Source organism: Rutilus rutilus (assembly GCF_951802725.1).
Source record: "Rutilus rutilus genome assembly, chromosome: 19".
In the NCBI taxonomy this organism is placed as follows: Eukaryota; Metazoa; Chordata; class Actinopteri; order Cypriniformes; family Leuciscidae; genus Rutilus; species Rutilus rutilus.
The window spans coordinates 5524962-5597050 of NC_140232.1; the positions used below are offsets into that span (position 1 = coordinate 5524962).

Genomic DNA, 72089 nt, shown 5'->3' on the forward strand with positions numbered 1-72089 from the left:
GGTGTTCAATAAACAAGTTTATATTTGATCCTAGTCGTCTTCCTTCCGTGAACTACCACATAAGTTTATGACACATATAAACATTCATCACCGAACTCACACATCAGTTGGTAAATGGAAGCTCAAGCATGTTCGCTTGACATGTGAAAACCAATCAGGGGTGCGTTTCCCAAAAGCATCGTTAGCCAACTATGTTCGCAAGTTCCGTCGTTATCAGCATAGTTCAACGAGTCAGTGTTTCCCGAAACCATCGTTCTAACGAACATTCGCAAATAGCATCGCACAGTTGAGTTGGAACGACAGCTCTCGACCTGTGGTTAGAAGCATAGTTTCTAGTTTGCATGACATGTGGACTAAATAAATCCTTATCTTGAGCAAAATAAGCAAGCCAACCTGTGTCTTTTATTTAGAATACATACAAATGTAATTTACATCTTTTAGTTTGTTAAGAGATTTAAAGCACCGTTTTTGAAGAGTGCGCATGTGCGAAAGTGCTCTACTATGTAAGAACGAGCCTATGATTGAATCTGGAAATAAAGCAAAAAAACTGCGCAAAATGAGAAATAGTCCTCAGATGTCATGTCTGTAATTTATAGCAAAACTTCTAGCGTTAATTCGATCTCAAACAGATTAATTAAAAGAAGTTATTACCAGAGTGCGAATTACCCCACCATAATTGGGGGGTACTGCTCCTTCACTTCTTCTATGACCATCATGGTCCACTACCATATCAATCCCCACCGTGATCGCCAAGTGCAACATGTGTTGTGCAACACACATACAACAAGGTCTAAACATGCGACAAACTGATAATCAGTAGGCTACAGAATATCTCATTGTTATTATATATCCAAAAGAGAACTGTTTTGATCAACTCCCAGAAGTTAGAAGTTAAGTGCACTGAAATACCATTCTAATTACTAGTAAAAGTAATACCTTTACAAGAAGCCTATTGCCTTTTTCAGGGTTTTTCCTGGCTCAAAATGAGGCGGAGGTGGTAAAATCATCAAATATATTCAATTAAAATAATTAGACACTAGGCTGTTACCAATCAAATTAAATAATTTACATTGAAAAATTATAACTGTATTAAATTAGATTATTTTAAATATTTTTTGAATATACAAATAAGGAATGTTGAAAAGAATGATACTTTATGAAACTAGCGTTTTGTCATTCAACGTTGACACTTGCTTGAGAAGTTGAAGTCGTTCTCTATCTCTGTTGCTTCTAGCCACGGTGGTTAAAAATGGTACGGTCCACAATAGGGGTGTCTGAAATCGCATTACATTAAAATGTTCCTACAGTGAAAATAGGAGTTGACTTGTATTGTAACTGTAATTAATTTTTTCACAATATCAGAAAAATTATCTGACCCCCCCAAAACTGTTATTTCTGTCCCGAACCATTCGAACTATGGTTATTCCACCACGTGCGTGACGTCATAAACTAACGTGGTTGAACGACCACTTTGCGACAATACGGTTTCGGGAAACAGTCGTGACTAGCTAGTTGATTTCTTCAACGATGCATCGTACTATGTTAGTGAAGCAGCGAGTTACGGCGTTGTACGGGAAACGCACCCCAGGTTCATTCTCGTGTTACGAAGCATGTTTGAACTTTAGCAAGAACCAATCAGGTTCATTCTCGTGTTACGAAGCATGTTTGAACTTCAGCAAGAACCAATCAGGTTCATTCTCGTGTTACGAAGCACGTTTGAACTTCAGCAAGAACCAATCAGGTTCATTCTCGTGTTACGAAGCACGTTTGAGATTCTGCTAGAACCAATGGGGTTTGTTTTTGGCGCGTCAAGTGTGATTGAGCTTCTGTTTATGTTCGCTGATCAATGTTTTTGTGAATAAAAGCCTAAATTGAATCTGTTCATCATATAAAGCGATCGAGTCTCTTACGCAGTACGTTTGAGCTTCTGCAAGAACCAGTGCTATTCCTATGGATTCGTTTTATGATCTCTTTACTTGGAACTTTCTGAAGCGTCAAAGTGGTAGTTGAGTGGACTGTCAATTGAGAGACAGAAATATCTCAAATTTCATCAAAAAGATCTTAATTTGTGTTCCGAAGATGAACGAAAGACTTACGGGTTTGTAAATACATGGGGGTGAGAAATTATTGACAGAATTTTCATTTTTGGGTGAAACCCCCCATGAGGGTTAGCCCCTGCTGGTAGATGTTTTAATTGCAGTTTCAATCACTTGAGATAAGGTCAAAACAATTGTGTCAAAAACTGAGAGCCCTCAATGGCAGTTCTTAAATGGCAACTTGCAAGCATCTTAAATTGAGATGAATAGGAATGCCAACTATCCTAAAGACCCTATAATTAAATGATAATTATTTCCATCTGTATCGCTGATACACAAACTTAAATCAAATGAAAGTGAAAAGTGGCGTAACGTGAAGGCCAAGTATGGCAACCCATACTCGGAATTTGTCCTCTGCATTTAACCCATCCAACTTAGTGCACACACATATTAGAAACAGTAGTGAACACACACATACACTGCAAAAAAAATATTTGTTAAAACAGTGCAGGGTAACAGTATTTTTACATATGGATCGGTGAGTTTACCCATCTGGGTCTGTTTTCTTCCAGTTGGCAAGGACTGTGTCCGCATGGATGAGAACTGGTGGCAGACCCAGTCTCCGAGACACCTCACAGAACGGCACCGACAGATTCTGCGGAAGCACCTGGAAGTTCATGACATACAGTAAATAGTCAATAGTCAGACTGTGGTTCAGTCTTATTAGTGGTCTGAACTGCATATAAAATCATTGTTGTACTTTTACTGTTTCTCTCTCTCCCTCCTGCCATACGTAACCCATAGTCATCGTGCTCAAAGCCAGATGGGCCAAACGCAGCTCATGATAGCTCTGCAGCAAATGAGTCTCCAACAGAGGCATCTGAGATAGGATAATGCATAAAAAACAATCACAGAAACAATCATTATTGGATTATTAGACCCTGCATCTATTCTCAACATCACCATTAGTTTTTTTCCCTAACTTGATACCTAAATTACAGAAGTTTATAAGATTGGTTGCAAAATACCACACTGTTGTTGTTGTTGTTTAAATGAAGCATGGTGGCATGTGACTGTAGTGACACACAGCAGAAAAATATGGCAGAATTCTAGCTATTAGAGTGATTTATGTTTAAAAAATAATAGTTTGTTTTAAAATGAAGCTGAAAGGCGGCATTAGTAAGTACACATTAGTCTTACGCTGTTTTACTTGTTACAGTTATAACCACAGAGCTTAACCTGCTTCATTAATGAAAATGTAAATGAATAATTATATCTAATTTCTTTGAAAATTACTATAATTACTTATCTGGATAGTGCAGCAGTTCAGAAACAATTAGAAATAATATTAGTTAAAATAACAAATAAATGATTGTAAATATAATAAATTAGCCTAAATTTTAATTGTGTACAATTAGGCCTATCATTTATATATAAAAACAAAGGATATCATAAAAAGGGTTATTTTTATGTAACTGAAACTATGTAACTATGTAACTAATTTGAGCCTGAAAGGGATAAACACTGAAATCCCCATAAAGCCAATGAAGTTCCTAGCCTGGGTTTCCCCATGCTGCCTTGTGCGCAGCAATGAGACAATGTCTCAATGAGACAATGAGACGAGGTCTGACGTTAAGCCAGGCTAGAAAGTTCCTCTAAAGAAAAGAAAATGAAAGACAGGCAGAAAGGAAAATGGAAGTAAACACAAACCGTTTAATGAAACAATCTATTATATACTTAAAGGTATAGTGGAGGATCTTTCCGAATTTTAGATAAGACCCGCCCTCTCCACTTTTTGAATAAGTTTGATTGATTCACCAGAATGATTGACAATTAGGAGGACCAATAGTATAGGTGATCCACCCGGAAGTAAAAAATCCTCCATTATACCTTTAATATATGGTCCCTGAAGCACAAAATAGTGAATTGAAAAGCCAAATGTTAAATTGATGAAATTGTTTCATTTTTTTCATTTTTGTATAGGTAAGACACTTTCACTATTGTGTACTTAGTATGAAAGATCATACATCATGAATTCTGAGGCGCAAAGAATGAGAAGAGATGAGTTCTGGCACATTTCTGGCAATGTCCATCCAGGGCTTGTAGTACACCGGCAGGTCTGTCTGAAACACAGTGTAGATGTGTATAGGTTATGTCCATAACACAGCATGTAACATAATATATGTTCATAATTCATTTTCGTTACATTTACTGCAATGCAGTATTGATGTTTTGATATATAGAAATCCTACTTATATTTCATACTTCAAATCATGTTACTATGACTTATTATGACATATCCATAAAATATACCATACATTTATGCTTTTTCTCAGCCAAAAAGAGTTGAATATGGCTGATCGCACAGTCCAAAGGTGTACCTTGAGGTGATTTTTATGTTTTACACCAATCATTGAAAGAGATACATAATCCCAGATACTAAACGTGTCAAAGTTAACGATTCAAAGATACAGCTAAAAAATTATCTGCACTTGAAATTAATTATTGAAATCAGCTTACTAAATTGATCTACTTAGTTTTCTGTAAGCGCACTGTCTTTGAAATGTGCAAAGGTTTGTATTAACCTATTTACCATAAAAGCAAACAGATAAAGGTCATTCTGAAAGCAAACAGTGTGTCAAAGTCTAATGCTTGTATATGCAAGTAATCAGTCTTACTGTATCTTAATATGAATGCAAATGAATAGTTTGTTAAAAACATTCCCAATACATGGACTATATCAAGTAATGAAACAAACTGTGACTTTGTACCTGAGAACAATCAATTGTTTCCTTGTCATAAATATACATATTTTTAGCCAGTTCATTTCCCTAAATAGCACACAGCATAAAACACACCAATATAGTACATTCTTACTACAATGTTACGATATCCAAAAACAAATAACAAAAAAAAAAAAAGGAAAAAGAAAAGGATTAGTTACAGCTAATAAAAAGTGTAATGACCTACCAGAGGCTCAGGAAGAATAAACCCACAATCCTCAGAGATGTGAAACTTTCTCAAAGACAGTAGTGTCTCTGTGTTTTTCACTTCAGTGCCCATAATGTTTATTACAATACTAGTGATTGACTCTCTGTTTAGCAAGTGTCAGGCATATGCCACTTACTGTGCTCTATAACTCTCTCTCTCTCTCTCTCTCTCTCTCTCTCTCTCTCTCTCTCTCTCTCTCTCTCTCTCTCTCTCTCTCTCTCTCTCTCTCTCTCTCTCTCTCTCTCTCTCTCTCTCTCTCTCTCTCTCTCTCTCTCTCTCTCTCTGTCTGTTCTACCGTTAACAATGAACTTTCCCCACTTCCCTTTTCAGAAATCAAATGAAAATGCATGTGTTCAAAACCACTAAAGTGACATAACGTCATCATAACCTGTAATACAAGGGTAATTCTGTAATTGCATTGTGCCATTTCAAGCAAAAAAAAAATAATAATTCAAATTCAGAAAGTTACAGTATAGGTTGAGAGTTAATGTTATGCGTAGGTACACTTAAAGGGTTAGTTCACCCAAAAATGAAAATTAGCCCATTATATACTCACCCTGAAGCCATCCTATGTGTATATGACATTCTTCTTTCAGACGAATATAATCGGAGTTATATTAAAGAATGTCCTGGCTCTTCCAAGCTTTATAATGGGAGTGAATGGATGGAGAAAATTTTGAGAGTGAAAGCCATTCACTCTCATTATAAAGATTGGAGGAGACAGGGCATTTTTTAATATAACTCCGATTATATTAGTCTGAAAGAAGAATGTCATATACACCTAGGATGGCTTCAGGGTGAGTAAATCATGGGCTAATCTTTATTTTTGGGTGAACTATCCCTTTAAGGAAGACAAGCACAGAGAATGTTTAACTGGTTGTATTTGCAGCAGTGACACAACAGGTGAGCAGAAATGACGATAATGCAAGTTTGGTAGGTTGACTGAGTGAAATAACAATGTTCTTTAGTTTTGCAGGTGGTGATTGGAGGTTGTGACTGTAATGTCCGTTAATGATGGAGTGCACACACCTCATTTGCTGACGGTAAGGGGTTTCCAGGTGAGTATGGGAGTGAAGGATGATGAAGACAGGGGACGATGAGGAAGGGCTCTTCAGAGGAGCAGCGGAGAGGATCAGAGATAAAGTCTGTAGTCCACAAGACCAGACAATGAATGTGACTGAGGTGTGTGCTTGGCATACTGATGAGTGGCAGGTGCTGGTGAATAGTCTTCTGGTGATTGGGATCGTAGTGATGGAGTGACGGTGGACCCTGGTGAATCAGTATCTCCATTCACAGCGGGCAATCAGTCTCAATACACACGAGTCCACAAACCAGTCTCTCTCTGCAACTCCCCGTTTCCAATTACTGCAACAAGACACCGGTGTTTGTGATTTTGCACTTGACCTACTTACTCCTCTCTCAGCTCTTTCTCCCGCTGCAGACCTCGCTGAACCACGATTACTTTTTGATGTAGTGAGTGAAGTAACACATTAAAGGTAACGTGTGTTACGTAATCAGATTACTTTTTTGATGTATTGAGTAAGCATTACAAGTAACATGCATTATGTAATCAGATTACTTTACTGATGTAACAAGTAATTGATTAATCATATCGCAATCGCGATGTCAAGCCTATGCGATTATATGACGCAAAATTTTTTATTTTATTAAATAAATAAATTTGGGCTGTCAGCGTTAACGCATGCAATTAATTTTTGAACATTTTAACGTGTTCAAATATTTAACGCAATTGACGCAGCATCCGTTTATTTTGGTCATCCTTTGGCTAGTGTTACATTATATGATCCCGCTCTTATTCATGCAAACGCACAGACAGCACGCCATAATACAGTTCTCTTTTGTGCTTGAACTTACAATAACACACACAATTATGCCAAAATGTCCGTTTTGTCGAGTATCTTCATAACATAATGAGCAGTCTTATGATGAACGTGAAGAGTTGTGAGAGAATGAGTCACGTGTGAGATCAGCGTCTGTCAGCAGCGGCTGGTCTTAAAGAGACAGCAGCCAATAAAGCTTTCTGTCAGTAAAGTTAATCAAAGAACAAAGGGAACAGAGAAAATTACTCACAGTTCTTGACTAAAGAACTTTTGTAGCTTTAATAAGGATTAGTCTATATTTAATTTATAATTTATGCAGAGCAGGCTATTTGATAACTTTATTCATAACTTTATGGCCTAGGCCTACCTGTTAGACAGTAAGGGCACAGGTAAATATGACATTTAGAGCAACTTGGCATTTCTGACTATCCGTCGGCTATCTTGGTTTAGAGAAAAAACAAAAAACATATACAACGGCTTGCCACAGAGGACCTGGAGGAGGAGAAGACCCTGGCCAGGCCAGCAGAGGAGGGACCATGGCGGAACTGGAGATCCACATGGATCCACAATCCTCCGTGGTGGTCTACTCCTACTTGTTTAAAGCCCCCCCCCAACTTAGACTTTTGATTATGTCGGCAGAGGAAGAGGCCACTGTGATATGGAGATCCATGGTGTGGCTCGCTGGACCGCTGACCATGGCAGAGCTGATGGATTGGGAGACTGAGGCGGAGCCAAATGAGGTGAAAACCAAGGGGAGCCAAAGGGCGATGTTGTAGGCTCAGAAGACCAAGGCAGAGCTGAAGTGGAGCTGAGGTGGTCTTTGCAAGGCTGAGGGTAAACCTGTGGGAGTGAGAACAACACTGGAGCCAGAGGGATGGAGGACCTCGGTAGAGCCAAAGGGGTGGAGGGACCAAGCACAGTATAAGGCCTGGAAGTCTGTGGTGGAGCCAGGCCAAGACAGAGCCAAAGTCTATACTCGTGGACGGACTGGGATTCAGACGCGATGAACCATACCTCTGGCTGAGGGTCTGCATGGGCACTGGCTCAGGGTTGGAATCCTCCTCCTCTTCACTCACTGTGAAGAGGGATCCACATAATAGGAGCATCCACTCCACATACAAGGTCCCTCGAGGACCATCCCCTGGCAGGTGGGCTTTCATCTGCCCATTGAGTCCCACATAATAACTCAAGCACAGGGTCCCATCAGGGTAGATCACAATGTGAGCCAGGTCTAAAAACTCATGTGTGTGGTCTTTGAGTCATTACTCCAGTCTTCAATGTCATTTGATCCTCCAGAAATCATTCCAATGTGCTAATTTGTTTTTCAAGAACAATTTCTTATTATCATCAATATTGAAAACTGCTTCATATTGTTGTATGCCAAATGTCTTCTGTTGCCAGTAAAAAGTGGCCTACATTATTTTAAACATATCTAGTCAGAGTGAAAGCATGTTCGTCTAAATTAATTCTGTGTTTTCAGCTTCAGAATCATGAATATTTTTATTCTGGTGTCCCCATTGTCAGGTGCATTATGTTATCAGTACCAAGTCCAAGTCTATTCATTTACACCCACACTGTAATAAATGTAGCATTTTAATCAAAAGTAAAATTGAAATTGCTAACAAAAAAAATGGTTAACCTTTACCATATGTCTTGGAGTATTGCAATAATATCGTATCGTGAGTTCAGTATCGGGATATGTATCGAATTGTGACATGAGAGTATTGTTACACACCAAGAAAACAGTGATATATTTTTTTCAGGATTCTTTGATGAATAGTACTTATTTTTTATGAATAGTTTTTACCGAAGAACAGCATTTATTTGAAATATATTTTATTTTTTGTAACATTATAGCTGTTTTTACTATTACTTTTGAGCAATGTAATGCATCTTTGTTGTATAAAAGTATTAATGTATTATTATTATTATTATTATATATATATTCTTTAAATCAATCTGACCCCAAACTTGCCTTAGAGGGACTGAAAAATCAAATAAGAACCATAGCCAAGAACACAGGGACTAAACACAGGTAAAGAAACTAAACTCAAAGAACCAAAACACATATTACTAATGTCTGCTATGGTGATAGGGCCTATATATTTTGCTCAAAATCAAATATCACATATCAAATCTGGATTTTTTTAAAGGTAGTGCTTACTCTTAAACCCAGATTAGGCCCTTGGACTCTGATCTTAAAAAAATCAAGAGGAAACACAAACATTACCTCTTTATCCAGGGGTCAGATTGCTAAAGGATAGAGAGACTGAATTTAGCCCTTGCTAAAGCAGGTGAACAGGGTCGGTGTGTTTGTGTTACAGTGAATGTGCAGTACTGATGTGTTGTTGTGCCTGTGTTGTACAGTTCGTACGGTAACTGAGGAAACATAAGAGTCTGTCCAGCCCTGCTGCCCGCCACCGAGCCTGAGCTAAAAGTCTGCGTTTCATCTGATGGCGTTTGAGAAGGAGAAGCATAGAGCAATTTCTCTCGAACGCGTTTTGATCGGCGGTAGCGATTTTAAGCCGTATACTCTAGATCCGAAAATGAAGTTTAGTTCCAGCTTTCCATCCTCATCCGATGCATTTGTTCTTCTGTCGCTTCCCCATATCGGCCGAGCCGATGCAACACTTCCCTGTGATGCGGTAAGAGCAGCCGCAGCATGTGTGTATGTGTGTGTGTGTGTGTGAGTCTCAGTCTATTCAGCCTACTTACTGGTGCATGAAGATATTAAGTCGCTGTTATTTATTAAAACGATACTTAAAGTATCATTTCTCAAGAAGACATCTGCTGTATAGGCTACATAATAGCCTGTATACGGGCGGTGAATGAACAGACTATTCATTTAGAAAATGCGGCGGATAATATCGAATCGATGTATCTCGAAATCATTGTTGTGAGAACGAGTTATCAGAAATAATGCAATAATGCAAACGGGATAGACATCATCCTTAATTATGGCCTATCATTCGAGTGTCCAAAAAAAACGTCCATTTATTGTCAGTATTTGTCAAGTTCACTCACACGTAGGCTGCTCTTTAAAAGGAATTGAGCTATTAAGTAAAATACTATTTTAATTTGTAAAAATAAATCTTATTACGACTTACATATTTTTATGCAGGCCTAGTTTATTTTAATAAGTTTTCATATTTATTGCCTTATAATAATAGTAAGAATAATAATAGGCCTATAATAAAAAGCTTAAATGAATGAATGAGTTTAACCTTACAATTTGCTAACTACATCTTAAAGCATTAGCTTACACTGTCTTGAAAGGCGTAACGCTTCATGTTGCCTATGGTCGAATTATGAATGAGATGGATAGGTTTGTTCGGGCCATTGGACGGCGTTGAGAGGCTCTTTCATTGGTGTATGGTTGTGTTTATAGCAGTATTAGCAGATCATTGGTGTAGGTTGTGTTTATAGCAGATCATTGGTGTAGGTTGTGTTTATAGCAGATGTCTATAGCAGAAGGAGTCGCGTTACTTGCTCATGCGCTTTGCAAGCTACTTTACGTTTTTTTTTAATGCAATATTAGGCTATTGATCTGCTGTCGATGATGCATATAGTTTTTTAGATAGACGTTAGCTGTAAACTATTCCTTGTTCATTAGATTATAATAAAATTGCATTAAGTAAGAGTGGCTCGTGGTACAGTAATAGAGGAGGAGTACTAGGCTTAATTCCGTTTCCCTGGAAACCAAAGACTGTGCTGCTATACCAGCCACCTCCATTTTCAAGACACGAGGTAATAATGCACTGTATCTTATATAACTTCTTATTTGTTTTCAGTGGAATACTTCTACATGAATGAAGCATATTTAAGCTTTATTTCCGAGCGACGTAGAGCTGAGAATGTTTGTGCCTGCTTTGTACGGTTATTGCGATGGTGTAATATGAAGAATAGTGGATTTTTATGCGCTTGTGATCTAATCAATATTTCAGCCATGATTATGTAGGCTATCATTGTAACTTGATAACTGTTGACATCAGTTAACACTGAGTTATGGAATGATTAACTGTAATGACATGATAGACTAATATATCCATATTGATATAATCTCCCAAGATGATCATTAACCAATAATACACAAATGTGTATTATTGGATCTGATTATTACTGGATCAGATTATTGGAGTACGTAATTGGAGTACTTTCATGTTTAATTCAATGTGTGTTACGTTTTCTACACTTTTCAGTGTTGGCTACTGATATACATAACCATACTGATTATATATAATAGAATCAGTACAATATAATATGGTGATCTTTGCACTAATAACTGTAAAATAACATATTGGTAGTTTAACTTAAAAAAGTAAGGTTTTCTGGTAGCCTTAAAATGTTGAGTTCATTGAAATTAAAATGTTGTGTTAATACAATGAAGGTGATTGGTTTAATAAATAGAAACTCAAAATAATATGTTATCTTATCTGAACCACATTCATTTTCTAAGTTGATTTGACAAAAGATAAAAGGTGTGATAAATCATGAAAATCTTTTTTTACAGTAGCAGTATTTTCTTTGCAATGAGTGTAATTAGTAGTTATTTTTATACTTATAAATAGTGGCAGATACTATTTGCACCTCAGTGTTGTTGTACAGTAAATGGTATGCAATAAATGTATTATATTTATTAAAATTATTAAATGGATGCCGCCTTATTGAGACAACAAAGCCCTCCCTAACCCTAACCAAACGTTAGACACTATATTTCCTCTTTGCAAATGTTTTTTTTCTTTCATTTTTATTGAAAATAATACCTTTCCGATCTGATATGTGATGAGAAAAGCGAGTAGAGCGAGTTCGGCAAAAGGCGGATTCAAACATTTGCGTCAAAACTTGGCCTACACTATCCCTGCATCCCAATGTCCATATATCCATCCTAAATAGTATGTGAGATTAGAGTAAGTGTGCCCCAAAGCATAGTATGTTGAAAAGAGTATTTAAAAGTCCCTGAATGGTCTACTATTTCCGGTGGATTTTCGAAGTGTGAATCCGTGCTCACTATAACAGCTAATATTGCCCACAACCCATTGCGCTTTGGAGGAGGAACTACAAACACGAGTAAAAAGTAAAAAAAACTACAAAACATGGCGGATATGCGCGACCAACGGTGATAGGTTTAGATAAAGGTTTGAGTGACTAATCAAAGTTTAACCTGATTAAAAAAAAGACAACAAAAAGTTTTATTTCATCTGCAATAACAATGTGGACCTTTTAAAGATCCGTTTGGCCATCAACTTTTAAATGCATCATTATTATGCATTAATATGAGGAGAGTCTCCGCATGAAAGACCTGCGACTGCTGATCAACGTGTTTCTGCATTTCTCTCCGATACGGTAGGAATTTAAATGAAATGTGGTGGTATTTAACTGTGACAAGTTGATTGACAGGCCAGTTTACTGTGACAGGAAGCGACAGAGAGCAACCATTAAAGATGCAATTGTATGACGTGACAGTATGTCCCAAAGCTTGTCTACTCTTTTGCTACACACTCAAAAGTTTCTACTATTTCTTCACAAATAGAGTACATACTTTTAAGGCGTAGTATAAGTAGGTGAATAAGGACGCAGCAGATTGCTACTGTTGACAATCCAGTGTCTTCCGTAATTTTGTCTGGCCCAATCAGACGTCAGTGGGCGGAGTTAGTGTAAATAGCCTCTGCCAACAAAGCCCGCCTCCGATATAAGATAGGCTGTATTAAAATGTTTTCTATCTTTAATCTTAATCTAAATAACTTTTATTATTAATATTATGCAATGTGTCATTTATGCTTGTTGTTCAATCAGAATTAAACAGTGTAAGAAAGTGGTTTTAAATCCCCCAGCACCTTCTCAAACTATCGTCTTTCATGTTTGACAGAAGAGAGAAAGGCAACATCTCACTCCAGCTGCATTTTATCATTAGCATCTGTTCCTCTGTTTTTATGGTTACCCAGCTGGTAACCCCATCAAGTTTTTTTTACCTCTAGTGACGTTATCTAACCTCTGTGATGGAGAAGTTGGTAACAGCTTTGAGCTTAATTAAATATAATTTCACTCACTGCGACTTAGAAATAGTCCACTCAAAAGTGAATCTCCTGTCATTATTTTCTCACCTTCATGTCATTCCAAATTGTATGACTTTCTTTAAAACAAAACGTAAATTTTTGAAAAATATATTGAAACCGAATGAGGTCTGGTGCTTTTTAATTAAATTACAGTTTATTTTGATGTTACACACCCTTAACCCCCAAACTCATGTCATGTGATGGTTTTTTTGTAGAATTAATGGTTTTTAACACCTACAGGTATACTTATGTGTGTTGCTCCAAGTGTTTAATTCATTTGCATGGGAGTTAGGGTTAGGGACTGAAATGAAGCCCACTCAAGGAAGGGACCAATAGCTGCCTTTCCACTGTCGGGCCAGTGCGAGCCAGGGCTAACAGCGCGCCGGATGGGGCCAGTAGCCTCAGACTTCGAATATTATATGCTTTGTCTAAATTCTTCAAACAGTCTCAGGTATTTTCTATAATCATATGTGTATCTATATTATGTATATTTATACAAGGGGTAAGCTTTTTAGCACTGTATAAATATACTCTGCCTCATACTGTCATCAGAATCGCAATCTGAAGTTATTTCACACACTTGCTGGTGTCTGAAAGTGAGTTTTAAGCGAATTTTTTTTTTTAAATGTCTTTAATGTTGAGGTTAGCTGTTAGCCTGACATGAAAACATTTTAAACGACGAGCATTGGTGCTGACTCTCAAACATCGCCTCTTTTCGTGACCACTCCTCAAGCACCTCTTGGCCCACTTTGGACCATGATGAAGCCCCGACGAAGCACGATCAAGCCCCTGGACGTGACAGTGGAAATGCAACTGACCCTGGCACACACTATGAATGCTCGCTTTTGGCCCGACAGTGGAAACACGGCTACTGTACCCTACCTGGAGCTCTCAGTACCCATGCGTTAAGGTACTCTGAAGCCAAATTAGATGACATTGGCATCGGTACAGAAGAGGATTATGAAGACAGTGTAGGGCAGGGCTTCTCAACTCTGGCCCTCGAGTTCCACTTTCCTGCAGAGTTTAGCTCCAACCCTGATCAAACTCATCTGTCTGTAGCTTTCTATTCATCCTAAAGATCTTGGCTTTGTCCGAAAGCCTAAAAATGCATTCTAAGGTAGGAAGGCATCAAGGTGTGTCCGAATCCAGTGTTAGATTCACTTCTCCTGAGTTATATGACTCTTATGAACCAGTTATTTTTGGTGAATCAAAAGCCCCTTTCACACAGCGCGTCGATCCCGGGAAATTGCCGTAAAATTGCTAGAGTGCCTTCTGTGTGAACGCAAACACGTCCCGGGATTGATGCCGGGATCGATGCCGGGATGGGGACCTAGTAACATTGCTGGGATCAGTCCCGGAATGTGCCCTGTGTTAAAAAAAAGCCAGGACCAATGCCGTAAGGGGTGTGTCGTAGTGATGACGCACGTGCCATCGCCTTTCTACAACCTATGCTACAGCATATGGGGAACGAGCCACACGGCAAACCCAGTGGCGCTACTGGTGAGTATGGACTCGTCTTCGTGTAGAAGAGGAGTTATCAGCAGAACTGACATCTGACAGGAGCTATCACATCCTGACGTCACGTGTCTTTACGGGATGTGTGTGAACGCACTCACAGATTCTGGAAAATCACTGGCAGTGTGAATGAACCAAAATCAAACGATCCCGGGACAAATCCTGGGACGCATTATCCGTGTATTTTCCGGAATCTCTGTGTGAAAGGGGCTAAAAACACACCGCACAACCAGTGTTTCTCAATTCAGAAACAAATGGACTGTTTTTCCATTATTTATATAGTATTATTTTCCATAATACTTCTAATCTTTTATTTTGACCTGTGTTGTAAGGTAATATACATTATAACATTTCTATAAAGATATGTATTACTATTGTGGTATGAATAATAAAACAAACAAAACTGCAAGCTACACTTATTGTCATGATTCCTGTCTTGCGTTACTCTGTCTTAAGGACTTTTAAGTTCAAGTGTTCTCTTCACTTGGGCCATTGGTGCTTGGACCCCGACGATTGCACTTGCAGCAATATTTTACTATAGATGATATATACTAAAGATGCTAGATGATAGTACATATGATTGAATGTTTGTTTGCTTTGGTGTTGCCACCTCTCACAGTCCTCATGCTACCCCCTTGCCACCCCATACATATAATTTTGTAGATCCGCCCCTGGGTTGGAGCTAAACTCTGCAGGAAAGTGGAACTCGAGGGCCAGAGTTGAGAATCCCTGCCGTAGGGGTTGTTCATTTATTGATTTTATGATTGCTCAACATGATGAATCAGGTCTGTTTGGAACACAATGATTTCAGAGAGATCACTTTCAGAGGGCCGACTGGAGGAAGTCGAGATGTGTGAATGACTAAGAATTTACGTAAATGAAAGTATTCCAATCCCATGACTGTCATCAGACAGTCATGGGATTGGAATACTCTAAAAACTGCTGGGTTGTTTCAACCCAACTTTGTGTCAAATATGGACAAACCCAGCCGTTGGGTTACATTTTTTAATTACATTTTTAACCCAACGTTTGGGTTTGTCCAAATTTGACCCAAATTGGGTTAAAACAACCCAGCATTTTTAGCGCAATTTTCCACCGGACAAAATTGCGATTGTTAACTCATGATTTCTGTTCTGTCTGTGCGCACCAATCTTGCACTTCTATCTACTCCTCAACCAGACCACCTAGAGACTTCGGGTTTTCGGGCATTATGTTAAGGAAGGTCTAATCTCGGGAACGCACAAAAAAAATCCAGGAAAAGATTTTGGATTTCCTGGAAATTCCAGAAAAAAATCAGTTTTTTGCAAATTTCTCGGCAACCATAATAGCTATCGAGTTGAAACAAATTGCAATCGATAGCTTCTAAAATTTACAATAATATTAGAAAAAAAGAATTGATCAAAAATCTTTCCTTTATGCTTCAAAAATGAATTAAAACTTTATATGAAGGGAAATAAGAAAAATATTGCCTTTTCGCCTACAAAACTATTGTTCCACAGAAATACGTAAGGAAGGTATTCACAAGAGTCATGAGCACAATTAATTCCACTGAATTACGGCAAGAAATCAATGAAGGTATCGATCAAGATTTGGAGAAGGAGCAAGAATATATGAGAAAACGACAAGAGGTTGTTGCAAAATAAATGGAAGAACGTTCAGCAAAGCGACAAAAGATGGCGACATCCACACCAACGGCTTCCTCATCAGGCGTATCTGATTTCTACGATGACTCGTGGCTTTCAGAGGATGTTTTGGCAAATATCTCGAAAGCAGAAGAAGAGTTTACAAAGTCACAAGCCAATAGTCAAGCAGAAAAGAAGGAAGAATCTGAAGAGGACAAAGCAGAAAAGGAAGCTGATACAGAGAAAATCGAGGATATTGAGTGAACACAAGATGTAAAAAATAATGAGCTAATAAAAAAAATGATGTTCAACTAGTCAAGTGATTGTGCCTTTTTTATTATCCATTGCTGATTTGATTTCAGAAAGTTCATTTGAATTTCAAGAGAAAGTTATATTCTCGAGCAACTTATTTTCTCTTTCATTTACTATCTCTTAGTGTTGTGATCCCATGACGTGAGAAAATTGCGCTAAAACACTCACTGAGTTTTTATTACTTGTTTAGAGTATTTGCTATTTGTGATCATTTTTTAACAAATGACATTTGTTAGATTTAATTACAGTATGCTGTAAGTCGTCTGTATATTTGAGTCAATCACATTTAAGAGTAAAAATCTATTTTATAATTTTACAATCGCTGGGACAAATATCTCAATACTAGGTTTACTTTTTCAAAATTCTTCACACAGTTAATCTGAACAACTTTGCACAGCAGTTAATTTCACATACAAAATGCACTAAAACTACCAAAAAAAAATAAAAAAAAATAAAGAACACTTAATAAATGTCTCAAATCAAATCATTCTTCCACAACACAAGCAAAGGTTGTCACCCAACAAACTTAATCACTCATAAAACCAATACCTAAAAAACACGCGTTTGCTTTTGAAAAATTTCTTTACAAAACAAGAATGACTCTCTACTGTTCATAATTCACTGGAGTATATGTTACATGATCCATGTTTACATTACACTACAAAATTAAGTTGGTCCAAGTGATTGTAAAAAAACTAAGGGGCGGTTTACACGACACTGTTTTCAACTAAAAACAGAAAAGTTTTATGCATTTTGGCCATTCAATTACGACTACGGCGTTTTGGGGGCCTGAAAATGCAAATTTTTGAAAACGATTCTGTTATTGTCTCTGTGTAAACAACTACAAAACCATGAATTTGTGAAAACGGTGATGTCTTGCGCATGCGTGTTACATGTTCAGTCTATAGCAATTAGTGTTTCTTTACAAAGTGACATCGCCAACTACTGGCCTGGCAGAATAATACAGTGTTTTTAGTGATTTTCGCGGATCTGTGTGAACGGGGATCATTTTGACAACATTGTCATCTGTACACGAAAATGTTTTGAGTACACTGTTGTTGTGTAAACATACCCTAAAATGTATACCAAGTTCTTAGAAATGTAATCTTTGTATTCCTGTTTTGGTTGGTTTTGGAAAAAATGCATGCCTTTTTCAAGGAAAGTTTAAATTGATTTACTCTAGTAATTTCAAGTGGTTTATCAAGTAAAACGTAATAATATATTTTCCTTGCATCTACAATACACATGAGTGTATGTGTTTATGAGTATTATTTCAAAAAAGTGTTTAAATGTAATTTAAAATGTCATGAATTAAGAAAATTTGTTTTAATGTTAAATTAAACGGATTAGGACAAAAACATGACATCACATCATTGATCCATTTAACAGTAATACAATGATGAACCAATATTCACATCTGTTTGTTCATCTGTGGTAAATTCTTGGCAAGAAATATCACGGCCACTTGGCAACTTTTTTTTTTTTTTGCACAAAAATAAATATTTAACTGTTTGTAAGTCCTATTTACATTATATATTTTTTGTATGTGAAAGGCACCATTTTATGGATTCTGACATGGACTATGAGAGACCAAATGTCGAGACTATCAAGTGTGTGGTGGTTGGGGACAACGCAGTTGGAAAGACCCGGCTAATCTGTGCTCGGGCCTGCAATGCGACGCTTACACAGTACCAGCTACTTGCCACTCATGTGCCCACCGTCTGGGCAATAGATCAGTACAGAGTCTGCCAAGAGGTGAGGAATGCCTAATGTCATATTCTCATTCATTCAAAGAAAGGTATATAAAAGGAAATTTCATGGAAAAACATGTGATGGATGCCACTATAATCTATAAATTCCCTGATAAATTATCTTATATATTTTTTTAAATGTACTGTACGCAGTTTCTCGGGTAAATCTCCATGCATGTGATAGATGTGTCTTCCCGGACAGGTTCTAGAAAGGTCCAGGGATGTGGTGGATGATGTCAGCGTGTCCTTGCGTCTCTGGGACACTTTTGGTGACCATCACAAGGACCGCAGATTTGCGTATGGCAGGTGAACTTGGATCATTATCTTTCTACTTCATACTAAATGAAGTATACTCATTTATAAATTATTAGGGATATTTTTATTGTTGTCATTATTTGGATGTTATACATATTTTGCAAGAATACTGGACTAACAGACAATGTGGAATATAAAAAAGAAAATTATAAAAGCTGTTTTCAAGCTCTTTACAACTGTGTTTTACCACAAACATGTGAAATTGTCACATTCTACAGAACTGTATCAGATTAAACTTTGCTCTCACTGATAAGTTTATAGTATACTGTACAGAGGTCAAAGGTGACCTGAAAAAGGTCACCCAGCTACCTAAACAATTTTAAGCTGTGTAAGTTAATGAGTTGTCTCTGGTTTGCTAACAGGTCTGATGTGGTGGTGTTGTGTTTCTCCATTGCAAACCCAAACTCCCTCCACCATGTGAGGACAATGTGGTACCCTGAGATCAAGCATTTCTGTCCCAGAGCTCCTGTTATCCTAGTGGGCTGCCAGCTAGACCTGCGGTATGCTGACTTGGAGGCAGTGAACAGAGCTCGCCGCCCACTGGCCAGGTAACTATTGGTAGCCGTCAATGCTGCACCTGCGCAGAGTTTAGCTCCAACACACCTGCCTGAAAGTTTCTTGTGATCCTGAAGACCTTGATTAGCTGGCTCAGGTGTGTCAAAATCTATAGATATACAAAAACGGTTCACCCTTATTACTTATGAATGGGAGAAACTGCAACATGCAATATGGCAGAATACGTCCCGACCTTCTAAATAAAAAAGCCTTCCCATAGAAACCAGAGACTTGCGCTTAGGACTGCACATTGGCTTGTGTAGTCTGAAAAATAGGCTTTTTTAGTGCTATTTGAGCATTAGAAACAACATTCAGGTACGATTTTTGTTGCTGATTTAAAATATGTTGTTTAATTGTGAGTTCGGCAAGCAGTTTTTGAGATTTCAGGATTCTACCATTCCAATAGATAGGTCTTGGATGCCCAAAATAGCTACCCAGAGGCGTTGCAAATATGGCCGCCGAGTGAACAGACTTTCCTTGAAAGGGACTTTGGGTGTGTTTAATTAGGGCTGGAGCAAACCCTGTAGGACTGTGGCCTTCCAGGAGAAGGACTGCACCCTCTCATTTTGTTTTGAACTTCTGTTCTGAGTGATGCGTCTTGACTCTTTGCTGTATATTCAAATGAACGTGAAATTTTGAGAGCAGTGGTTAAGGGGAAGTTTTCAGTGAATAATGACTTCAATTGCAATCTGTTCCTAATGCAACACTATTGAATAACTTCATAATATTGTGTATGAGATGTATGGACTAATTTGAAGGTACTTTAATGGTGCTACCTTGTAATATTTTAAGCTCGGCTGCCAGGGGTGTTCAATACTGCTCCTGAAGGGGCCACTTTCCTGCAGAGTTCAGCTCCAACTCTGATTAAACACACCTGCACCAGCTAATCAAGATCTTCAGACCCACTGGCTGTGTCCGAAAGCTGAAAAATGCTGCATCCGTGGGCAGGATACAAAGGTAGGAAGGCAACCAGGCACGTCCGAATCCAGTGATCGCACCACGTGCACAAGCTAATCAAGATCTTCAGACCCACTGGCTATGTCCGAAAGTTGAAAAATGCTGCATCCGTGGGCAGGATACAAAGGTAGGAAGGCAACCAGGCACGTCCGAATCCAGTGATCGCGCCACGTCCTGTACCTTCACCTGTTTGATTTTCGAAGGCAGCATTGATGTATCATTCACTGCCTTTGATATCCCACAATCCTGTGTGTTCCATTCCGTGACAGTTGAGCAAAAAATAAATACCAACTTTGACCAATTTTGATGTCATTTCTAGCAAGAAATGTTGTATTGTAGTAATTATTTGCTTAGTTATCACTATAGCTCTCTCTATTTATCTCTATCTGCTGTAGATCATTAAACTATTATGCTGCCTCAGAAGTCTGTCTGAAATCAGTTTCTTGAGATACCTTCATACGCCAATGCCGCTGCCTGCAAAGTCATTGCCTGATAGGGCAGTGAGAAAACAAGTCAGCTGCTTAAGCTGGCTACGTCTAAAAGCTTATGGGAGATGACGTATAGCCTCACTGCCCTATCTGGCAATGACTTTGCAGGCAGCGGCATTGGCGCATGAAGGTACCTCAGAAACTGATTTTTAATGACCACAGAGAGTCAGGACCTTGGTTTAACGTCTCAGCCGAAGGACGGTGCTTGTTACAGTATAGTGTCCCCGTCACTATACTGGGGCGTTAGGACCCACACAGACCACTGGGTGAGCATCGCCTACTGTCCTCACTAACACCTCTTCCAGCAGCAACCTGGTTTTCCCAGGTGGTCTCCCATCCAGGTACTGACCAGGCTCAACCCCTGCTTAGCTTTTGTGGGCAACCAGTCTTGGGCACCGGGGGATATGGCTGTATACAGGATGTGACATGATCATTGCATTCTGATGTGCCTAGTTGCCTTCTTACCTATGTATGCTGTATGCGGAGGCCGCATTTTTGAGCTTTTGGACAAAGCCACTAGAAACTTTCATGCAGGTGTGTTGGAGCTAAAATCTGCTGGACGTTGACCCTCCAGGAGCATTTCTTGAACACCCCTGACCTATGCCCATTCACTTTCATTGTACAGTAAAGAGTAAGTCTTTTGGTTTTCTCACAGGTTTGGAATGACATGAGGGTGGTAAAGAGAGTGCTAGTCCTTTAGTATGATGACACAATGCTATGTTTTGTTTCAGACCCATCAAATCCAATGAGATATTGGCGCCAGAGAAAGGCCATGAGGTGGCTAAAGAACTAGGCGTCCCGTATTATGAGACCAGCATAGTTGCTCAGTTCGGGGTTAAGGACGTTTTCGACAACGCCATCCGTGCAGCCCTCATTTCCCGCCGCCATCTGCAGTTCTGGAAGTCTCATTTACGAAACGTTCAAAGGCCACTCCTCCAAGCTCCCTTCCTTCCCCCTAAACCTCCCCCACCCATTATCACCGTTCCAGCCCCTCCCAGTAACATAGAAGAGCACCCTAGCCGCCTGCTGGAGGACCCGCTGTGCGCTGACGTCATCTTAGTCCTCCAGGAACGGCAGAGGATCTTCGCCCATCGCATTTACCTTGCCACATCCTCGTCCAAGTTCTACGATCTCTTCTTGACCGAACCACGTGGTTCTGAGGGGACTGAACGGGAGCGAGAACGACCCAGAGGACCACCACTTTCTGGCCGCGATTTGCTGATGCGTGCAGCTAGTTTTGACGTTTGTGAAAGTAGCGACGACGGAGATAGAGCAAACTTGCGTTCTTGCACCAGTGATGGAACTCTAAAAGGCGACGGAGATCGGCGTGGTCGTCTGTTCCCTGCCTTGAGTCGTGCTTTCATTAGCATCCAAGAAGAATTGGTGGATGACCCTGTCACCTTCAACCCTAGAAAAATGACTGTTGTGCACATGGACCCTTCAATGCAACCTGGTCCCTTCCGATCCGTGTTGCGGTACCTGTACACAGGTAAACTAGATGAACGGGAGAAAGAGCTAATGCAGGTGGCTCACATCGCGGAGCTGCTGGAAGTGTTTGACCTGCGTATGATGGTGGCTAACATCCTGAACGATGAGGCCTTCATGAATCAGGAGATCACCAAGGCCTTTCACGTGAGACGCACAAATCGAGTGAAAGAATGTCTGGCCAAAGGGACCTTCTCTGGTGAGAGGCATGTGAACTGTATGTATGCTTGGCAGTTATTAGGGATGGGCCAGAAAAATTGTCTAGTCATCCAAAAAGCAAAGATTTTTTTAATAAGATGGACCAAGGTGCTTATTTAGCTTGCCATTTTATTTTTTTTACATGAAATTAAAAGTACATTTCAAGGCAGTTACACAATTACACATGTAATTGCTCTAAAATTGCCACATGAATTCACCCTTTTTTTTTAAGAGAGATTTTGAGTAACACAATCAAATAGTTGATTCAGGGTTTCAAATTAAGTTATTAAACAGACAGTTTGAACTGATTCACAAATAATACTTTAGGAAACCTAATGGTGCGTTAAAATTATCGCATTTATTAAGTGCTTGATTTTTATATCACCAGCTAAATTATCACAATTATGTAATGAATATTCAACATATCACCCAGTCTTAAAAATCTGTAGGTGTTTGTTTGTTTGTGAGGATTGCGGTTAGCATTCTTATATTTGTCAGTTACACTAACTGTGCATAGAATTTAGACTAGTTTTGCTATTCCTTCTCCTGTTTCATGCAAATGTCCCTATTTGTCACCCCAACCTTCTTGTGTCATGTAGAATAAAACTGTCAGCTGTATATTAAAAAAGCAAACTTCTGCGGTTTTGGTATCTGCACACATTGGGTGTACAGTGTCCATCCTAGCGGAAGGTCGAACAGCATTTTTTCATATAACCAAAGCAAATTTGTCAGATGGGCTCAAGCAGAATATCCCTTCAAGCTATTTTCCCCTCTACTTCAGCTTAATTTTTCACCCCCATAGAGAAAAACAAGACCCCATATTTTGTCAGCTGGCTTTCGGTTTCATAATCAGTGCTCTTCTGGTAGTGAGAACCGGTGTGGACATATTGTGTTTTTCAGCACTCTCAGGGTTTGGAGGACATCAAGCTGTCTTGTAATGCTGACCGAGCTTTTATCATAAACACTGAGAAACACTTCTATTTATTTATACTTGACTCTAGCACTATGATTGAGCTTTAGTGAAATGTAATATTGAGCCACTGTTAAGTTATCAAGATGAGATGGTCAAAAAGCCTATTGGTCGAATTTGAGATTGAACAGTTTTTTTTTTTTTTTTTGACCAGTGAGTGAAGCATGTTTATATGATATAGAAATGATATGCCATTATAATGGTGATTTGAAAAGCTACAGAAGGTCTTCTGTCCTGTGCTACAGATGTGGTGTTCAGATTGGATGATGGCACCATTATGGCCCATAAACCACTGCTCATCTCAAGCTGTGATTGGATGTCAGCCATGTTTGGTGGACCATTTGTGGAGAGTTGTACAAAAGAGGTAACGTGCATTCGCATATATCCAGTACCAGTGGTAAAACTGAACTACTGTTTGTGGTCTGTATTTTAATGGACACATGTAAAACTTCATAATTTGTCCAACGTGACCCAGTGTAGTTTTTGATAGGAATCTGATGAACGGAAAGATCAGATGGATATACTTTTGAATAAAATTTTTTTGATGGACAAACAGATTATTTCTCAAAATTTGGATGGATCTAGTTTTAACCCTATGAAGCCTACTGAATCATATTTGATACAAAAATCTCCAAGGCCTCTAAGTGATCAACATTATCAAAATATTACTGAAAAATCTGTTGTACACAGTTTACTACATTGTCATTGTCAGATTGATTGACTTTTTTAGCAAGTAAGGCCTTTTAGTATAATAATAGTATAATAAACTTGTGGTTCACGTGTCTTTTTCTGTAAGATCTCTAATGATTTGTATAAAGTAAACTTAGGAAAAACGTATATTGTTATTAATATTTTAAGATGAATACTTACTGGACTGAATCAACTTTAAGTTTACTTGATTATCCATACATTATTTTTTTGAAAAATCATGTTCAAATGTATCAAATATGACACAAAATGGCTTTTGAGGAACGTTTATTTGTTTCCTTTCAGTCAGTCACGTTCGACGTTACTGTACATCAGAACTGAACTGATCTCGCCTGAGAGCCCAATCACCTTAGAGTGTAAACTAAACGAGCCAATGGACATTGGTGTGCAAGATTTATGTTGTGCACCCCGCCCCGCAAAGCGGGTATGAATGAAAGCGCGGTTGCATCGCACATTCAAGCTTTGCAATTTGCAAGATTCTGCTCTCCAATCATAATTCGAGTGTGTGTCACGGCAACCCAGCGCATCATTCCTGTGGTCGAGACTCAAGTACCTCAAACGAGGTGGAGTCCCCTTTGCTATGTCCTGATCTAGTTCCTCCTTCCAGGGGAGGACTACTTCGGCGAATAGCCAGGGTGACCTGAGGATTACAGTGAAGGCTTCCCCGCCGAGTACATCTCCGCGGGCCCACCACTCTTCTAGTGCATCACAAGCTGTGAAGCTTCCAGATGGGATTGCTTGTCCTTCAAATGGGGGACCTAGCGTTTGGTCCTAGGTCTCTCCTGTCAGGGTTCAACAGCCCCTACTTCATTGTACCCAAAAAAGGCAGTGGGTTACGGCCAATCTTGGATCTGCGAGTTTTGAATCGCGTCCTTCACAAGCTCCCGTTCAAAAGACTAATCGCATTTTCTAATTCATCTGTCCCTGAGATTGGCTTGCAGCTATCGACCTGAAGGATGCGTATATTCATGTTTTGATTATCCCTCGACACAAACCATTCCTACGCTTTGCGTTCGAGGGTCGGCATATCAATACAAAGTCCTCCCCTTTGGGCTGTCCCTGCTTGTTCTGCATCTTCATGAAGGTTGTGGAGGCGGCACTAGTCTCTCTGAGGTAGCACGACGTTCGCATTCTCAACTGCCTCGATGACTGGCTCATACTGGCCCACTCACGAGAGCAGTTATGCAAACAAAGGGACATGGTGCTCAGGCACCTCAGCCATCTGGGGCTTCGGGTCAACTGGGAAAAGAGCAAACTCATGCAGAGGATATCTTTTCTCGGTATGGAGTTGGAGTCGGTCAACTTGACAGCACGCCTGATGCAGGAACGTGCTCAGTTGGCACTGAACTGCCTGAACTTGCTCAAGGGCAGGACGGTGGCCCCACTAAACATTTTTCAGAGGCTCCTGAGGTATATGGGATCCACAGCCACAGAAACACCGCTTGGACTGCTCCATATGAGGCAGCTTAAGCACTGGCTTCATGGCAGAGTTCTGAGATGGGTGTGACAATGTGGCACGCACTGGGTGACAATCAACCAGGCCTGTTTCCAAACCTTCAGCCTGTGGTCAGACCTTGCGTTTCTACGGGCAGGAGTTCCCCTAGAACAAGTGTCCGGGGATGCTGTTGTACCTCCACCACCGGCTGGGATGCCATGAACAACGGGGATGCAGCCTCAGGCGTTTGGATGAGACCCCAACTGCACTGGCACATAAACTGCCTTGAGTTGCTAGCAGTACAGCTTGCACTTTATTCCCTGACTGAGGAACACCCAATGGCCAATGGCCCATGGCCCAATGGCACCTGCGTCCAGACCTCTGGAACCTCCACGTGTGGTCTCTGGACTGGACGCGGAGGACTTCGGTGATCTATCCCAGGCGGTGGTAGACACCATCACTTCGGCGAGAGCGCCCTCTACGAGGCACGCCTACACCTTGAAGTGGAACCTGTTCGTCGAGTGGTGCTCTTCTCAATGAGAAGACCACCGGAGATGCCCGATCGGAGCTGTGCTTTCCTTCAAGCAGGAAGGGCTGGATCAAGTACAATGGAGTGAAGGCTGTCTTTCTCCACCCTGAAAGTGTATGTTGCCGCTATATACATCATGATATTCAATGGTAGTAGATGGTAAATCTGTGGGAAGGCATGTCCTGATCATCAGGTACCTAAGGGGTGCGAGAAGGTTAAATCCTCTCCTGGGTGCTAACAGCCTTACAGAGAGTGCCCTTCGAACCACTGCAGTCGGCAGAGCTGGCTTCTGTAAGAGGGTTGGGGACCTGCTGGCATTTTTGCCTGGGATTCAGACCGGTCCATTCTCGCATTATTCTGAGACCCTGGCCCGGAATACGTGCCTAAGGTTCCCACCACTCCTTTCAGGGACCAGGTGGTGAACCTGCAAGCGCTGCCCCTGGAGGAGGCAGACCCGGCCCTTGCTTTGCTCTGTTCCGTCCACACTTTCAACTGTACATCGACCTAACGCAGAGCTTCAGGTCCTCAGACCAGCTCTTTGTCTTTTATAGAGGCCAGCAGAAGGGAAAGGCTGTCTCTAAGCAGAGGTTGGCCCACTGGATAGTGGATGCCATCGTCTTGACGTACCAGACCCAAGATGAGCCGACCCCTGTGCTAGCCTAAGTGACCATATGTTATAATTCCTACAGCAATCCCATGTGTATTTTTCCACGGTACGGCTTCCCTGTCGGCGGTTATGACTCCCTGGCTAGGAGCTACCCTAGAGTCCTACCATATGACCTACCATATGTTGCACTACCCTATCGGCCAATCCATATGTGTAATCTTCACATGATACCTCCCTACTGGCAGGATGTGGTATCGCTCCGTATTGTTTCTTTCCGCTTGGAAAAGGCACGCTTTCCCAGTGTTATTATCCAATAGTCTCACGGTATGAGTCAGAAGGAACTGCAGTGATTGACCTTCTCTGTGTAAAGCCCTGTCCTATCTTCTGCCCCAGTAGGTGCAGGGGGTAATAGCTTTGGTAAGGATCCCAATTCGTCAGTTCAGTTCTGACGTGACGTGACTGGCTGAAAGGGAACATCTCGGTTACGTATTTAACCCTCATTCCCTGAAGGAGGGAACGGAGACGTTATGTCCCGTTGACACAATTGCTGTATCACCGCTGAACAGCAGGACACACCATCTTAGCTCCTTAGTGGAAAACTTGAATGTGCGCTGCAAGTGTGCTTCCATTCACACCCGCTTTGTGGGGCGGGGTGCACGATGCAAATCTTGCACGCCAATGTCCATTGGCTCGTTTAGTTTACACTCAAAGGTGATTGTTCTGACGATTGTCCTCCTTCGTAACTGAGCACAACACAAACTACAGAGATTTAAAACTAAGCATTTAAGTATAAGACATATTATTAGGAGATATAGTGTTACAATTTATTTTATTTTATGTAAGTAGTTTGTTAGGAATAATTGACGACAGGCCATTAAAGGATTAGAAAAAGTAATGCACACCCGAGGTGGTAATGCAGTCACGACACGAAGCTGGTGTGCATCTTATTCCAAACATCATTTTAGAACTGTAATGCGGTAAAGACCTGGCCTGGAACTACTTTAGTTTTGCGTTTTACTTTAGTTGTGTCTACTTAAGAGAGTTAAAAAAATCCAACAAAGAAAAATATACAGTAAAATATTATATATTGAATGGAAATATTTCAGATTTTCAGAATATCTAGAGCACTAATCAAATAAGTAGTTTTGTGACATTGATCATGTATCTCTTGTACAGACAGATGTTTTTGCTTCTACCGAAGGACTTGAAACTTGATGATTTCATGCAGCTTGATTGACAAAACAAATAGTTAGACATTGAAAAGATGGAGTGCTCATGTGATGCTCTCAGACTTTTGGACCCCACTGTATGTCAGAATGTTAACAACATAAATTATCTACAGAATGCTTATAGTTGGACTTTACTGATGAACACGGCTGAATCCTACCAAATCCCCCCCTCCCCCCTCTTTGAGATTGTTGCTGTGTTTTGTCAGGTGCTGTTTCCTAACACTACACGGAGCTGCATGCGTGCTGTGCTGGAGTATCTCTATACGGGCCGTTTCTGCTCTCGCCCAGATCTGGATGCCATGGAACTCATTGTACTTGCGAACCGTCTCTGTCTGCCTCACCTGGTTGCGCTGACAGGTACATAAATAAAGCTACATACAAACTGTTTTTGGTGATAATGCACCATTTGTTAAAGGTATTTTTTTTATCTTTGTTAACAGTAGTTTTAAGGTGTCCTTGTTACAGAGTAATTATATATTTAAGTGCTGAGTATTAGTAATGGTAACACTTTATTTCGATGGTCCTTTTAGAAATTCTACTAACTACAAGTAATGTTGCAACTATATGTCAACTAACTCTCATTAGACTATTAGTAGACTGTCTGCTTAATATCTGCTAACACTTTATTTTGATGCTCCGCAACAGACATTCTACTGACTATAAATAACTTTGCAACTACATGTCAACTTATTCTACTAACCCTAACCTAACAGCCTACTAAAATTCTGCTACAGTCTACCAATGGGCTACTTTATTGGAATTTAGTTCAAATGTAGTTGCAAAGTTACTTATAAGCCGCGTTTCCACTGCATGAACTTTCCCCAGGAATTAGGAACTTTGGGGTGGTACTCGGTGTGTTTCGACCGCAGGATCTAAATGAAGTTCCAGGTAAAAATTTCCCCCTCAGAAAGTCCCTGCTTGCGAGGTAGTACTTTTTCAAAGTTCAGGAACTTTCACGGGTGGGACTTGGGCACTGAACTTGCAGCCAGCAGCCATATCACCCTGTAGCCCAAGACTGGTTGCCCACTGAAGCTAAGCAGGGTTGAGCCTGATCAGTACCTGGATGGGAGACCTCCTGGAAAAACTAGGTTGCTGCTGGAAGAGGTGTTAGTGTGGCCAGCAGGGGGTGCTCACCCTGTGGTCTGTGTGGGTCCTAACGCCCCAGTAAAGTGATGGGGACACTATACTGTCAAAGAGCACCATCACTCGGATGAGACGTTAAACCGTGGTCCTGAATCTCTGTGGTCATTAAAAATCCCATTGGCCTCTGTCCATCATGGCCTCCTAATCATCCCCATATATATACTGATTGGCTCTATCACTCTGTCTCCTCTCCACCAATAAACTGGTGTGTGGTGGCCGTTCTGGTGCAATATGGCTGCTGTCGCATCATCCAGATAGATGCTGCACATTAGTGGTGGTTGAGGAGATTCCCCCTTATTATGTAAAAGCGCTTTGAGTACCTAGAAAAGCACTATATAAATGATGAACATGCTAACTGGTTGAGTTCATGCTGCATTTTGATTGGTTGACCCCACGCAGCATTTCATTTCAACCACCATTTTTTAAAATCTGTTGCAGTGCGTGCAGTCCTACGTCACCAGACAAATTTTCCTAATCTTCACGGTACTTTAAACCGCGGTGTAAACGCAAAAAGCAACAGGTCTTGGGGAAAAAGTTCCTGGGTCAAATTGTTCCAGGTAATTTCGGTGGCTATAGTTAGCATAATAAGTAAGTGGACCATCGAAATAATATGTAACCATATTCATTTACAACATGTACAGCACTTACTAATGGGTTAAGGTTAGGATTAGGTATTGGTTTAGGATTAGTTGCATTTAATTATTATTCCTAATTTACCTGGTATATTACTATAGTAAGTACATGTAACGTGTAACAAGGATGCTGTTACCAATATTTTACAACTTTTGATTTTAATAATGTGATAGTAAATGCTGAAATTAACATTAACTGTGAATGCTTTAAAGGTGACATATTATGGCCCCTTTCACAAGATGTAATATAAATCTATGGTGTCCCCAGAATGTGTATGTGTAATTTCAGCTCAAAATATCCCTGAGATGATTTATTATAGCTTGCCCCTTTTTGGGTGTGAGCAAAAACGCGCCATTTTTGTGTGTGTCCCTTTAAATGCAAATGAGCTGCTGCTCCCCGCCCCTGTTCAGAACAGGGCCAATCCTTTACACAAACTGGTTTGTCCGATTTTTTAAAAACGTTTTCTGGGTTGGTAGATGCACCGGGGACCCGAGTATAGCACTTAAACATGGAAAAAGTCAGATTTTCATGTTATGTCCCCTTTAATGCTCTAGGGTTATTTTTTCATTTTTAGTTAATGTTAATTAATTTAATTAATTAATGTTAGCAAATGGAACATTAACTATTGTTAACAAATGGTAGGGTGTCATTTATTAACTGAGGAAATAAAAAAATACAAACCAAAAAATAATTTTGACATATTCTGTTGTTTTTATGAGTGTTGTGTGTCTGTCATAGAGTTGTACACTGTGACGGTACTGACAGAGGCTGCTATGATGGGAGCTGATATAGATGGAGATGTCCTGCTCTACCTGGACATGGCCCAAGTAAGTGTACATCTGACTGAGAGAATGAAAATGGATCACTGTCAAGTGAAATTCTATCCTATTTGCACCTCTAGGGATGGCTGATTGTAAAGTCTGATACAAGCATTTAGTGTTTTTGAAATATATTTAAGAATTAATCTGGCCCTAACCCTAACCTATATTCTAAGAAACTGAACACTGCTACACCATTACACTAACACTGAGAGCACACAACTCTACACGGATTGCTATGATTCTGTGCAACTTGCATGTTACGCTAAATAGTTAACTAGCTTGCTTGGCATAAGCTAACTGGAAACACACACACACATTCACACACAATTTTTTTTTTATTTGACCATCTGCTGCTGGTCGTCACGTTTTGTTTTTTTGATCTGTTTCTTCTGTTCTGTTCATTCTTGAGTTTCTTTGTTAATCTTCAAGTCTGTTAGTTCAGTTCTTCTCCGTTCTATCCTTGTTTGTTTCTATGGTTACATATTGATTAGGTTCTTCAGTTCAGTTCTAGTTGGTTTCTCCCTTTGTCTGCTGTGCATACAAGCCCTCGGTTTGAGTTCATCTTTGTTCCGGTATTAGTCGTGTTTAGTTGTTGTGTAGTGCTTTTTTCTACGTATTCCTGTATTTTGGTTGGCGTATTAAAATAAACTTTCTTTGGATCTTGACTCCTGCTTCCCTTTTTGGACTATTCCAATCTGGTGAGCTGGAGCGATTTTACGCTCAAGGCCTACTTTCGGATGGGAGTGGATGATGAGTTATATCAGTTCCTGTCTCCTGGTTATTATAATTTACCCTTAGTCAATTTCATTAATTATATCCTCTGGCTATATTGTTCTGATTTTGTGGTTGAAGTAAAAGAGGGCAATACAAACCCACGTCCAGTCCCATCCTTAAAAAACATTTGGGTGCGCCAACTCACCCCGAGCCTGCTAACAAACCCTTCACATCGGGACCATCTTATCTGCTCCAGAGTCTGCACCAGTCCTTGAGTCCACTCCAGAGTCCACTCCAAAATCCGTTCCAGTGAGTGATATCTTTAGGTTCCTGAAAGTGGAATTCCAGAGTCCGTTCCAGTGAGTAATGTTCCGGAGTCTTCTCCAGAGAGTGAAATCCCTGATACCGCTCCAGAGAGTGAAACCCCCGAATCTGCTCCAGAGATTGAAACCTCCGAGTCCGAAACCCCCGAGTCTGCTCCAGTGAGAGAAATTCCCCAGTCTGCTTCAGTGAGTAATGTTCTGGAGTCTGCTCCAGAGAGTGACATCCCTGAATCCGCTACAGAGAGTGATGACATCCCTGAATCCGCTACAGAGAGTGAAACCCCCGAATCCGCTCCAGAGAGTGAAATCCCCAAATCCGCTCTAGAGAGTGAAACCCCCGAATCTGCTCCAGAGATTGAAACCTCCGAGTCCGAAACCCCCGAGTCTGCTCCAGTGAGAGAAATTCCCCAGTCTGCTTCAGTGAGTAATGTTCTGGAGTCTGCTCCAGAGAGTGACATCCCTGAATCCGCTACAGAGAGTGACATCCCTGAATCCGCTACAGAGAATGAAACCCCCGAATCCGCTCCAGAGAGTGAAATCCCCAAATCCGCTCTAGAGAGTGAACCCCCCGAATCCGCTCCAGTTAGAGAAATTCCCGAGTCCGCTCCAGTGAGTGAAATTCCCCAGTCCGCTCTAGTGAGTGAAATTCCCCAGTCCGCTCTAGTGAGTGAAATTCCAGAGCCTACCCTTCCTGTCTGCCCTGGTGGGATCGAAGAGATGGTCCTTAACATTTATATTGCTGGTGTTATGTTTGTTTCGGCCTCACACATCCACTCACAGGCTGTCCCAGAGCTGCCTGCACCTCCCTGGCTTCCTGTATTGCCGGCACCACCTGGGAGGGGCACCACCTACAGTACCCCCTTCTCCAGCCCTTCGTCAGTCTCCTGGGCACCCTCCTAACCCTTTTTACGGCACGAGGACGTGCCTTACAGGAGTGGGATGTACTGTCACCTTTTAAGTTTTGTTTTTTTGATCTGTTTCTTCTGCTCTGTTCATGTTTGAGATTCTTTAATTGTTAATCTTCTAGTCTGTTAATTAGTTCAGTTCTCCTCCATTTTCTCACTGTTTGTTTCTATGGTTACATATTGATTAAGTTTCTCAGTTCAGGTGTGTCTTGTTAGTTTCTCCCTTTGTCTGCTGTGTATATAAGCCCTCAGTTTGAGTAAGTCTTTGTTCCGGTATTAGTCGTGTTAAGTTGTTGTGTAGTGATTTCTCATATGTATCCCTGTATTTTGATTGGCGTTTTAAAATAGGTTTTCTTTGGATCTTGACTCCTGCTTCTTGCAAGTGTCTGAACTACACAGTGTGACACTGGGCAGCATTTTCAGGCCAGCAGCCACAGGCAGGAAGTGGGAACTGAGCTTATAGTCTTAATAGACTTGTGCCACCTGTATGCATAATGTATTTTTGCGCATAATGAGAGTTAGTTGACATGTAGTTGCAAAGTCACTTACATTCATCAGAATGTTTAAAAGGGACCATCAAAATAAAATGTTACAGAATAAATGTCTTAACATGTGAAAATAATATCTATTATGTAAAGTGTAGCAAAATAGCTCTAAAGAAATATTAATAATCAGTCATAACTTGTTATAATTGATTATGAATATTTGGATCAGTTCATAATATTTACAATCAATCCACCTGTTCGTCCCGTGGCGTGAACACTCAGTGTTAATTGTTTATTAATTCTAAGAAATGTCCGGGGACATTAGTAAAGGATTTTGACATTAGTCTCAATCGATTTCTTCGGCGCAGAATGAAGAAAAGTTGGTGAACTTGAGTGGTTTGTTTGACTCTGTTCTGGTTGAAGGTTTTCTCTCTCTCCATGAGCACATGGCTGAGCACATGCAGAATGGGCCGGAGAGGCCACGCAGGCAACCAAGGAGTGAGAAAGTCGGAAGAGTTGATGGTTGCCCATTCAGTGATGGTAAAGTTGCAGTTTTCTTCTGAGTTGGATTGAAGAAAATACAGTCTGACTCTGTTGGGGGAGTGAAGGCATAGCAGTCCCAACAGACATCGACCCGAAGAAGCAGCCGTAGAGGCCAGAAGAAGAGAGAGTGGGTCACTGTGAATTTGTCTCTAATAAAGCCTGAGAAAAGCCCCACCTCTCCGGGTTTGCTTGACCAATGAGAAGGGTGGAATTTCCTAGCGGGAAAATTCCTCTGTTGTTGATGGATCTTTGTTTTAAGCGTGCTCATTTGCATGTGCAGCTGGATTGGTTGCTGATGAAGAAACTATGAAAGATGATTGTAATATTAATATGTTGCACAGTTATCGACATACAGTATCATGTACACAATCATTTCGATCTGCAAAGTAACAATTTATAGAGACCAAACATGGTATAGGTGAGGTTACATTGACCGTTGGCTCTATCATAAAATACACAGTATCAAAAAAATAATAGAAGTAAATTTAAATCATTCAGTAAATGACAGTAAATCATTCACACAATGTTCTGGGATGCATGCTCATTTATAGATCAGTTTGTCTATAAATTAATGCAGGAAAGTCTGTTTTAAGGTCTGTTTCTGTCTTCCCTATGGTAATTTTTAACAGCAATAAAACCATCTTATCTGATGGTAGTCATGGTTCTTGCCCTAGCTGGGGGGAAGGGACCATAGATCCCAGAGTGAGTTTTAAAGATTATTTGTTAAATATAACAAATTGTGTCTGATTTGTCTCAGTCGTTACAAAAGTGTTTCCCATTTTACTATGTGATATTATTTCCTTAATCCTTACTTTCCTTCCTGTTGTTACAAATAGCTGTTCAAGACTTAAATATATTGTATTTAATCATATGAAATTCAAAACAAACATTTAATACAAAGCCTTAAACAAGTGAAACATGCATTTCTCTATGTGAAAACCAAGACATTTAAATAATTATTGCTAAAATAAAAAATAAAAAAATCCCACAAACTCTATACAACAAATAATCAACTTAAAACTTATCACAAAAATGGTTGACTTTTAAGAACATTTTATCATGGCATTCCTGCAGAAATACTTCCATGTTATCCCTGAAACCGAAATGAATAGGATTCACATGAATATCTCTGCTGTGACAAATGCAAAAATTATTTATATTCATAAATAATAAATACAAAACCTACAGTGATTTCACTACAAAGGATATTTATACCTCCCAATCTGAAAAGTAGTTAAACTGACCACAGAAAAAATATTGTATACAACAAAGTATGACAATAAATTCAAGCTTCGATAATAAAAAGCAAAAGATGTGCACAGTATTATTTTATAATTTTTAGCAGCTAAACACTTAATATATAAATTAGTTCACACCATGACAGAAATATGATAGAGAACTCACCGTATTCCCCATCATGCTTGATGCGGGTCTGCAGCTGGAAAGAGTATATCTCGGCTTACTGGCTTTTATTGCATGGCTTTTTACCAAATAAATAAATAAACATGAAATGTTGCTTAAAATTAGAATCAAGTATTCCAGAGAGATTGTATAAAAATGTGATATTTGATCATTTTTAATTGACATATAAAGAATCTATGTTTTAGGAGTGGTTTTCAAATTTCAAAATCTATGATTTTCTCTCTAGTGTTTTCATCTATGTGATTGTTCCCATTAGTTCCACTGTTCTCATCAGATGACTGATTGGTGCCTCCACCACATCTGCACCAACTACAACAGAGTCTGTCGCAAATTCCCTCGTGACATGAAGGCCAAATCTACAGGTAATTCAACTGCCTTCAAATCGTTATAACTGCCACATCTTTAAATATTACATTTATTTTAACTTCAAAATGAATATTGAGACATGACATTAAAAGTAATGGAATAATGGATTTTTGTAAATAGTGATTACTGTTTATTTCAAGGTATAATGGAATATATTCTTAATATTGTAAAAAAAAATCATTTAAAGGTGCATTGCGCAACATTTCATGTTAAAAATACCCGTTTTTCGAACCCATACATGCTTAAACAATTGCCTGATGGGCTGAATGAGCCCTTCTATGATCACTGCGATTGCCTCTATAATCCTGTACAGTAAAATAAATAAGAGGGATTCGGGTCGGAATCGACTGGGCGTGACGTCATGCGCGTTCACGCTCACCTGGCTATGTCTGGCAGGTTTGTGTATTCGCCGCCATTATCCGCATCAGCGAAGACAACTCAAGCGACTTTTGCAAAAGTAGAAGATGGATTCAAAGAGACCGGCTTCTAGTTCATCCCAAACCCCAACGCAAACTCCACGTAACCGCGTGCACAACTCTGGTTGCAGTTTCGCGTGTCGCCAGAAGGGGGCATAGTTCTGCAAAAACTCAGAGACTTGCGCAATGCACCTTTAATACAATAATTTATATTGAATACACAAAAAAAAAAAATGGAAAGAAATTCGTTCTTTTATTAAAATAGGATGCGTTAAATTGATCAAAACTGACAGTAAAGATTTTTACATTGTTAAATTGTTAGATTTCTGTCTGTATTGTGAATGCTGTTCTTTTGAACTTTCCATTCATCAGAGAATCCTGAAAAAATGTTTCACGGTTTCCAAAAAATATTAAAAAGCACAACTGTCTGTCAGTCACGTAGACGTGGTGTTGATGACTTAGCCTATGTTCTTTTTTTCAGATCTGTTTTTCTCATGACAGTGTGAACAGCACAAACCACATGGAATCTATTCAATTTCAATTTGTGCCACTTCCAAATGTGGTACTAAATCAGATAGAGGTCAGATGTTTTGCAATGCGACCGCAGTCTGAACAGTCATAACAGAATTTATGCGACTTTTACATCACTCTAGAGCAACATTCGTCACAATTCTGCACTCATGGGAGTCACTTCAAAGTTTCAGTTCATCTTTATTCATTTCCAGAGGGCAATTTGATTGCAGCATACAAGCATAAGACAATCACCATACAAACAATACAAACGCATAAAATCTTCAGACAAAGGATTACCTAACATTTAAAACTTAACAGCTGAGGGGACAAATTAATGTCTAAACTTTGTTTTACCAACAGGAGTTCTAAAACGAATACCAGAGGGGAGGAAGTGAAACTCATGGTGCAGGTTTAATTCCATAAACAAGAAAATAATAATAGGGAAGTTAAATAATTGGGAAGAAGCAGATGAGAATGGCACAGTTTTATCAAAGGCAGGTGTAGGGAAAAGCACAGAGTGTATTGGTGGATGAGTCCCACCACTCATCCAACAATATACTCTGTGCTTTTCCCAACATCTGCCTTTTATACAACTGGGCCATACTCATCTGGTTATTCCCAATTATTTTACTTCCCATTTTTTATTTTTCATGTTTATGGAATTAAACCAGCACAGCAAAAAAAAAAAAAAAAGGATAAAAACGACTCAATATAGGATCTGTAAAACATACACTTCAATGTTTTATTCACATTAAAATACCTTAGTTTCCTCAAGCTTCAGTATTTGGAGAAAAAGACAACTTGTTATCTAAAATGTTGCCCAAATACTGCTTGATAGTTGTTTGTTTATACTGAATACATTAGATAGATAGATAGATCCTCGAGCCAAAGTCAATAATCATCTCTTGAGTTTTAAGAACATTTATTTGCCCTTTATTTAACCAGGTAAAACTTTCTGCAATTAAAAATCTCTTTTACAGAAGTGATCTGGCCAAGATGAGCAGCACAACATTATAGAAAAAACACTAACAAAAAAACTAAGAAAAAGAAGAAAGAGAAAATCAACATAACATTCAAACCTATCATCAAAACAATTATTATTATTATTTATTTATCTTTTACAAAATGTTTATTCCTTTAACAGCTCACTAAGCAAAGATCTAAAAATGTTCATTGACACTAGGGTCTGCAATTTCAGGTCATTTTGTAAAAAGTTCCAATCACTGGGTTAGTCATACCGAAAAGCTTGTTTTCCAAATTCAGTTCGGGCGAGTGGAACTGAGAGGGTATACATTTAGTGTTAAAAAAGCATTCTGAAACCAGGTAACAAAATCATCAACCACAGGACCATGCATTGAGTCCCCCTCACTCAATAAATTAATAATTACAGAGTCATCTGCAAATTTTATAATATGTCTATTTCTAAAATTACTCTTACAATCATTCGTATACAAAATAAATAATAAAGGAGAGAGGACACATCCTTGAGGTGACCCGGTAGATGACACCAACCATTCAGAAAGACCACTCTGTGTTCTCAGCACAAGGAAATCTAAAATCCATCCCACAATACTAAAATCCAAACTAAATTCATAATTTTTTTAAATACCCGACGTTATCAAGACAGACGTTATCTCCACTCATTCATATTCGTTCTTCGGAGCCAAGCGAAGTGTATATCTATACCTCATTCCATTCACCTCGTTTGAGCAGGATTGCTGGTGTAACGGCACCAGTCTCTCTCCACGCCTCATACAGATAAGTGCAGAGAGAGCTTCCCCTGGGCGTTTCAGGGATCTAAAAGAGCAAGCTTCCTCAAAAGAGCAAGCACAGACGGAGAACATCTTTTTAAAGATGTCTTTCCACCAGTGTGTTCTAGGTGCGGTCGATATCTCTCGTCCTCGGACGGCAACAATCTTTTTCTCACATGTTTGGGTCGCACCCACGCTGAGACAGCGTTCGTGGATGGTTCCTGTCTTGACTACGAGAACATGACCATGGCAATGCTGCGATCACAACACTCTTTTCTAGTAAAAGGAGTTAACCCAGCTGCTCCTCGTCCCGGTCCTTCTGCAATGCACAAGGCTGTGCCGGGTAGCGCTCAGGGCGATCTGAGGGCAACAATTGGAGCAGGCCGTCACCTGACAGAATTGTCCTATACTCCCGTCCAGGGCCTGTAAATTTACATTGTCTCTAACGGAGAAGGCTTACAGTACCACAGCCTTGCATTCCATGGCCATCAGGCCAAGGCACTTAAAGATCTCTACGAGGGTAGTCCTGAGCTGAGATTGATGCAGGAACTGCGTTTGGCAACCGTTCTTTGCTCTACAAGTGACAAAGGTCATAGTACGGGCTCTCTGCGAGACTATGTCCACTATGGTGGTCCAGGAGTGCCATCTCTGGCTGGACCTTGCTGAGATGCGGTATGCTGACAAAATTTGCTTTCTCAACGCCCCCATCTCACAGGGTGGCCCCTTCCACGCGGCCCTGTACCCCATCTGCTCTTTGCTGAGGGCATCCGCCTGCGGCTGCCACACCAGCTCCACTGCAGAACGAGCCTACAGCCCTGCCATAGCGTCGAGCTGCCCGCAGGAAGGCGATGCCACCCATTTATCAGGCGAGCACCAAGAACCTGAAGGCAGAAGGGGAAGGCTGTCTCCAAAACAGAGGATGGCCCACTGGATTGTGGATGCCATTGCCTTGGCATACCAGGGCCAAGGCGTGCCGTGCCCTTTAGGAGTGTGCGCGCACTCTAAAATAAATGTTGTATCCTCCTGGGCTCTAGCAAACAGCACCTCTCTAACAGACATCTGTACAGCAGCAAGCTGGGCTACACCCAATACCTTCACAAGATTTTACAATATCCGGGTTGAGACAGTTTGGTCATGTGTGCTATTGGGGACGATCAGGTAAGTTATATATAAAAGCGCCTTTCCCCTCCCTGAGGTGATAACATGCCCTTCTTTGTCCACGTAAGTTCCCCAGACCTGCAAACCCTGGCTGTATCTTACTTTTCAGCAGCCTGCAGCAGTCAAATTCGGCGGAGTTCAATTGTCAGGTACAGTACTCGTGATGCATGGTAATTCCATATGAGGTATCCTCCATGATATGGTTTCCCTGACGGTAAACCTGTGTCTTCCCCAAGGCAGAGCTCTGTCTCTGCTGCCAGTCACTGTGCTAGTAGAAGTTCCTCCCTCTTCAGGTAGGACCTACCGCAGAGACTTCTTTCCATGTTTGGTACTTCCCAATGGGTAAGTCCATGTGATGTATTCTCCACATGTTAACATCTCTTTGGGCAGGATGGTGTCTTCGTAGTGTTCTTTTTCGTAATGGAAAAGGAAAACTGCCCCAGAGTCTGCACAGCTGTCAATTTTCAAAAAAAAAAAAAAAAAAAAGAAAAGTTAAAAAGACCGGCTGCGACCTATTCGCAGCTGAAGCTACCCATTCCCTCTCTGTCCCCATGTGGTATGAAGGACTACACGGCTTACGTGGGGCGTTGGGTAGGTTACGATGTTGTGAGTGTGCTTCTTACGGCAAGCGGTGGTGGACATCTACACCGCCAAACATTGTAACAGGGTTAAGCTCCTGTGCCGTTTTCCTGGTGTCACTCCTAGTTTCAGTCATCTCCTAGTGTCTCCTAGTGTCAGTCATCGGCACCACGTTGCAGTGACTCACAGATAGGGAATGGAGGTTACTGTTGTAAACTCCATTTCCTGATGGAGGGAACAAGACGTGGTGTTCCTCCTGTCACAATGTTGAACTGCCCACTGAAATGGCCAGGACACTGTCTCGGCTCCTCAACACAAACCTGAATGAGTAGATGTACACCGGGCTCCTTTTATACCCGTATGGCCGGGGGAGTGGCGCAAATTCCCCTCGCCAATTTTCATTAGACTGTTCCCAAATTATCAGAGGTGATTGGGCTCGCAAGTATGACCCCTAGAGTCATTCATCAACATTGCGTCTCGTTCTCTCCACGGTTACAACAGAAACCAAAACGTTTTTAACATGATAGTAATCAGAAATGTTTATTGAGTAGCAAATCAGCATATTAGAATAATTTCTGGAGGATCAAGTGACACTGAAGAATTGAGTAATGATGCTGAAAATTCAGCTTTGCCAGCACAGGAATAAATTACATTTTAAAGTATATTAAAATAGAAAACAGTTATTTTAAATTGTAATAATATTTCACTATATTACTGTTTTTTACTGTCAAATAAATGCAGTCTTGGTAAGCATAAGAGCTTATTTTTAGATTATTCAAATTATTTTTAGAAGTGTTCAAAAACATTGAAAAACTCTGACCAAAAATATTGAATGGTATAGTTTATAGTTTACAATCATCTTGTTTTAGAGATGTCTGGTTACCTTTTTCTAAAAAACAAAGCATTTTTTTTTTTTTTTTGCAGGCATCCCTTATCTCAGTATTATCATTTGTTCTGCATTAAGCAAGTGTGGCGGTCTCATTCTGTTTTGCAGAAAACCAGGAGCACTTTGAGAAACATCGCTGGCCTCCCGTGTGGTATCTAAAGGAAGAAGATCACTATCAGCGGGCTCGTAAGGAGCGTGAGAAAGAAGATTACTTGTACCAGAAGCGTCAGTGTAAACGCAGGTGGCTCTTTTGGCATCTTCCGTCTTCAACTTCTTCTAGTTCTCCGTCTTCTGCTGGTTCCTCTGCAGTCATCTGATTGGCTCTCAGGGTGCACAATCCACCTAACAGCCCTAAATGTGGGATATAAACACACAACAAGGAATGATAGCCTTTTTCAACTCTACAAGATTACCTGTTTTCTGTTGAGCAAAATGCCCAAGCCCTGCTTTTAGCTGCTGAAGAACAAGCAAAAATGAAATAGGATGGAGAACGTACGGAAGTCAAAGCAACACAAGGCTTTGACTAAAAGTATCTCTACTTTACTTGTTGGATTTTCATCAAATCAGCTTTGATGTCCTCTTGTGGCATCATATCCTGCGGTGGTAGAATGCTGCTCAATTACCTGTGTAAAGACAATCTACACCCAGCATCGGTTTCCCAAACATAACCATCAAAAGCTACATATCTTCATCTGTATAGAAAACACATGGCAGGACTGCACATATTCATAACTTGAATTGTTAATAAGTGCTTTTCTGCTCCAAATGAGAAGAACACACAGGAACATTTTAGAGCAACCAGCAAACATGAAAAACATGAATTTCTCAGTGTTTTGGCAATCTACTTTTAAACCACTTCAACAGACCGACGTTCTCAAGATTCAACTGGTGTCCACTGTTTAACATCTAAAGGTATTATTAATGTGACATTTAAAGATTTATGGTTAGTAGAGGGTCGCACTGGACTAAAGTCCACAGACATTATTTATGGCATAATGTCAATTACCACTGAAAATAATCGTGGATACTTTAAGGCATATACCAATGGCCTAAATGATAGTTTAGGCCTAAAGGCCATTGTAGGCCTAAAAGGATAGTAAAATGTGTCATCATTTACTCTTCCTTTGAGTAAGTTGTTCCAAACCTTTCTTTCTTCTGCTGAGCACAAAAGATATTTTGAATAATTTTGGTAACCAAACAGTTGATGGGCCCTATAGTATTTTGTTTCCATACTATGGTAGTCAATGGCTACCGTTAAACTGTTTGGTTAACAATATTCTTCAAGATATCTTCTATTGTGTTCAGTGTACAGTTTGTGTACAAGTTTGGAACAACTTGAGGGTGAGTAAATGATGACAGAATTTCATTTTTAAGTGATCTATACCTTTAAGGTTGCGATGAAACGGAAGTAGAGACAGATATTTTCTTTCCGTATTGTGATATACATCCGAGTGAAATTATTATGCAGAGCGGGGACTTGGTTCTATCCATCGTTTGTTGATTGGATGGAGGCAGATCTGAATGCGAACTTAGGAATGCCGCTGTAAGAAAGGAGCGGGTTTTAGTGCACTAAAAATTTGAAAGAAATTTATACTTTTATTCGGCAAGGATGCATTAAATTGATCAAAAGTGACAGTAAAATACATTTATAATGTTACAAAAGATTTCTATTTCAAATAAATGCTGTTCATTTTAACGTTTTATTCATAAAAAAGTATGGTATCCACAAAAATATTAAGCAGCACAACTGTTTTCATCATTGATAATAAATCATTTTTTAAGCAACAAATCAGCATATTACAATGTTTTCTGAAGGATCATGTGACACTAAAGACTGGAGTAATGATGCTGAAAATTCAGCTTTGATCACAAGAATAAATTACATTTCAAAATATATTAATATGAAAACAGTAATTTTAAATTGTAACAATATTGCACAATTTCCACTGTATTTTTTGATCAAATAAGTGCAGCCTTGGTGAGCATAAGAGACTTCTTTCAAAAACATAAAAAAACCAACAGATGGTTGTGTATTTTCTGTGGTTATAAACATTATGCCTGTTGATTAGGCTTAACATGCTTTGAACCCATTCTACCACTTTATGTGCTTTTACTCCGGCTCTTCAAGAATGTTCAGGCTGAATGTTACTGGTGCACAACAGACAAATGCTTTAAGACTATTTGTTTTTCCTGCACACTATGATGTATATTATTCTCTGTTTCCTCTTAATAATTGTAACCTCACATGTTATAAGCTGACAAAAGTGCAAATCGAAACAGGCATTCAAATGATTACGGGCTTACACAAAATCAGCATTTACTGACGTAATGTCATGTATTTGTGCTATCACAAGATGAAGTTCAGGTTTACATCAAGATTGCCTCCTGAAAGCTGCATTTTTGTCTCGATAACAATATTCTGGAAAACAGCAACAACCTGTAATATTACATATATAACCAGACACTTCAAAACAGGATCCCAGGTGAACAGTCACGCTGGGCTTCTCTACAGGGAATCTAAAGAGTGCCTCAACACTAATATTCAAAGTGTGGGCGCTAGCTGCTGTCTTTACCAAAGTAAGCTCACATTTGCTTCATAAGGTGGATGGTATCAATCCACACACAGAAACACAGTTTTAAATGTTTCCAAATAGCTTTTGGATGAGTTTCACGGGCAGGCCCGTGACCATCCCATGATGCATCACAGCATGTTACATTTAAGTAGTTGCAGAGTGTTTCCTACATCTGCTTTATTTCAGCATCCCATTCTAGGGGACACTTTAGGGTCTTTAAATATTAATATAATTAGTAGTGACTTAGGAATAAAGGTATTTATACAACCATTCTAATACTATAATATACTAAGGAAAAAATGACAGAAAAGTTCCAATTGAATAATGAAATGCAAGGCAGTTTTACAATTCACATTTACATAACTATGGTGCATTACCTCCCGATAGGAGAGGAAATTCACAAGCATGGTTCATAATATAGACTTAAACCCTTTGCGATTTGAATGTTTCTGATCTAGCACATGCCATAGTTATAGAAGCAAAAAGCACCTTACATATAGAATGACTTATAATAAGGAAATGCAGTAGTTTTTATAGCACCAGATGACTTTACAGTGAAAAAAGGGATAATTAATCACCCTACGGAGAGTAAAAGGCAATCTGCTATGCACTTTCTGCAGTTGTAAACAAATTAATATTAGAGAATGTTTTTCTGCTTTAATAAGAGCTGACCTGCACGTGCAAGGCTGTTGTAGCTGGCATCAAGGGAATGTTGAGGAATATTGTTTTAATTTAGACACCCCAAAATATGTATATGCTGTGCTTTGAATGTAGATCCAGAATGATAATGATTGCGTTCCTTCCATTATAATACACATGATGAACTGTTAATTCCTCTGGTGGGGGCAAGCGGAGACTGTACAGCATCTTACTAAGTATTTGTAATAGCACTCAGGAACATTTGCTGACTCTTGTCATTAACATACAAAGATCAAGTGTGAAGAGGTTTGATCTGAAAGTGATTTAAGGAATTTGAAAGTGATTTTGGAAATGGATGAATTTAAGGATGGATAATTTATACATGCATCAGTCTGAAGTCTACCAATCATCCTATAAAAGTCAAGTGAGTGTGGTGTACATTTCTACAATTCACAGACAATCACAACAGCCTGTTGTTAGCATATGATAGTTCTGAGTTTATTTTATCTGAGTTATAACTATAGAGCCTATACAGTTATGTAACACTATTATGTAAATCAAAGTGAGAGCGATGATTTGAATGTACTGAGATATGACACATTGAAAAAAAATATTCGTTGAAATTCATACATTTTTTATCGCAAGTGGTTGCATTCAATTGATTGTATCTACATTTAAACAAATTTAGTTTTAGTTCAACTTAATGCATTTGTTTAAATGTAGATAAAATCAATTGAATGCAACCACTTACGATAAAAAAAATTGATTAATTTAAACGAATAATTTTTTTCAGTGAAGGTATCATGTGCTACATTTTCATCTTTCCAGAATGTATTGCTCAGAGTTTGCTCTTTCAGGCATTATGGAGTTATGACCATAGTTTTGATGGTCTAGGGGTATGATTCTCACTTTGGGTGCGAGAGGTCGCGGGTTCATATCCCGGACGAGCCCCCATTGTTACGTCGTCCCCTTCAGTCTAGGGGTAAATAGGGAATGACGAACAATAAATGTGTTGAGAAACCTTGAGGATCTTCAACTTTCCAGCCCTAGACGCATTTAAATATCAACTCAAATATCTCAGATGTTTCTCCCAGGATTTCTCAGCAGAAATGATATCAGATGAAAATACAGAAGACAAATCAGAGAAGCCAGAACCTTAAGCAAAAGCCTGCATTCAATCTTACTGTCTAAGTCTAAGAGAATCAACTGAGATCCTTCTGTTGATTTTTCTTATGGGTTTTTAACCATCCCAGATTCATTCAATTCAGATTGTAGACACTCTCTGCGAGCAACATAAGGTTGTAAGGACATCAGGTAAGAAGTAAGAAACTCTGAACATTGTGTTCTGTTGCTGCAGAGAAGATACCCCATGCCTTAATGTAAAGTACACAAGGAGAGACGTATTTGAAATGTAATGCTATCCTTTATGTATTATATGTGTTGTACACCAAATAGGTGCATAATGTGTCAAATCTGTCACGTTGTTTGTTTGATAAAGATGGTTTATTCGTCTACTTTACTAGCCCATTATTACCATTATATTGTGATTTCTCTGTATTGTCTTGGTGTTATGTGATCGTGTTATCATACATGTGAACGTGTTATCAAACTGCTTCCATTTACAGATGAAGAATGATGAATACAATGATACAATGTGTGTGGTAAAATGAAAAATGATTGGTGTGGTTGACATTTTTAAAACTTGACTACCTTGTCATGCTCCGTGCAAACGTTTTAGTCCGCTATATGAACAGTAAAAAAAGAAAAAAGATTACTTTTTTTTTTTTTTTTCTTGGGGACAACTGTGCACTATGCAGCATAATATACTGTGTACTGTATAGTGCCCTTTAAGGTAATCTTGCACTTCCAATCAGCGTTTGCCACTGATGCATGTATTTATTATTTTAATCTTGGATAAGATACATGATCATGGGTTAAAGCAGAAAAAAAGGCTACTGTGCTTAATTTAAGACGAAATCATTAAAAATAATTGCTTTAAATCCTATTTTAATGAGCTCTAGTGCCACCATTGCAAAGAAGCACAAACCAGAGTGTCAGCAGCACCAGATGTTGTTTTTGCTGCACAGTTACAACAATGTAGGGCCAGTGCAGCAAAGAAGCCACGAAAGCCTTGAAATCAAATGATTGAACGAAAAACTTGAATGTTATCAGTATTTGTATGGGAAACAGGCATCATTTCCACTAGTTGGTATTGGGGAGGGGAGGGGAGTTTGTATTTTCAGGAAACCTGCAGCATGTGTTCATGAAATGTGTAAATAGTGTTTAATAAACACAATCTAGCAGTTTGCATTTTGTATTTATTTATTTGTTTGTTTTGTCCCCATAAGTTTGGTTAAATTCTCACTACGTGGTAAATTAGTCTGGAAATTCTTCCACTAAACCTATAAGGTCCATAAAACGAAAGTTACTTTATATAATGAAATACAGCCTACAATAAATGAATCAATTCATTTACGCCAACATGCTCCCTCAAAGTCCACGTTCCATTCAGGCACATATTGCTCAATCATCGGCTCATTATGACATTTTCGAAAGAGATGCTTGACTCGAGAACCATTCTGATCGATTCAGTCCGATACGTGAACAATTTCACTGAAAAAACAAACAAACAAAAAAACGCTTTTCTTACTTAGTTTTTGTCTTATTTCCAGTCCAAATATCTAACAATTCTTAAACCAAGAAGCATTTACTAGATAAGGCATTAGATATTAGGCCTATATTGGTTTCAGAAAAAAAAAAAAAACTAAATTAGGTGTTTTTTTGCTAAAAACAATCAAAATTATCTGCCAGTGGGGTAAGAATTTTTTTTAAAAACTCACTTAATTTAGATTTTTCCCCTGAAAACAAGATATATTATCTTATGTCATTTAATTGTCTAGCAAATGCATCTTGATGAATTCGTAGATATTTGGACTGGAAACCAGACAAAAACAAAAAGTAAGAAAAACATTTTTTGCAGTGTTCGGCTTTCAGATTTTCACTAAAGAGACATGGCAGATGTTGTTAGAGGAACAAACACCTGTTACCATGTGGCACTAATACCTACCTGTCGTCTAAAAATATATATATAAGTAAACACTGCCACCCCAAAAACAAATTAAACAAAAAAATGACTGACGCATCTATAGACCAATAAGGTGTCAGTTAATAACAGTGGAAACCAATGGTAATGAAGAGTGGGCGGTTCTAATGTGTTTCTCAATTTAACTTGTAACGTAATATTACCGTACTATTTTAGTCGACGACTAGACTTGTTTGAAGGTGTAGTTAAACCTCAGCTGCGAACATCTCAAAGTTTGTCGAGAAATACAGGTAAATGATACAGAAATGATGAACGTTATCAAAGAATGAATGTTTTTTGTCAAAAACAAAACAAAACATATGATATAGACTAACGTTACGTATATTAGGCTATAGATTTCCTCTCACATAATGTATTAACATTGCACTTAAAGTATGTTTTACATGCATGAAAGAGAGTGAAATAAGTTATTAACTCTCACCCACGTTTCTATTGAAGGCTCGGTGGAAATGCATTTATTTTGCACGTCGCTTGTTTTGTGCGTCCTCTCAGCGTGTCACATGACCACATCCACCTGTGACGAGCTCTTGACTTCAGAAGATGCTGAATTCTGCAAGTAAGACTTCACAATGCTGTCATTCTGTCCAGATATTCTCTGATCATTTTAATGTGTCCGATATTTTGTTTGCTTAGTCAGAAGTAAATGTCAGTTCCACTATATAACAACTTGCTAGATTTTCTACTCAAGCATTCCTGATTTTCAGCAATATAAATAAATAAATGATTGTCAAGTTTTTTTTTATCACGCTGTATTCTATCAGAATTATATTTCTCTTAATACCAAAATATAGTAGTGACTAAATCTGATATTATTTATAATCTGATAATATTAATTAGGCTTACTTAGCTATACTTTGGAGACAAATTTGCCTTCAGAAGTTAGCTAAATCTGTCAAAACAAAGCTACGCTTTGGGTTTGAGAAAAGCACAATATAAACAAAATGCTTTATTATTAGTATTATTAGTAGGTATTAAGTAAATGTGTGTGTACCTCGTTGCTCCAAGAGGACTGTTACTATAATAATTATTTTGTAAATTGTTATAGATAAAAGCATCTGGGTAACGACAGTTGCTGTTTACTGAATATATATATATATATATATATAACTAGGAATCATTATGTTTATATTTAACATTAATTATATTTAACATGGTCTATATGGACATATGTACATATGGACAACTATGGGTTTATACAAACTTCTTTTTAATATAGCAACTATTTGTACTAAGTGAAAATAGCATATTTTCTTAGCGATAGCTGCTATTTACACAGTTTAAATAGCAAAATATTCTATTTACAGTGTGAAAATAGCAGCATTTTCTTAGCGATGCTCTTTACACAAAGTGAAAATACAGATAGATTCTATTTACATTGTAAAAAGTATTTTCTTTGCAATAAGTGCAAATAGTAGTTAGATGCTATTTATACTTTGTACAGTAAGTTTTTGTACATTACATGGTATGCAATAATAACAGTGTAAATGATTATATTTATTAAAATTATTAAATTGATGCTGCCTTGTTGAGACAATGAAGCCCTCCCTATCCCTAACCGATAAACACTTTATTATTAAACACACGTTAGACACTTTATTTCCACTTTTCGAATATTTTCTTCGTTTAATAAATGCCTTTCCGATCTGATAAGTGATGGGAAAAGGGAGTAGAGCGAGTTCAGCAAAGGGTGGATTCGAACTCGGGTCGATTTGCGTCAAAACTTTCTGCCACGCGCTGTAATTTTGTCTGGCCCAATCAGTGTAAGTTAGAGTTAGTGTAAATAGCCTCTGCCAACAAAGCCGATTATTTGCACTTAGTGTAAATAGACACTCCGTTAGTTAATACGATCGAAACATCTTGAATGTTTGATTAAAATACTGTGGAAAAAATAGCAAAAAGGAAAACTTATATGCATGTAAATTCCTTCTGATGTCTTACATAGGCATTTTTATCCTGCTGGGATTGGTTCATTAAAATTCCAATAGGAATCCTTAACAAATGTCTTCCTTTAGGAGTTTTGGACTGGGGTTAATTTCCAAACCGCATTTCCTTAGATGAACTGATTTGAGAAGTCTGGCTTGTAGGCCGGTGTGGGATGTGTAGGACTCCCTCAGAGCTCTGAGTCATGGATGCTTAAGCAGCCGGTCCCACTCGAAACCCACACACCAAGCCTTACAAACCTAACAACTTACTCACTAGTTCAACTTTTACTGACATCATGGGCTATTCACAGCTTATGTTAGGGTTTTATGACCTATAGGAAACCATAAACTGTTCATTGAATAATGATGGAGTGTTATAGACAGGTTAAATTATTCATTCCTGTGTTTTTACGCTTTAGGGGAGAGTTAAAGCTGATTTACCCAGATCTGGTTATTGACAAGTGCTGGATCATCCCTCAGAGGATCAGGGAGAAGATCAGCAAGGAGTGGGGATCACCTCAAGTACAGCTGCCATGTGCTGATGAGGTAAGAGAAATTCACTCCATACCCTAATGCTTTTACTCACCCAGTCAGTTAGTGTTCACTGGTTTAGCCTTTAACCAGTGATTAGTAATGGCTAAAGTGCAAGTCCTCTGCCAGGCTAGAATGTGTGTAGTATTTTCTCCTATCCTGGTTTTAAGTTTGAATCCCTTCTGCTAATCAAATGGTTCTTCTCCACTCTATCTGCTATTTTAATATTTAGGGAGTTTCTTTTAAAATGCTTGTTGTGTCCTACATGTCCTACTGGTATGTTGTTGTTATGTTATGTCTCCAGAAGATGGCGCAAGCGTTCCATAACTGAGGCATATCTGTGCTGAAATTAATTCACGTTACTGAGACAAAACTGTTAACGAAAGCACATGGACAACTTAACTGACCTCATGTGATCACTTTTGATGCCTTAAAGTTTGTCCTCAGGCATTTATGTTGTTTACATAGATGTTGTTCATTTTAATGAAGGTTTTCAGAGATCTGTTTATTAATTAAAGTCTGTAAATGTAAATGTATCAATGCTGCAGTGCTACACAAACACACACACACACACACACACACACACACACACATATATATACAAAAACATATATACATACACACATATATTATATATAAACAAACTTTTCGTTCAGATTGAAATATATATATATATATTTATAATTCTAATATAAGAAAGATATATATATATATATATAAATAAAATTTACATTTTGAATGATCATTACTTTTAGTTTTTAAACAAACTCATAATCAGTTGTAGTGAATGTATTCAGTCTATATGAATACATTTTTAACAGCCCTCCTGATCGTATTACTTTTTTTAAATTATATATATATATATATGCATCAGCATAATTAGATTGTAATTACTTAATATTAAGTAATATTTGCATTTGGATCTTTTGGTTTTTCCCAATATCCTTCTCCACAATTAAACTTTAGAATAGCTTTCCTATAAAATCAAGCAAGCTCATTTTTAATCAAACTACTCCAATATGAATAATTATAATAGTATTAATAATATGGATCTTTATCTTTAGAAGTTTACATTTACAGCTATTTTATGCAAATACATTGTTAAAAAATAATTAATAATAAACTTTATTTGAAAATGAATAAATATTATTTAATCAAAAATGTTTTCATGTTCCTCCTTTTACAATTTAAATGTACTCAAGGGCGTCTTTTAAACGCCACTGTTTCAGATAAAGTAAGAGACAAAGACTCAGTGCGATGAAAGAGCCGTTTGACAGCTGCTATGTCAGGCTAACTTTGTCTGCCTCACAGCGAATCGTTCTGGTAAACTTGAAATAGAATCAACTGTAGTGGAGAAAAGCAGTAAAGTACCACGGCGCATCTGTAAATTGGAAAGCCGCTTCAATTTTAGGAGCTAGTTTATAAATTCCATAGCTAAGCAGTCTGGCTGGAAGATGATCTATCGCCCTCACGTCTCCCAAACCCCAATTGATGTATGGTCGTATTATCTATTATGCTGTCCTACATGATTCTCTTTTATTGCTGGACTTGGTGTCAGACAGCAAAACGGATTACACATGAGATCAAATCAATACCAACTTTATTTACCGGCCTTTCAAACGTAATTCCCCCTTTTGTGGTTCGGTCTCTGATAAAAACATATGGTAGCTGGAGGTCTGTGCCGTGAATATGAGAGGGCTTCAGAGACAGTACGTGTCAGTCCTCGTTCGGCAGTCGCTCTCGCTCTCTCTCTCTCTCTCTCTCTCTCTCTCTCTCTCTCTCTCTCTCGCCCCCTTGACCCTGCCAATCGACACTTCATCACCACGGAAATGAGAGGCCAAGTGGCGACGCAGCGGTCACTGGTTGTCGCTTTACCCCCGCGGTGACACCCACCTCATTACCCTGCTGAAGGCATGCTGGGTAATTGAAACAGAGCGAAATGGGCAGCGGTCCAGCATGTCCGCCTCTCAATGGGCTTTCATTACCCAAAACAAAAGCAAAGGGTCACACTAAACAACAGATTTCCCTCCGTCAGTCCTCAAGTAATGACTCAACCCTCAGCTTGACTTGAACTTGATTTTCACCCGAACAACCATAATGCTTTTGTGCTATTGCAGTCGAAATGTCTTCAAAAGTCATAACGGCTTCATCAAAGTAAAGCGTTTGAGTGAACGCTTTAGCATTTGCATACGGTGCAGTCTGGAGGGATAACGGCCTTTGAAATCTCATCGTTTGTTGTTGAGATTGTACTATTGTTTGCTTCACTTACTAAGAAATTTTTATATCTAGCTCTGTTGCTATCAGGAACGTTGTTGACAGTCACTGTCTCAACACTGTCTAAAGTGCTCGTAAATTCAAATTATTTTAATCTCAGGCCATTATGGAGATAATTGGATCTTTGTCTGGCACTTGCGGCGTCAAAAATAGTTTGTTTACGGTAATGGTTGATGAACTTGGACTGTTTTAGCACATCTTGTTTTTACGCTAAATTTGGCAACACATTTTATAATGATCTAGCGTAGCTGTTACAAAAGCAGCCATAAATCTGATATTAAAATACCTTTAGGCTGCAAACAAATTAAATAATGCATTAATTGCATCAAAATGTTGACGCTTCAAGGAGTTCATAAAGAGATCGTCAAAGAAAAGAGAGGTAACGCATTATTTTAGTGTCCTTGTTACATGTAGGTACTGTAGTAATAACAATAAATTATGCATAATTTCATGCAACTGACCCTAAACTACACCCTAACCCTATAGTAAGTGCATAAAGTCCTGGTTTCACAGACAGGGCTTAGATTAAGCCAGGATTAGAATTTAGTTCAATTAGGATATTGAAGTATATAAACATATTTTATAAACATGCGTTATAAAAAAAACATTACTATTAGATACATTAGATATGTGAGTGCAAGTTGCTTTCAGTTAAAACAGCTCAAACATGCATTTTAGTCTGGGACTAACTTAAGCCTTGTCTGTGAAGTTAATTATTACTCAGTACTTAAATGTAGAATTACACTGTAACACGGACACCTTAAAATAAAGTGTAACCGAAAGTGATGATCACTTTGCATGTGAGCTATCCCTTTAAACATGACCTTATTAGGACGAGTTTAGCAGGCAATAATGCTAGAGCAAAAAAAATGCAGTAGATTTCTCCTTTAAAACGTGAAGTAATCTTCATGAGAGGCCTTACACGTCAATGTGCTTTCATTTCAATTCATTCTTTTAGCTGCCAGTATAGCCTGTTAAACTGTTAGAACTGTTACACGGCCCTATTTGAATGATTATTGTTTTCAGATTTTTATCTCACACATGCACAAAGGAAAGTTCAGTTGTGTTTCATAAATGGTCTTTTATAAATGGGATTCGTCATGTATGGAATATTCTTTGGTTTCTCTTGTGATGATACCACATGTTCTCAGTTTGGAGAACAGACCATTGGCAGCAGTCTATGTACCAACACTTGTGTTGTAACGCTTGTGCCATTTTCCAAGACCCACAAATATCCTCGATTCATGTACATCATCAAAATGATATCTTATCTTTCGCTCCTTTCCACAATTTGTATGTATGATATGATTTGAGATCTTGGCTTTGTGTACTTTATAACATCCATATGAACTTATTCTGCATGATCATATTCTACATCCCTTAATCCTACCCAATACCTAAACTTAACAACTACCTTGCTAACTATTAATAAGCAGTAATTAGGAGTTTACTGAGGCAAAAGTCGTAGGTAATATTTAGTTGATAGTGAGAATTGGAGCCTAAACTAAAGTGTGACCAAATTTGCTATAGTGATAGTTAATTTATAGGATGGCTAGTACTATATATTTATACAGTTTTGACCTTGTTTGTAAAGCTCCAATCTTTGATTTTATATGAGATATCAAATCAGGTTCTGAAGAAAAGTTACTTAACGCCAAATGCAACGACAAAGTTTCCAATTGATCTGTTTTCACTCAGCACTTGATGAACTCACAGCCAATCAGAACAAATCTGATGTTTAATGTAAAGCTATGAAGAGCAGGATTTTTGACCAATGACATTTCGAGGTGGACGGGGCTACCCATCGCAAAGCCTCAGAAATAGAAACCAACTGATTACAAATTGTCCAGTTTCTCATCGGTGTATTGAAAAAATAGTTTACTATTTAATTGTGGAAATAATCCCTGATGCTATTCCAATATCTAGTAATTTAGACAGTATGATCGTTTAAAAAATGCTAACATTGGCCTATACAAATATGGTCACGGATATATCACATATTCTTAAAAGCATCTGCAAGGATACGTTTGGCATCTGCACCGTGCTCTTAAAGATATCTGGAGTGTAGATGTTTATTTGAAGATGTGCATAATCGTGTATTCTGGATGAACGTGCGATCTGGCACACGTTATTTGCTGATCGAGAAGCATTTCGCGTCACATCGGCGTACAAGGATATTTCAGAACTTCTCAACTCCATCCATTTCCTTAAGGTGTTATCGGGTGGTATTCTAGGACGTGACTTCTCCCCCCCCCCCCCCCCCCCCCCCCCCCCCCCCAAAAAAAGAAATCACGTTAACTTTTTAGGCTGTCGCTCCCCGCAGCTGTCGAAAGTCTCTTTGGCATAGGAAAGCAGCGCCTGTGGTTCATATGGGGACTTCTACTGTTTTATTCGGTGCTTAAGAAAGATGAGCATGAGGTTTCTAAACCATTACAGTGATTAGAAAGCGCCTGGATGTGATCTCCTGAGCTAGCTTACTGCGCCGCTAATATCTCTTTTTCTCTCGCTCTCTCTGTGAGAGTGATTTTGTACGCTGTGCTTAAAACCGTGCGTGGGGGCGTCAAGAGAGGATTTCAATGTGAACCATCCCTCCCTACTTCCTGCTTTTTTTGGCTTATTTCGGCGAAGCTCTCTGTTCTTTTCTGTGAGCTGCCTGTAATGACGACAGGGGCGGCATCTTCATCGCTAAGCCTGGCAGTGCCCACGGCTGCTAGTCGTCTCAGTGCAGCGCTGCCCACTCACCCACGCTAGCCTTGGCACCAGCGCGCCGTAGCAGCGTGCTATCCGACATCCGAAGGTGGGGTTCCTTTCCGGAAGACCCTGAGTGTCTTTCCCAGGGAAAACCCACTCGTCCACCCATGCAGGATTCCTGAAAGGTCTTTCGTTGTTGGGCCTCTTGAAATATGGAGGAAGAGAGGGGGTTTTGAGTTTGCTTTTTATACTCGCGGTGGGCGAACCACTTTAATATGTCTGTCTTTAAGAGGAAGGGCTGGAGATAATTCATAGAAATTCATAGAATTGCAGTAAGTGTAGTTTGTATTAATACGTTGTGTCTTTGTATTAATTACACTTAAAAAGGTTGTCACTAGAGCTGTTAATTCCATTTAAAAAAAAAATACATTTGATTTAATAATGACATTTATTAAAGATGGCTGTGAAAAGCACCCAAACATAATTTAAGAAAAACAATTCTCACAGCAAAAACAGCTTTAGAGCTATTTTTACTATTTCCATGTAATTAAACATAAGTTTTGCACTGGCCTACAGCTCTAGTTATCATACACACTAAATAAGAAAATTATGATAATAATAAATGTTCAAAATGCGCATTATAGAAATGTGTAATAGACATATATTTAAATTTAATCTGATGCACTATGAACACTTTGCTTAATTTCATATAATGTTCCAAATCCTTAAAAAAATTTAAGCAGGCAGACAAGATTGAAACCTTAAATGGAAAATGAAAAAGTTGTAAACACTAAAGTGTTACCATATAATTCTCACTATTAACTAGTGGCTTATTAGCATGCATATTACTAGGATATTGTCTGTTTATTAGAACTTAAAGCACATATTAATGCCTTATTCTGCATGATCATATTACACATATCCCTTAATCCACCCAATATATTGTGTGTGTGTGTGTCTGTGTGTATATTTTAAGGAAAAAGTAAAAATAGTAAAACAAATATATTAATTAAAATAATAAATAAATAATAAAAATACTTTTTAAATAAATTATATTTATTTGAATGAACTAAGCAAAATTGCAATTAAATTTTACCAGACAGAGCAGCTTTGCCATTTTAGATAACTTTTATTATTTTATTATTTTGGAGTGACAGGGTGAATAACAGATTTTTTACATTTTAAAGTAAATTCTCTGCTGGAGGTGCAACTCATTTGGACTGAAAACATTTAGAGCTGTGAAAGTTTGATTTCTGCCACAGTTTTTTACTCGCACATGGCGCTCCTGGGTGTGGCCAGTTCTCTGAAACTGAACTGCCATGGATTGAAATGGAGCCAGTTCTTAAATTCTAAATTTGGTCAAACCCTGCCACTAGATGAGATCGACTCCATGAAAGAAAGAAGGTCACGCTGTTGCCTGTTTAATAGTAAATCTGCCATAACCAGGTGGGCGTCTCGGGCATGTAGGATTACAGGCTCTCATTCAGGATAGACACCAGGTTTCTCTCTTTCTCCCCTGTGGATCTGTTTGTCATGATAACAAGCATATTGCTTTGACACTGGACCTCATTTATACAGTCATCATCAGGCGCTCTTACACAATGCCTATGAATCACACCGGGGATCTGGCACTGCTAACATCTGCTGCTACTCTTTACTAGAGGCGAAGGATTGATATGAATATTCAGTTGAACGGTGAGAGAGGCTGTAAGCCACATAATCCTCGTTTCCACACACTCAGATGATTTACATGTTGTATAAGGACTCTCAGACTGGAGTACATCATGAATGTAAAGATTCCATAGTGAGGTTCAGGAATCGGAGCCCGCGGGTAGAGTCAGCAATGAACCGCTGTGAGGCCCCAGGAGTGTGTGAACTTTGACCTCATAGACAAATAATCTCAATTTATTTTTCCTTATGTTCTTTTCCATATTTCTATCTTGTTTTACCTTGCTTAATTTGTACTCAATTTTGCTTATGTTATGCAAAATTCCCTTTCACATGGACATAAATGTGTGTCGGCAGTGTGTGAACACAACCACCATATAATGGTAAAAATCCACCCACTCCTTTTTTTTAATATTCCACATAAATCATAAACCGTGCCTTAAAATGAGCTGTTTGCGTTTTCTATGCATTGCGACGTCACAGTGTAACAGGCCCCGCCCACGACTGGGGACAGAATCTGGCCTATCAGCTTAGCTCCTCCCCTGAGTGAGCTGAACACAGTCCGCCATGTTTATCTCCTCGCTAGAGCAGCTAGCGGAAACACAAGAATGTTTATCTCGTAGCTGAGACAATCTAAACGTTCTGTTGACTGTCTCAATGAACACAGAACGTGTTTTTCCATTCCACTGTGGCGTTATTTTTCCATTGCTTTTCCATGTAAACGCGCTAGACAGATGTGTTTGATCATTTCGCTTGCATCTTTTACAGCATCTCACACAGGAAACTAAAAGTGCAGTGCTCAAGTTAAAAGAAGTTTAACTTTTAAAAAACTCGCCTTGCATTTTCCACTGCACACGTCTTGTTTTTAAATACAAAGGCGCTTTGTATGTGAATGACCCCAAATAGGATTTTTTTTTAAAAATGCAAGGTCCGTCTTGCGCATTTACATAGAAAATAATGAAAAAGCAGCGCAGTGGGATGCAAAATGCATTATTTGGAAACAGCCACATTCTGTTTCTCCTCTTTTGTTGTTGCCGGAGTATCTGAGGAATGAGCTGTAAAGGCACAGCCCTCTTCTGGAAAGAGTGCCGGGAGCTGCAGCTCATTTGCCTTTAAAATTACACAGAAGAAAATGGCGTGTTTTTGCTTCCACTCAAAAAGGGGCATTATCTGTGTTTTTTTTTTTTTTTTTTTAAGCTGAAACTTCACAGTCACATTCTGAGGACGCCTAAGTGCTCGTTCACACAGAACGCGTTTTTGCTTTGAAAAATACGAGACGTGGGCAGTGGAATGGGGGGGGGGACGGGGGTGCAAGGTCTCGAGGTGCGTTTATTAAAAGTTGAACTGATTTTAACTTAAGCGCCACGTTTTGAGAATGCCGTGTCATGCGCGAGACGGTGCAAAAGACGCAAGACGCGAGTGCAACAGTCATACATGTCCGTCTAGCATGTGTTTACATAGAAAATCAATGGAAAAAGTAGCATTCTGTGTGAACGGCCCTTAAGACTTATATTACATCTTGTAAAGAGGGGGGTCCAGTTTAAAAGTCTGAGACCACTTTAAAATATTTTTTAATTGATTAATTAAAAACCTGGATGAAAGCTGAATTTAATATTCTGCACTATTTCTAGGTCACTTTAGCAATTTTGTGTCATTGATCATGTGACAGATGGTCAGATGTTCTTGTTTCCATTGAAGCACAAGATGCACTTTGGATCATTCTCAAATCATGCTGGAGAACAAGATCATCAACTTGTGGAGTTCAAGCAACTGCTGCTGTCATTAAAGCAAAAGAGACAAATGACAAAATATTCTGCAGTTCATTTTTCACTTAAATTGTAATTCTGCTGAGATAGAAAAGGTGATAATCAGTTTGAATGTTTTTCACAGATTTTTTATTTATTTCATTTTTTTTAACACTTTTCAAATAAACTCATAAGGTTATGTCGCTTGCATGACTTTCTAGACTTTTTTATTATTATTCAGTGTAATATTAGTCTCTTATAGTTAGCTGGTTACCTTCAGAAGTTTTAAAAATGAGTTATGAATATTGGTTATTAAACACTTAAATATAAAAATATCATTAACCTGAAATAAAATCAGTGGAAGTCTATGCAATGTCCTCACTAATATAGTGAAGCAAACATAGTAGAGTTGCATATGCACTAACTAATTGAGGCCACACCTCCAGCTACATTTTAAATACCGACTATTATCTCTCTAGTTATTTATCTTTCAGCTTTTTCCATCAGCTTTCAAATTGAACAATTTAAACAATGCATCTTTATTAAGATTCTTCATAATGGCATGCCACTTCACCTTCATTTAAATTTCCGCTTTACATCAAACCTAGAGAAAAAAAATGAGCCAAAGACAAACAGAGAAAAGTCAGACGAAAAGGTATGGGAGACACATTTGGAAAGATGGAATTACATCGACTTACACCATTAATCTCTCGTTTGTCACTTACAAATCTCATTAAAGTCGAGATTCTACTTTGTGCCTTTTCCCTACATTGACAGATATTTTAAAGTTCAAAGATGCAATAATCCATCAGGCTCGGGAATATGCCTTTGCCGCAGAGGATGCCAGGATAAACATACAGAAATTAAATTTCTATTTATACGAAGCCTGGAAACCGCCAAGCGTTTGCCGGTGAATTGATGCTGCACGGAGCATCGGAGGCCAGGCTCAAGCAGCTAAAGTAATTAGCCTAACACTTGCGTTAACTAGATGGTGGATCATATCTGGCAGAACCGTTGCTGAAATGGGGACAAAATGTCACTCGGCTGCAAGCTGTTTAGAGGGATCTGCCCAATCCCATTTGAGGAGTTCTGCGTGTAAAGGCAAGCCTGTCAGAAATATGTAATGCCACCTCTAATGTGAATTGTGAGCTGATACAGGCTGATGTTGCCGGGTGTCTGTTTGAGTGGGTGTCTCGTTCACTTAGGTGCAAAGACTGTGACATTCGGTTACAGTGCATTTGATGCCCTGCATGCTGTGCCGTTACAAAAGGTTTGAAGTAATGTTGCCTTTTCGGATTTGGGGCCCTCTCGTCACTTTCGTTTAGAGAGGACAGGAAATGATGCAGGGAAGATGGATCGGGAGATGACGTGAGCTGGATTTGCACTCGCATTAGCGTCGGACTGCGCGCGCTACCCGCTGGGCCGCGGCTTCGACGCGTTACCTTGTTTAATGATCATCGGAGACCAAATTTAGAACTTTTAGAGCTGTTCATAAACTTCCTTTCCCTCGGTTCTCTAAAGAGTTTAAGTTTGAAAAAAGTTTCGGATTTGCATTCATTTTACAGGAATTAAATGCATGCGTTTCTTCGCCATAATTCTTCCCTGCCACCCCCTCCATGCACGTCTGTCCCAGCCCACTGATTCACCTGGTCCTGAAAGAGCCCTCGGGCCTTTACAAACTTTCACTGTCTCCGTCTTCCCGCCGTCATCTTTTCTCTTGGCAAAGATATTGTTTCCACAGATAAACACAAGAGAACAAGAGAGGCTTGGCAGATCCATAGTTCTGTGGGAACTGTGAGGAAAAAAGGGACAGTATGTATTTAATGAGCCATGTGTAATCTTCTTTGCTGTGAGACTGCATTCATATCAAAGTCGCTTGAAAGTATCATTTGCAACTTCTGAAACTTGATTTAACAAACATTTGCCTTTATTTTACTATGTGTGCCCATTTTACTCAGTAAAACCAGAATGAAGAGAAGTGGGGAAAAAAGGGGGATGAGGCGGACCAAACTTGAAACTGCATTTTTGGCATGGACACCACAGCTCAATGTGTCTGTCTCATGAATGCTAACCGTTAAGCTTTACTATTTGAATCCGGGAGTGTTCTCGTCAGTAATGAGACCAGAGTGTGGACCTTGTTTTTTAAGTGTTTAGGAAATGTTAACTTTAAAGTTAATGAATTTTATTATAATTCATTGAAATTAATGACACTTCAATTCTAACATTCAGTATTATAAAATCTTATTTAATGCACCAAAAAAGTCTCAGTGGAGCTTGTTTCTTTCTTTCTTTCTTTCTTTCTTTCTTTCTTTCTTTCTTTCTTTCTTTCTTTCTTTCTTTCTTTCCTTTCTTTCTTTCTTTCTTTCTTTCTTTCTTTCTTCCTTAAAAAAGCGAGGAAACCCATTGCCTTAAAATTATTAAGTAAATAAACTTCATGCATAATTGAAAAACAAATTATGTGGGATTGTCAAGTTTTTTTTATACGCATGAAGTTTATTACTTAATAGGCAACGGGTTTCCTCAGTTTTTTAAGTTGTCAACTGATCACTTTACAGTATTCTTTCCTTTTCATTTCATTCCTTCCTTTTGCTTCATTCATTCCTTCCATCTTTTCCCCTTCCTTTCTACTTTGTTCCTTCCTCCCATTTCACTTCCATTCCACTTAGTTAATTCCCTCCTTTTAACTTCCTTTTAACTTTCTTCCTTCCTTCCTTCCTTCCTTCCTTCCTTCCTTCCTTCCTTCCTTCCTTCCTTCCTTCCTTCCTTTCTTTCTTTCTTTCTTTCTTTCTTTCTTTCTTTCTTTCTTTCTTTCTTTCTTTCTTTCTTTCTTTCTTTCTTTCTTTCTTTCTTTCTTTCTTTCTTTCTTCCTTCCTTCCTTCCTTCCTTCCTTCCTTCCTTCCTTCCTTCCTTCCTTCCTTCCATTCCACTTGTGCATTCCTTCCTTTTATCTTCCTTTCTACTTTCTTCCTTTCTACTTTCTTCCTTTCTACTTCATTCATTTCTACTTCATTCATTTCTGCTCCTTCCTTCCTTCCTTCCTTCCTTCCTTCCTTCCTTCCTTCCTTCCTTCCTTCCTTCCTTCCTCATGTGCATTCCTTCCTTCCTTCCTTCCTTCCTTCCTTCCTTCCTTCCTTCCTTCCTTCCTTCCTTCCTTCCTTCCTTCCTTCCTTCCTTCCTTCCTTCCTTCCTTCCTTCCTTCCTTCCTTCCATTCCACTTGTGCATTCCTTCCTTTTATCTTCCTTTCTACTTTCTTCCTTTCTACTTCCTTCATTTCTGCTCCTTCCTTCCTTCCTTCCTTCCTTCCTTCCTTCCTTCCTTCCTTCCTTCCTTCCTTCCTTCCTTCCTTCCTTCCTTCCTTCCTTCCTTCCTTCCTTCCTTCCTTCCTTCCTTCCTTCCTTCCTTCCTTCCTTCCTTCCTTCCTTCCTTCCTTCCTTCCTTCCTTCCTTCAGTCCTGCATATTTCTTTTGTTCTCTAGTTGTACCTACTGGGCATGTTGTTGTTGATGTTGTTTTGTGGTCATTACGAGCTGAATCTGATTTTCATTGGCAGCAGCCCAGCTGGTTAGATATTGTCTTTTTGATCAGAGCAAATAAGCATAGTAGTAAGTGCATGACACATATCACACTTGAACATAACTCGCTTATGTTTCAGATTACCGTGATATCATCTCTTGTTCATTTTACCGGGTGGCTGGGACAGCAATAATTCTCAGTATCATGAGAAAAAGTGAAGGGAATGTGAATGAAACAAACATGCTCATATTCTTCAGATTTTGGCTCCCAGAAGCAAAGCTGAAGAGATTCTCTTGATGGTTATATCTTTAATTGTGAAATTAACTGTGATTGATCTTGACTAGCTTTGTGCCTTGAAGAGAATGTGGTTGACGATAAGACTCAGCAGTCATCACGTCCCTGTCATGTCTCTGATCCTGCGCTTTGGAAGTAACGGAAATGTTATGCAAATCATTTCTTAATCCTTTTATGTTATTTTGTTCCATTTCTCTTTCATTTTTCACACTCACATATTTTTGCTATGGCATCTGTACGTTTTAGGCAGTGTTTTACCGCCACAAAAAAAAAATCGGCCAATTGCTGCGTTTCGTGTTGCGATTTCTTTCTTAAGAAATAAGTTTTGTTGATTGCATCACCAAGAAAGCTCACCTACAAAAACTTGATTTGCTAACTATAGCATGTGCAAACAGATACACTAGTATAGCTAATGCTTTATTCTACAGGCTGCATGTGTACTTACTTTCGCAGGAGGACTGAAAAAGTAGTTCAGAGCTCATCATCTTTAAGAGCACTTTGACAAAAGCTGAAGAAGACAACCAAGCCTAATTCAGGAGAGAGCGTGGAGATAGCAGATTGTGACCTATGTCTGCCGGTAGCTTTTTGTTGTCCTAAGGGTTGGTGTTTAAAAATAATAAGAAAGAAGTGGGACGGTCTTACATCCAAGAAGCTTAAAATGCAAAATCTCGAATAAGCCCAATTTTCCTCAGCCAATGGCGTCTCATTTCGGCAGGGTTTTTGTGTTGATCATCCCGAACTGACTCACGTATATCCACCCCTCCCCTCGCCAAATAAAAACACTAGAGGTTTATGTGGCTTTTCAAAAAAATGTATCTAGACATTTATCCACTTTAATCTTCTTAACATATTAAAGTCATTTGCATTACCCTGAAGTGACTGAGGTTTTTCACCGCTTCTCACCCCCACAATACACAAGGACTTGGAACACCATGTGGACATTTTGTCTGTGAAAAGAACACAAGTGGGCATAAGTCAACTTACTTCCATGTGCATTTGCCTGCATCCTGCTGGGTGAAATTTTTTTTTTAATGTATTGTCTTCTAAAAACATTCTCCAACTGTTGCTCCAATTTTTTCTTTCTTTTGATCTCTCCTTCTCTTTTGCTAATGTTCATCATGCATCAGAAAAAGAAAAAAAAACATTAGCACTGGCCTTTAGCTTTGACTGTATTCACAAATCAACCCAGCCTCAAGCAGTTTTATAACATCCTTACTACACAATACAAATATTAAAAAAAGAACAATTGCTATGAAACCAAAATAATTAACTGCAATGGGAGCTGCACAGTGATTAACTGATGTTTCATGTTTTATCACTTGGAATACTGTATCGACCAATCAGAAGTCAGGAATGGAACTGTCATCAATGCATGTTAATTATCCATTAAAATCTTTGCAAGCTACCATTTTAAGTATGTTTCTTGCATGTTGAAATTAATCATATTTAGACTCTGAATATATTTTGACAAACACATTTGTGGTTAAACTGCAGGTCATTTTTTAAAATGTTGGATCCAGTGTCGATTCACATGGTAGAGATGGTGTTAACCTTTTCTATTCATTGAGGGAATCTTTAGTGACAGTAATAATATGTTCGTGAGGGATCAGCCCTTTCGTGCTGACAGCTAAAAGGCCAAAGTCAATCTCAGTAACCGTACCAATGTCTGCTTTGCTCAAACTGTTGCTTCAACTTAGTAACTGTCGCTTAACTGACTGCTATAATATGCTGAGATTGTTGCACTTGTGTGTGTGTGTGTGTTTGGAGGAATTGGCTTGGTTGCAGAATACCCATAATTCTCCAAAGATTAGCATATTTAGAAAATACAGTTCATGATGTGTGTGAATCACTGTTCAATTGTAATCTTAATGACTGCATCTTGGAACTTAATAAAAGATCCCTGACACTCTCGTTCTCTCACTCGCTCCGCTGTTGCATGAATCAGTGAGCTAAATTAGATCAGTTTTCTTTAATGATCTTACTTTTACTTTTTAGTTTTTTTTTAAGGATGGCAGACAGCATTTAGGCACACATGTTGTCTGATGCTCAGCACTATTCTTTAATAATAGTAGCCTGATGTTTATGTCATTAAATAATAGTGAAGAATGTAGAGGATTGTGTAGGTATCAGTTTCACTATTTTGCTGATTAATTTGGTGTGTTGATGATGATGATTGAAAAAGTATAATAGGATAATTTAAGACAATATAAAATGGAATTTACAATGCATTTAGGTCATTCCTGCAATTTATTTTGGTGTCCCTGCAATATATAAATCTTAATATGCAAAAAAAAAAAAAAAAACGACAACAAAAAACATAAAATTGTTACAATTTGGTATTGTCATTATTGATGTGTCACCGGGTTCTCTGCAACTTCTAACATATAGGAATTTATTGCAGGTGTTTCTCCATTTTTCCCCACTTTCTCTAATCAAAATGATTTATGCAAAACCTGTTTTCTTAGAAATTATGTTTTAATTAATAATCCTTTTATTGCTTTTTGCCTGTGTCTGCATTATCACCCTTTTATATCACCCTTAACCTGTACCCTTTTATATGAATACTTCTTTATATTACTCAAGAATATTTCTATTTACAATAGAATCTTTCTATTAATCAAAAAAATCAAAAAAACTTTTAAAATTTTAAGAACAAAAACAGTTTTAAACTGTGATAATAATAAATGTTACTTATTAGAATGATTTCTGATGGAAATTCTTCTGATTTTTTTTTTAATGTTTTTTTTCTTAATTATTCCAAACTAGTGTATGTGAATACATTTTTAATGAATATATTTTTTTCTTTTGAGTTCACTGCTGAATCAGGCTCAATAAGAAACATTTATTAATTTATTTAGATTTAAGTAATTAACACTGACAGGACTTTTGTAAAGGTGAAGTCTTATCCTTGAAGCATAGATTAAGTCACATTCATTTAGCTCTCTACCTAATTTTTTTTAAAAAGCCCCTAAACCAAGAACATCTTCCTAGAATACTATAGTTTTGTGTTCGCTTTCCTCGCCTTCAGCGCGAGTCTATAAAATGGCTCTGAATTGTTAGAAATGGAGCACTATAACACAACTATGACATGAAAAAAATCGATTGCGACTGAACGTATACAAACTATCTTTGCTTTTCTCGATAACCCTCAGACACCCTTTCCCTGCCAAAAAGGAGCTCTTAATTTGATTTCCAAGACTTTGTCTGTTTCGCGCAAATTCCCAAGTAGGAAAGAAGAAGGGAGAGGAAAGATTCACGAGCGTGCGAGAAGGAAAGAGAGAAAACGAGAGAGTAACTGGATGGTGTTAAGAAGGATGGTGTTCTATGTGTGCAGGAATGTGGATTTCTCCCTTCCGTAAAATCCTAATTGTGCCTGGAAGGGCTGGTAGTATGTAGGGTATCTCAGCTCAGCTTGGCTCAACAGGATTTGTTCTTCTCCGTGTGTATGTTGAGCGTTTTCTTTCAGCGCGAGATGCGGATGTAACCCTTTCACAGTGCGAGAAGCCGAGCGCTTGTGTTTGCCGCTAGGCTGATTCCTGGCTCTCTGCTGTTTTGTGCCGAATGTATTCAAACTCTGCTTTTAAAAACACATTTTTACCCTGAGAAATGTGGCTGAGGTTATTGTCCCGTAACTTGCCTTGACAGAGAAGCAGATCCCAGATGCTTCGGAGAATGCAGAGAGTTTATGGACCTCAGGCATCTGTTGAGACCTTTCGAGAAGGATGAGAGAGAGCCGAGAAACATGAGATGAGGGAAAGCGGTAGCTCTGTTGATGGAGCGGCTTTCTGGCTGCACCTATGTGTTCAGACAGCTACATAATTGACTTCGGGCTTTTATTGAAAGTGTTTTAAGAATCTCAACATGAGACCCAAACAACAAATTCAAGGACTAAATGCAGAAAACGCATCTGTTTGGAGTCGTATGCGTCAGGTTCACGTTGCCTATCGATCCTCTCAAAGACCTGCAAAGTAATGGCCCATTTTTGTCTATGTAAATCCCACTTAATCCGTTATCTGGCTGTGGTCGCAAAAAGCGACACGTATGTCATGTTTATTTCACTCAGGTGGTTTAATTGTGTCTAAAATGGGATTGTGGCTCTGAGCTGTTGTGCCATGATGGATGGGCTTATACATGCAGGATATTGTGTACAGACATACAGCATAAAACAAAACAAACGTCAACAAACAGCGTGTTTAAATACTAGCCGTTCTCCAGATCAGTGTGATAAATCCAGAAATGTTACATTAAGATGTTAACCTAATGCGCCACAGTGGGACCTTTAACTGGCAGGCCAAGCATGCTTTTGAGCCAGTGTCTTTTCCAGTCAGTTCAATATTAAGATTTGGATGTGTTTTGGATCACATGGACCAGTAATGTTTTACATGTATGCGCTTTTGAAAATAAACTGTGGAGCTCTTTGACTCTTAACTTATGCCATTTTGCCAGTCTCGAGTCTTTGCATTCAAGTCCCAAGTCAAGTCCCGAGTCAAGACAGGCAAGTCCAAGTCAAGTTGCAAGTCCTCGAGTTTAAGCTTCAAGTCTTAAACAAGTCATTAGTGCTTTTTGCACAAATTAGTGTCTCAGTGTTAATTACTATAATAAATGAAATGTATACTAATTTATCTCAGGAAGGCATGTTAAGATGTTTATCTTAAACATGTCTGGCACTGGTACTAGCCTGGCTCCGCCCTCCTACGTACTTCCGCTCAATTTCATTTTCCTTCAGTACTACGTCTGGGACTGCTGTATATTCTTAGGTTTCCAGAAACACATTTTTTGTAGGACCAATCAGCGAATAGAGGGAGTGGCTGAGTACGATGACGTTGATGTGATCACACACATGACTAGCGTCGGCCAATAGTGAGCCTACGTGTGACGTACAACACACAGACGCGCTGCTTTATCAAGACTCGAGGAACAGAGAGAAGGAAATGAATAGTGGAATAAAGTCGTTTTTTTTTTTTTTTTTTTTTCGCACAAAAAGTATTCTCGTCGCTTTATAAACTTTATAAAAGACAGACATCTTATTCTAAACATAATCCTCTGATCATTCGGACGACCACACGTTAGCGATTGGTTATGGCAGATCCTGAGTGACTCTGGGCAGATCCAATAGTTTTGAACTTTAACAGAGAACCCGCCTTCAAGGAAGTAAACGTTTCTCAATGGAGCGAGGCCAGACTCTCTGTACAAATGAAATGTACGAGATAGGCTTGGGCGGTATTCGAATTTTGATACCGTCAAACCTCCTCCCTATTTTACCGGGGTATACGGTATTACCATGACTAATTAAAAATTATGACATAATGGGCTCAGACGGCATCACCAAACTGTTGGCTTGTGCCTACACCGTTCAGAAACTGAATGCCAGATCGGGCAAAAAAAAAAAAAAAAAAATCAAGCCCAACCCCTGCACGTTGTGTCTGAGTCCGGCCGACGGCATTAACTGTTATTATGAGCCCGAGCCCACCATTATTCAACATAATATCTGTGTGCGTGCAACAAGCAAGAAGTGCCTTTGTAATCCGGTGACGCGTGTCCATTGATTTTTATTAATAAAACTTTTCTGCAAAGATGGAAGTTGACGATCGCCATCTCTGTAGTGAACGCGCCTATAGAGAGAAATGCACATCATTACACAATCAGAGAGTGGCCTTTTTCTTTTCGTTTTGAATTGTTTCGTTTAAAGAAATTGATGATCGGCATCTCCGTAGTGAACGCTATAGAGAGAAATGCACATCATGGATTACAGAGAGTAGGCTAGTCTATTTATTTTCGTTTTGAATGGTTTCGTTTAATGAAATTGATGATCGCATCTCCGTATGAACGCGCCTAGAGAGAAATGCACATCATGGATTACTTAGCCTAATCAGTGAGTAGCCTATTTCTTTCGTTTTTAATTGTTTCGTTTAAATAAATTTCAAGCTTTATTTATATATATTTGTCATGTCTGTGAGGCATAGCCTACACTGAGTTTCGGTTAATTTATGAGATTTCAATGCAAGTGACCGCGGCATGCCCATCATGTCATGATTATCCAGGCAATTGGTTGATGAAAAATTTATTAAAATTAAGAAACAATATATACAAAACGAAATTCGTTTTAAAGAGGCCTTTTACAAAACGAAATTTATTGAAGTGGTCAAATCGTCTGACTCCCGATGCATCTTATTTGTGCCGTTAACTTTTCATAATCAACAAAGATGGAAAAAATAACATTATAATATTTTAACAAATACGAAACTTAATGCGCTTATTTAATGAACTCGAGAACAAAATACATCCTGGCAGCAGTGAGTGGGCGGTTGTTTCGGAGATATGACATTAGGTTAGAGGTGTTTACATCTCTTGTATTTACCGCCTCTCCCTTCTCATTCAGTTGGAACCAGAAATATTGCCAAACTGCAACCACACATAAGCATTTTTTAGGCAATAAATAAATTATATATATTATAGGCTATATAAGTGCCGGTAATGACGGTATTGATACCGGTACTATTTTAAGATCCCGCGGTATCCGATATTACCGTAATACCGCCCAACCCTAGTACGAGAGTCTGGTAGAACCAGGCTACACTGGTACCACACCGGTCACCGTATTTAGCTGGATTCATCAATGAGGCATGCAAAATAATTAAAAACTATAGTTGATGTCCATTGTCTACTGAGTCTGTGTAACTGTAGCTAGCTAGCTAACATGATAAGTTAAATACTGAACCATCAACGACGTGTAATGGGTAACAATGTCAACTTTATGCTGTCTGTGGGTTTTCAGATGCCTCACAAAATTGGACGTTGTTGACAAAGCATCTGTAATTTTTGAACCACATGTTCTACATATTGCAGTCCTCTTGTTGTTCGTTAGCCTATATGATATTCTTTATATCCAAATAAAATTACCTTGGGTATCATTTTGGCAGAATCGTCCATGAATGCGCGATTTTCAAACTTAGTGGACGTTGATTGGTTGGTTGTCTGATTGGTTGAATGTGAAGAGTGGCAATGCAGATTTGAATTAAAAGCAACTGTTCATTGGGAAAATTATTCATGATTTGCTACACATTAAGTTTAAAATATTGAGTCCCTGGTTAAATTATTTTGTTAACGTGACCGTAATTGTAGAACATTCCTATTTCCATGGCGAATGCCTGAAAATAAAATAAAATAATTTGGTTGAAACCTTTCTGAACATGTGATAAATGACAACTGGCAAGAGTTGCTGAATGCACTCTATCAAGCGCTTTCTGACTCAGTAACAAAAGTGCGAAAGCACCGCTAATCAGCGCTGTGATCATGCATCAATGATACAGACTTTACTATAATGATTACAACTCTGATCTGTGGTTTTAGAAGGTAGGTCAAGTCACAGGGCTCAAGTCCGAGTCAAGTCGCGAGTCATTGTTGTCAAAGTCTAAGTCATCTTTGATAATGTCAAGTTGAGTCGCAAGTCATCAAATTTCAAGTCATCAAGTCCAAGTCATGTGACTCGAGTCCACAACCCTGCATTTTATTCTCAATAGGTTAACTGATAGATTGTGTAAAACAGGTCACAGGCTCACAGAAATTTAGGAAGACTGTTTCTGCAGTATAAAAAAGTTTACCTAACTTAAAAAAAGAAGACAACCTATTACATTCAATCTGCTAAGGATAACTCAAATGACAACTTAAAGGTGCAGCATGTAAAGTCGTTGCTGAACATTGTTGATATTTGAAATCAACCGAAACAAACACACCCCTCTCTTCATTGCTCCGCCTTCAAAGCTCACCCTCCAATCATAACCGCTCTGCTCCGAGTCGGTCTCGTGTGGAGCGAATCAAAGCAACGTTTTCAGGCCTTCCCGCTTCGCTCTATCCAGCGTTGGAAAGCTTTTCTAATATTAACGCAGGTCCTAAAGCTCTTCCCTGATCATAACCCTTCATTTTCCAATGATATTCTTATGAGCTTTTCTCTTTTGTAATGTCTCTCAGCCATCTCTCTTTCTACAGTCTTTCTTCAAATCTCCCTCTTGCCCGTTCTCTCTCCTCCACCGTCATAAGTCCCCTAATGCTGATTGGCTACACGTTTGTTGTTGTGTCGGTCCGACCAACTTTCAAACAGTGTTTTTCAAATAACGCTTACCCCACCTTTAAATACTACGGAGCCATAAAGGGACATGTGATGGTAAAAAAAAAAAAAAAGTAGATGAGAGGAAACATTATATTTTTATGCAACTTATTACGCTAACTTTAAAAGGTCTCTGTCTCCTTCTGATCTCTATCCTCTTCCTCCCTGTTGCTCTCCCCTTTGTCCACATATCTATCTTCCTGATCTTTAAATTTAGGCTTTTTAAAAAAAAGAAATACATCTAATGTTTTTTTATTTTTATTCATGAAACAATATCTGTTACTGTAATAGTTTTAATTTATAAGCATTGCTATATGGATAAGTAACAAGAACTTTGTCTAGTGCTCTTATGAATATTTTAGCAGAACTTTGTGAAAGGTTAACTACTAAACTGAATGAAATAGCATAGCCCTCTTCATTGCCAGTTTGTGCATATTTGGCATTTTTCATTCTGTAACCTACTTGTTCTACAGATCTACAGATCTACAGATAACACTAGTGTTATTTTGTGAGTGTTGAGACAGTTTCCTGAAGATAATATATATCATAATGTTTATTGCATTTGTCTTATCGAGTGTGGTATCCTGTCAGTAATAACCTGCGCCTGTGCTGTCTATGGGCCTTTTTTGATTACTGACAGTTTAAGTGCCTGCGAAGCAGTGTTGCCAGATATTGAAAAAAAACAAAAAAAACAACGACAACAAAAATAAACCAAAATAAGTTCAAAATCTTGTGTTTGGGAAATGAGATAAAGATAAAGATATCGGCTAACCCTAACCGGCACCCTCTCACTTTATTAACTTCCTAAAGTGTCAGATTTAGTAGGGGAAAAAGTCCAAAGATGCTTATAATAACTGTGGCAACAAGTTATAACAAAACCAGGAAATTATAAAGTTTTGGAAAACACTTGCATAAACTATAACCGTTTTCACCGGCTCTTAAATCTGATTAAATTAGTCTCTTTTGAAGCCATTGTAAAATAGTCAACACATACACACTGTGATCGCAAATCAGTTCAATTCTATATTAAAGCACAAAATGCTGGTCGAAGTCCACAGTAGTCGATTGTCGAGTTCTCCACTGTTGCTTAGTTACCTTTGATCACGCGCGTGAACTCGACAATCGACTACTGTGGACTTTCGATCAAAAACAGGAAGTAAATACAGGTATGTGCGCTGGCTGAATTAACATCACTTTTATTCATATCTTTCACATCTACTGCAGTCAGATTCACCGTGTTCACTTGTGAAGGAATCACTCACATTGGCTGGGCAATCAAGGATGTTAAGAGGCTAAAAGCAGGTTTAAAACTTGCCCCATTTAAGTCAACAGGGTGCAAATTTTCAAAAGAGGATAACACGGTGTAGGCAACACCGATTTTTGTCGTTGTTCTCTGTACTGACAGCACTCCAAATTTACAATAAAATGAGCTCAATGTTAAAATTGACCGGAGTTCTCCTTTAAATATCTTAGTGGTAAGAGGAGAGAGCGACAGTAAAGATAACAGAAAGGTCAAGACGGATGCGTTATCTGTCCAGCGGGCTTGAAACCATGGGTGTGGTCACATGTGTCAGCATTATTTGTGGCTTTTTATCAGCATACAGCAGTGAAAAGGACAAACCCTGTGACCAAAGAACCTGCACAAGCGCTGATAACACACACTATTGTGACATCATTACCGCCAGACCACATGATGATATTTATATCCTCTTACATACTACTCTTCCTTTCTCTCTCCTCCAATCATTTGTTTCTTTCTCCATGCCTTACAAACCTTTTCCCCCCTGCTTCTCCCTCTTAATTATTATGATTTTTCTTTTTCTCCCTTCCTTGCTTCTTTTTTTGGATCTGTGCAATCTAAGCCCGCAAATCTTGAGATTAATTAAAGTAATGTCCTTTCAGTGGAATAAAGTATAGCATGCTTGCTGTCTATTAATATTGCTTGATTTTCACTCTGTTAAAATATACTCCATCACATATATAGAGAGTTATAATTTGATTTGATTGCTCAAACGTTGCTCTTTTTTCATACTATAGCTCATCAGGGATCAATTATATCGTAGAGTTGTAATAATCTACTTTAAAACGTGTTTTTATTTTGATTTCATATGGTTTTGAAAAACTTTTCAAGTTTCAGTTGATTTCAGTTGATCTTCAAAATATAACGTTACCCTCAACTGTTGTCAAGGCAACACTCCACGTGTGTTGATGTGGCAAAACGCCCACAGAACAGAGGGGCGGGGTGAGCAAAGCTCATTATCATTTAAAGACACATGCACTTAAACGGCGTGCTGAAAACAGAGCTGTTTTTGACCAGGTAAAATGATACTTTTCTTACAATACTAATGAGAATTTTTAATTAAAGTATATTACAAACTTTTAATTTATACCCTAAAGAATCATATTAGCTTGTACAAAAATGGCAGTATATGACCCCTTTAAATAGCACTTTATATAATAGATTGCTTAAAATCACGCAGCTTTACCGTATTAAACATGAAAAATGTGCAGTGTAGTGCAGTGTCTCGTTTCATCAGAAATACAACTTCATTCTCTATTATAAAGCAGCTCTCCAGTGTGTTCTCACGGATGTCTGACCTGGATGGAATCAACAGAAGAAATGAACTAGAAAAGATTTCCACTTGACGGAGCCTCCACACACCTACCGATTATGTAATCACCACGGACCAACTTTTCCGGAAAATTCGCTTTGGCGCGCCGTTTCGAACTCCCACAACTAACTCCAAACGAACTTCGTTTTGGCCTGATTTTGTTCG

The 72089-nt window shown here is 38.8% G+C and overlaps 3 protein-coding genes across 4 annotated transcripts in view; 2 read left to right on the plus strand and 1 right to left on the minus strand.

The window, feature by feature from the left end:
- The window catches only part of ido1 (indoleamine 2,3-dioxygenase 1), an 11696-nt gene extending 6490 nt beyond the window's left edge, over positions 1–5206 (minus strand). The window contains exons 1-4 of the mRNA XM_084390013.1: positions 5007–5206; positions 4064–4159; positions 2797–2916; positions 2585–2703 (exon numbers count right to left, since the gene is read on the minus strand). Of these exons, the coding sequence (XP_084246139.1) occupies positions 2585–2703; positions 2797–2916; positions 4064–4159; positions 5007–5099 (428 nt within the window). The 5' untranslated portion in view covers positions 5100–5206. The remainder of the gene's footprint in view (positions 1–2584; positions 2704–2796; positions 2917–4063; positions 4160–5006) is intronic.
- A 4030-nt stretch (positions 5207–9236) lies between these two features.
- Positions 9237–40576, plus strand: rhobtb2a (Rho related BTB domain containing 2a). Of its 2 annotated transcripts, none has more exons than XM_084388396.1 (10): positions 9237–9513; positions 17924–18125; positions 18324–18427; positions 18799–18984; positions 21168–22120; positions 23335–23453; positions 27804–27954; positions 30112–30200; positions 34843–34948; positions 40364–40576. In XM_084388396.1, the coding sequence occupies exons 1-10, from the start codon at positions 9449–9451 to the stop codon at positions 40570–40572; spliced, it is 2184 nt and encodes a 727-aa protein (XP_084244522.1). In that variant the 5' UTR covers positions 9237–9448; the 3' UTR covers positions 40573–40576. The 2 variants fall into 2 exon arrangements, with proteins under 2 accessions (XP_084244522.1, XP_084244523.1); XM_084388397.1 differs by lacking the exon at positions 9237–9513 and adding an exon at positions 10525–10615.
- A 6094-nt stretch (positions 40577–46670) lies between these two features.
- pebp4 (phosphatidylethanolamine binding protein 4) overlaps positions 46671–72089 on the plus strand; it is a 142341-nt gene continuing 116922 nt past the window's right edge. Inside the window, exons 1-3 of the mRNA XM_084388398.1 lie at positions 46671–46800; positions 47009–47126; positions 48912–49038. Coding sequence (XP_084244524.1) covers positions 47020–47126; positions 48912–49038 — 234 coding nt within the window. The 5' untranslated portion in view covers positions 46671–46800; positions 47009–47019. The remainder of the gene's footprint in view (positions 46801–47008; positions 47127–48911; positions 49039–72089) is intronic.

Coding starts and splice junctions, on each gene's coding strand:
- rhobtb2a (XM_084388396.1), top strand. CDS start 9,449: ATGCATTTGTTCTTCTGTCGCTTCCCCATATCGGCCGAGCCGATGCAA. Junction 27,955..30,111: donor TCACCTGGTTGCGCTGACAG/GTACATAAATAA, acceptor TGTCTGTCATAG/AGTTGTACACTGTGACGGTA. Junction 34,949..40,363: donor CATGAAGGCCAAATCTACAG/GTAATTCAACTG, acceptor TCTGTTTTGCAG/AAAACCAGGAGCACTTTGAG.